This window comes from Mercenaria mercenaria, chromosome 15, assembly GCF_021730395.1.
Source record: "Mercenaria mercenaria strain notata chromosome 15, MADL_Memer_1, whole genome shotgun sequence".
Lineage (NCBI taxonomy): Eukaryota > Metazoa > Mollusca > Bivalvia > Venerida > Veneridae > Mercenaria > Mercenaria mercenaria.
In genome coordinates this window covers 11,621,534-11,682,481 of record NC_069375.1, presented here as the reverse complement: position 1 = coordinate 11,682,481, position 60,948 = coordinate 11,621,534, and the positions used below count along the sequence as shown (strand labels likewise).

General features: G+C 35.1%; 4 protein-coding genes and 1 long non-coding RNA gene across 6 annotated transcripts in view; 2 read left to right on the top strand and 3 right to left on the bottom strand.

Moving 5' to 3' along the window:
- Positions 1-24,477: 24,477 nt before the first annotated feature.
- Positions 24,478-27,257, top strand: LOC128548671 (uncharacterized). 2 transcript variants are annotated; one of them, XM_053524027.1, is made up of 2 exons: positions 24,478-24,657; positions 25,174-27,257. In XM_053524027.1, the coding sequence occupies exons 1-2, from the start codon at positions 24,647-24,649 to the stop codon at positions 26,585-26,587; spliced, it is 1,425 nt and encodes a 474-aa protein (XP_053380002.1). In that variant the 5' UTR covers positions 24,478-24,646; the 3' UTR covers positions 26,588-27,257. The 2 variants fall into 2 exon arrangements, with proteins under 2 accessions (XP_053380002.1, XP_053380003.1); XM_053524028.1 differs by having other exon boundaries at positions 24,480-24,657; positions 25,109-27,257.
- A 10,953-nt stretch (positions 27,258-38,210) lies between these two features.
- LOC128548913 (uncharacterized) lies at positions 38,211-41,457 on the top strand. Its single transcript, XM_053524550.1, has 2 exons — positions 38,211-38,325; positions 38,878-41,457. The coding sequence occupies exon 2, from the start codon at positions 38,896-38,898 to the stop codon at positions 40,321-40,323; it is 1,428 nt and encodes a 475-aa protein (XP_053380525.1). The 5' UTR covers positions 38,211-38,325; positions 38,878-38,895; the 3' UTR covers positions 40,324-41,457.
- Positions 41,458-41,587: 130 nt separating this feature from the next.
- On the bottom strand, positions 41,588-45,663 carry LOC123559941 (uncharacterized). Its single transcript, XM_053524552.1, has 3 exons — positions 45,633-45,663; positions 44,732-44,857; positions 41,588-43,799 (listed from the first exon to the last, which is right to left on the bottom strand). The coding sequence occupies exon 3, from the start codon at positions 43,774-43,776 to the stop codon at positions 42,661-42,663; it is 1,116 nt and encodes a 371-aa protein (XP_053380527.1). The 5' UTR covers positions 43,777-43,799; positions 44,732-44,857; positions 45,633-45,663; the 3' UTR covers positions 41,588-42,660.
- Positions 45,664-53,684: 8,021 nt separating this feature from the next.
- On the bottom strand, positions 53,685-56,568 carry LOC128548872 (uncharacterized). Its single transcript, XR_008367271.1, has 4 exons — positions 56,431-56,568; positions 55,428-55,570; positions 54,291-54,424; positions 53,685-53,762 (listed from the first exon to the last, which is right to left on the bottom strand). It is a non-coding gene; the product is annotated as an uncharacterized LOC128548872 (long non-coding RNA).
- Positions 56,567-60,948, bottom strand: part of LOC128548694 (cubilin-like) — an 11,761-nt gene continuing 7,379 nt past the window's right edge. Inside the window, exons 4-7 of the mRNA XM_053524057.1 lie at positions 60,598-60,685; positions 57,722-57,830; positions 57,045-57,174; positions 56,567-56,604 (exon numbers count right to left, since the gene is read on the bottom strand). Of these exons, the coding sequence (XP_053380032.1) occupies positions 56,567-56,604; positions 57,045-57,174; positions 57,722-57,830; positions 60,598-60,685 (365 nt within the window). The remainder of the gene's footprint in view (positions 56,605-57,044; positions 57,175-57,721; positions 57,831-60,597; positions 60,686-60,948) is intronic.

The window sequence follows — 60,948 nt, the reverse complement described above, 5'->3', positions numbered from 1 at the left end:
GAGGCTCTGCGCTTTGTGGTTTTGGACAAGTAGATTTTCAAAGTTTTTTCCTCCTGTATAAGTCAATGTAAACCATGTGACCCCCAGGGCGGGGGCCATATTTGACCCTAGGAGGATAATTAGAACAGTCTTGGAAGAGGACCACTAGATGATGCTACATGCCAAATATAAAAGCCCTATGATCTGTGGTTTTGGACAAGAAGACTTTTAAAGTTTTTCCTTTTGGTTGGCATGGCAACCAGAGTTCTGCATGGAATTCAATTCTTTGAACAAATTTTAAAGAGGACCATCCAAGGAACATCCCTGTGAAGTTTTGTCAAAATTGGCTTGGTGGTTTAGGAGAAGACGTTGTTTAAAGAAAAGTGTGGACGGACGCCAGACAGACACAGGGTGGTGAGTGATCACAATAGCTCCTAAAAATTCTGTTAGCCAATCAAATTGAAGGAAACGGTCCAAAAAAAGAAACAATTTGGAAATGTTTTTGAAATGTCTAGGTCTGTAGCTTTCAAATATGGAAATATCTGACATCCAAGGCAGATACTGACACTTTTAGACAACGTCAAAAGTGACTGACAAAGTTCCAAAAATCTCCATATACACTTGCTCTGTTACAGACCCCTGTGGGATTTGTGTTTTTTTTCTGAGTGCAAAATTAATACTTTTACATAGATAAATAGCTAATATGTCTTGCTAAAGCCAAGGTATTTTAAAATCATAAGAAAGTTCTGAAAACTGCTGCCCCATTAGCATAAAAAAGAAGATAAACAGAAGTCCATACACATACATTTAGACAGGGGTGACCCCTGTGCATGAACCCTGACTATAGACTAATACAAATGTGACTTTTGTTTTCAAGTTTAGCCTGCATACTTTCATTTCCAATTCACATGGGTGGTAAACGTGCAATCCAGTTCCCGCTGGGAATACACTTTAAATGGGTTGCGCTACGTCTGTTGCTGGTGAAAAAAGACGAAATTGAGGTATCGAGGGCTGAGCGCGAAACTATTGTATCTTGTTCTTTATTTATATACAGTTACAATAGTTTCGCGCTCAGCCCACGGTATGTGAAGTTATAATTTTGCTTAGTTTCATAGTATGAATCAAGAGTAATTTTTCTCGAAAAAAGCAAAATGCTGTTCGACACAAATATGATGATACATCATATATGTAAAATATCTGGTTTGTAATTTATGATTAAAACCTTTTCATTGTCAAGTTTCCATAGCTATTGTCAGTCAAAAGCTATATATAAATACTGTATTACTTGTATTACTTCTTTGATTTTATAGTCTTTTTTAAATATTTACATTCACAAAAGATTTCTATAAATATTATACAACACATGTCTTGAAAGCGTTCCAATTTATAATATTTGATCAAATGTAAAACGATCATAATTATATCCGCTGTCTTTCAAAAAGTCAACACTCTATTATGTATTCTGAAGCTTATCGTTGTAATATGATTAACAATTAAATATATTAGAAGATCATTTGTATGAATGAACAGATTGCATACTATAGCATACTCGGTTTGATTGAGTCCAATTGTTAGATGAAGTGTGCAACACTTCCAACGCCCCAAGCACAGGCTTTAATTCATATATGGAATGAATCCATGCACGGGATGCATTTTTTACGGCTTAAAAGCTTTCTTATGATATTCAATCTACAAAAGAATAATTTGGAAGTCTCAGTATAGATACACTTTCCGGTCCTTTGGGATCATGGAGAACGTTTTTACATTAATTGAATTCCGCTGAAGCCGGTGTTAGAGGGCGTGAGTGTGTTGCACATTTCGTTACCTCTCATGAACAGACTCAATCAAACCGAGTCTGCTATTATGTCAAGTGGCCGAGTTCTGTGCTTTCAAAATGATCTTTTCCAGATTTTATTAACTCTCATAAGAGCAGTCTTTAATGCCATGTTGACTCAGTGTTGTTATATTTTTTGATCCTTTGGGATCATGGAGAACATTCATTTTATTATAATAGAATTATGCCGGTGCTAGGGAGCGTAATGGGCATAATAGGTGTTGCACATTTAGTTACCTTTAACTAACTCAATCAAACAGAGTTTGCCATTATGTTGCTTGATTGCGTTTTATACTTACATAAGATTTTCTTAACCTTTATCCTGCTAAATTTCTAAAATGGACTGGTCCATAATTCAATTTGGGCAGTACCATTTATTATTCGAAGGGGTGGTAACTGGAAATTTACTGATTGAATAGCGAACAGTGCAGACCATGATCAGCCTGCACGGACGTGCCTGCACTGGTCGCAAAGGCAGAATTACTCGCTGCCAGCAGACTAAAGGTTAGTAGTGTAACTGTGATGTGTCCCGATAAGATATAATATAAATATCATATGGCAGCGTGTGTGACATTGATATTGTCAACCCGAGGGCAGAATGTCACCCGAGGCGAAAGCCGAGTGGTGACATTCTGTTTCGAGGGTTGACAATATTATTTATTTTATTATACCGAACAAAATTAAGCACATAAAAAATGTTTTTAATTCATTCAATTCTTTAGCGCGGTAATCACCTGTGTACACATTGAATAGTGACGTCATTACAATACGACATTGTGTACAAGGGAGGCAATCATCTGGCTAAAAAATTGAAGCAGTTATTTGCCCTTATATGACATACAAAATATCAGCGCGGTCACATGACCTGACAGTCACTTTCGCTTGGTCACCTGTCAAAAGGGTTTAAAATGTTTCTGATAGTCAAAATATCTCTTTTACGGGTAATGGGATTTTACCATTGTAGACAAAGGTGAGGTATAATAAATATATATAAAAGATAAAAATATCCCACGTGCCTATTTCAGACCATACCGTATTAAACGATTATACAATTACCGGATCCAAGGTCCATGTTGACTTTTTTTTTAATATAATCATACACGGATTGTTAACACTTGCCAAATATAAAGTCTGACAATCATTATTCCAATTTAAAAATTTATTCAATAACATTTGCAAAAATGTATTGTTGAATAATTCGATCTTATACACAGCAGGACGCGTCGTAAATCATAAGTAGATCTAATGCATTTTTTTACATTGTATATTTTGTCTATCTTGATATGCATTATTTTCGTTTACTTATTTCTCAAATATTTATTATTTTAAAATTTCATTCTTACAAATTCGTTTATAACAGCCATCTTACATCATAAAATAAATCACTAAATAAGTCTAAGGCCATTCTACGTTTGGGTGATTGTTTTCTTATTCGATTATTTTTCTTTTTTCTGTTCTTTTTGGTGTTGATTTGTAAGAGGTATTGGTTATATCATAAATATAATTTCATTATTTCCTTACAGTAAATGTGTTTAAATAAAAGCGAACAATTTTGAGTATGTCATAAATTACACTGGTATAGGGCGTAAAATATTTCATTGTTTAAGTATGAGGGAGATAATAGTCAAGAAGCACACCCGAAGGTTTTTTTAAACTAAATATTATGGAGGAATATCTTCTGACATCATGTTCTATGTTTATACGTGATACACATTTATCCACCATTCAGGTCAGGCGATAAATCCATTACTTAGTTAAAACGAGTCTATATGATTTGTCACTATCATTTCAATGTAAGTGTGTTGTTAACTAGGATATCATTCCCAGAAATGTTTAATTCAAGTCCCGTGTGTTTCGAAACCAAACTTACAAAAGTATTTTATTGAAACTGAGATATGATTCAAAATTATTTAAACTTTTCATTTTGGTTAGTCATAAATATAGTAATTTTCTTTTGAGAATTATTTACTAAAGACTTCAAAAACAGATCTTGATAATGTGTACTTGTGAATAAACGAATGTTTACCATTTATTATATTTTCGTATTTACAGATAAATAAATTACACAGAGGAGGCTAACAAATACAATGGCATGCTCAAAGCCACGTAGATCTACGATGGAAGATGAGAAAAACTGCAAACTTACATATTTCTTCCGTGATTTATTGAACAATCGTATAGATTTCCAAATACCCAGAAATGAAACCAAAGACGTTGTTTTGGCCGTTGATACACTTGTGAAGGAGATTGTTCGCAGAGTAACGGCTAGCGTTGAATGGTTAGGGCCATACCATCGTCTTAGAATTCTCAAAGTTGGAAGTATGGCCGAAAGAACGAGTATAAAATTTCCTGATGAGTTTGACTACCTTATTGTTACTCACCAGGACGGTGTTGAGATTGAACGCGTATGTAAATGGAGAGAGGGGTATGCACATGTAAAAGTAACAGATCGTCGCCTTCACTCTCAGTGGAAACCGTTCCTTCGCGGAGATTATTTGCAAGGTTCGTTCAGTCATGACTTTACTGGAAAACTGACTGGCGCAGCAGATTATTTCCTTTCTGTTGGTAGAAAATGGCTACGCAGAGATCCTTTGCAACCACCCCACTCTCAAAGCCTTTTGGACCCTTATTACGACAGTCTGGAGAATGCTTTTATGTCAGAAGTAGAGAAGGTCATAAAAAGCTCCACTGGTGATATTTTTTGTAATAGAGACACTGGAATGCTGCGCGTAGATAAGCAGGTTGTAAATCATGGACCGGCATTCATGCCAACATTTATCTGGGAACCAAAACATGGCAAAGACAATATCCCTATAACAGTTGATATGACGTTAGCGATTGAAGTCAATATGCCACAACACAGAAATATCATAGAAAAGAATGATACGTTCCATTCTAGAGTGTGGGAAAAGCTGTCTCGGCATGGCAAATATATGCTTATTCCTTGCAATGAGTCAACATCATGTGTAGCAGGTTTCTGTTTCCGCCTCACGTTCACCGAAACGGAAGTAGAGCTTGTCCGCGACTTGAGCAAGCATCACAAAGAATGCTACAAGCTTCTGAAGTACATTTTCAACAGTGGAGGAGGTTATTCATACCTGCCCTCGTATATATATAAAACGCTAGTGATAAAACATGACTGCTTCTGCCGGGAAACTGCCAATCTGGCTGTCTGTTTCAAGACGCTGGTAGCATCTCTGCTCTACCATATTTCAAATGTAAAAAGAGAAGAAAAGATAGAACCGAGCAGGCTTCTTAGAATGTTTATGCCGGGCCAGAAATTCACAATAAGAATTCCAAGTATTTTCATCAAGAGGCACAATATCCTCGATGGCAAAGATTTCAAATTCCCCTGCGAGCAGTTTCTGTCGTCAATAGAAAGGATGTTAGAATCAATAGCAACCATTAGCACTCAAAATCACCCAAAAGACAAAGATTTGAAGATCGTGAACAACCACGGAACCGCGGCTTTAGCATACGCCAATTTGATGGTACCTTTTATGAGAAAAAATTGTGAATATTGTCAGAACTGTCTGGACGATTACTTCAGACAATATGGCGGATGGACATCTGGATCACATCATTGAAAGTTGTCAGAACTGTCTGAACGATTACTACAGACAATATGAAGGGTGGACATCTAGATCACGTCTTTACTGATGAAAAGTTTCTTTGTTTTACTTAGTAGTCGATGTTTAAGCCCATAGAACATGTTTTGTGCTTCCTTCAAAAGTTTTAAAAATGCATTCAAATTCTGAATGAATTAATGACAGGATTCAATCAATAATGGGCTGAATAAAGGGTGTCGATGTTTCAAAATGCCCTACTCACTGCCACCCTGTTTCAATTCGTTATAAAAGAATTATGTGGGCTTTAAATTACATTCAATAAAAGACTTCTTGTGTTTTTGGTTAAATTACTAACTATTCATTTAAAACATTAAAACTATGGTTACGCTTATGCTTCAGTTGAATTTCAACTCAGTTCTGTATCGCGTATAATAGAAACGTTAAACGGTGCCCGCTTGCACATGCTTTAAACATGTTCTTGCCGAAAGCTCAATGTATTCAATTACTGCCCGTTAGATATTTAAATGTTTAATACTCGCGCAAATGACATCTCCTAAAATCATGATAATAACTTAATTGTAAATTTCTATTGGAATATTCAGTATTAAATCATGTTTCCTCCAACTTTGAAATGTCTACCGTTTAATCAATTCTTGAAAACTTTCATCAAAGTATTCTAGCACTGAGCAGCAAGTACGAAGCAGATGTTTGAGAAAAAACATTTTCATTTCTTCCACTGAGCGAACACCAAATGAAATATTGAATCTATATGAAAATGAAATATTTGATGTTGATATTACATATACACGTTCAAAGAAATTAATAAATTATCTTTTATAGTCGACGTCTTTAAATCATGTTATAAATATCATTACTATGTTCCGCTATGTTGCTCCTCTAAATGCGCGAATGGCTGGTTAGTATAAGATTTAGTACGTACAATGTATGTACACTGCACGTTTATATGTTGTTGTTGTTTTTTTTTCTTGTATTTCACCATGATTCTTGAATATATTTTGTTATGATTATCCAAAATAAAACTCAGTTTGGACACCACAGTGACACTTTGTCTTTATTTAACATCGCACAGACACATGATAGGTCATATGGCGAGTTTCCAGCTTTAATGGTGGAGGAAGACACGAGCGGGCACCTTGGTAGAACCAAAGACCTTCCGTAAGCCAGCTGGAAGGCTTCCTCACATGAAGAATTCAACGCCTCGAGTGAGTCTCGAACCCACATCGATGAGGGGCAAGTGATTTGAAGTCAGCGACCTTAACCACTCGGCCATGGAGGCCCCTCACAGTGACACTGTCTTTAAAATCATTGTTAATGAATGTGCAATATGTGGTAGTGCCCACTATACATTCAGTTTTACGAAGACCACTATAGATCTGCATGGTCAGTGTAAGATACGAAACGGGTACACTCCTAAATAGTTTCTCGATGAAAGCAAGTTTTATATCGTATACATAGCAGTGCAGATATGTTCGTTGACTCTGCAATGTTTCAAAATCAATTTTCAATTGACTTAAGTTATCTGGAACATTGTTTAAAGTAATGAGCTACAGTATATCCAAAATGTACTGTACTTTTACAAGTGTAGAGGAGGAAATAAATAGTTTTCTCGGACAACAGTCGCCTACGTAATTTTCAAAACATCACACCTAAGAAACATTTCAATAAGCAAGTCCTAGATTTTATGTTGTCCCGGTCGCGAAATCTGATGACGTTAACTTGCCAACTTTCTAATCGCTGCAGGAAGTTCCCTGTATACCGCAGCACCAACTGCTTCACGGTATTTTACACAACAACACACCCCAAAAACATCTGCAATCTGTACCGTATGCTCACTATTTCAACTTCCTCGGGCCTCTGACAAAATGTCGGCTCGACTTCAAATTAGGTCAACGAAGGCATGTATTCACATTCGCAAGTCACCACGTCATGGTGTCCCACAAGGCGGAGTATTATCCCCTACACATTTCTTGCTTTTCATCAATGATCTGGTGTCTGAACTACCGAAAGGAGTTAAGGCTGCTCTCTACGCTGACGATCTGGTGTTATGGTGTAAGGAAGAACATGCCACTACAGCCACATACAGGATGCAAGAAGCCATCAACAAGCTTTCAGCTTGGGCTGAAGATTGGTGTGTATCGATCAATACAGAGAAATCGTCCACCACACTATTCTCCCTGTCGTCAAAGCGGAGGACGGGTAAAATCAAGATGGGAAATACTTCGCTGATTGAAGCAGACGAGGCAAAATACCTTGGAGTGACCTTTGACAAACGGCTAACCTGGAAGCCCCACATTAGTCAAGCTTGCCATGATGCGCAAACTTGCTGGAACAACGTGGGGAGCAAACGAGCAAATACTCAAGACAGTATATCAGGGAACAGTGAGACCCCATTTAGAGTATAGCTCAACTGCCTGGTCCACTACTGCCAAAACTAACCAACAGGCTTTAGACAAGGTTCAGAACCAAGCATTGCGGATCATGACAGGTGCTACAAAGTCTACACCAATCTCCTTCATGGAGAAGCTAACAGGCACACAGCCGTTACAAGACAGAAGACATGCAAAGGTTCTGCTTCAAGCAGAGAAGTTCAGGTCTTTTCAAGACCATCCCATGAAAGTCAAGCTAGATGGCTATACAAAGAATCGGCTCAAACGTAGCAGCTTCGTACATGAGGCGAAGAAACTCAACCGAGAGTTCAAAACTGAGCTGAGCATTCCAACGACTCCCTTAGGTAGTGAAGACATCATAAACCCACTAGCGAATGATCTGTCCTCAGTGACTGTGAGACTTGCTGTTCCTCGTCTTGACCGCGGGAAGCAAGAGGATGAAGGCATTCGGAAGAGCCTCAGACTTGCTATGATCAATGAAGACTATCCTCCGGAATTATGGACTCATGTCTATACAGACGGATCAGCCACATGCACCGTCAAAGATGGTGGAGCAGGAGTTTTCATTCAATACCCATCTGGCAAGAGAGAAACACTGCATGCAGCCACAGGAAAACACTGCAGCAACTATAAGGCAGAGACTGAAGCACTCATGAAGGCCGTCCCAATGGTTGAAGACTCGGCAGAAGAAAGCTCCTCAGTCGTCTTTTTCACAGATGCACTGTCTGTCATCGAAGCTCTGATCAACAATAAAGCTCCGCAGCTAGCCAGGAGAATGCAGAGCCTGAGTATAACCTGCAAAGTAGCACTTCAGTGGATTCCATCCCATTGTGGACTTGCAGGCAATGAAGATGCAGACAAACTGGCTAAGCTAGGAGCTCAGTCAGAACAACCAACAGTACCTGTGAGTTACAAGGAGAAAGTCACCATCATCAAGGCACTAATGAGACCAAGGATGGAGGAAGATGCTTTTCACCTCCTTGATCGGTCTGAACAAGTGATGATGGTCAGGCTCCGCTCAGCGCACAACAAGCTCAATGCTCACATGTACAAGAAATACAGACTGACATCATCGCCAACTTGTCCATGTGGTGAAGAAGATCAGACTGCAGAGCATATACTTCAGAGATGTAAAAGGCACGACCAGGAGCGAGCTGCGACTTGGCCAATAGATACCTCAATCCACCAGAAACTGTATGGAGGCATTGAGGATCTTAGGCAAACCACAAGTTTCATCGAGGCTACTGGTCTGAAAGTGTAGATGCGAACGATAAGAAGAAGATAATGGCTAAAACTGTTTGCTGATTTCTGCAGCAATTGCTGTTTATTTATAATTTGGTCAAACCCCATTTTTACTCATATCCTTATGCCGATGAAAATAGTTTCCACTGGAATTCAGGTCATAATGCAGTTCATGTATTCGCACATTCTGTCAGATTCACATAAGCAAATTCACTGACAACATTATATACAAATATTATAATACTATATATAAATAACTTCATTTCAAGCATTCAGATAACTTAATTTCATGTTGTACCATGATGTCAGCGAATTCAATCTATTCAGGTTACCAAATATTTACAACATGCAAACATTATTGTAACCGAGCACGTATTAACTACTACCCTTACCGAAAAGAATATCTCGTTGATTTAAACGGACGGATGTATTCTTCACAAAAGTTCGTAAGTTTTTATTGACATTTTATTATTATTATTATTATTATTATTATTATTATTATTATTATTATTATTATTTTTATTATTATTATTATCACTGGAACAATAATATACAATTTGTATAGTTAAATAAACACTATCAAGGATACAACATCAATTGAAAGAAGTAATAACAATTAAACATATTGCTTATATGCTATAGATTCTAGTCAATCCATATTTAATTAAACAAGTAGCAAGAACTTGATTTTTTACTTTGTAGTATATTTGTACTGACGGCATTTGTTTGTTTGTTTTGAGTGAAACGCGTTTTTCAACAGTATTTCAGTTATGTAACGGCGGGCAGTCAACCTAATCGATCAGTGTTCCTGGATGGATTCTGTAACAATGCAAGCCTTTCATCCGCAAATAACTGCCAACTTCCCAATGCAAATCAGACGTTTCAGACACAGTGTCTTCTATCAAATAGTCACGGAGAACTTTCGCCTGGTCCGGGGATCGAACTCACGCTGAAAAGAAGAACTCTGATCTCTAATGTCTTTTCAGGTCATATTAATGGCTGAAAAAGCTGATCCAGAGACAGCTGGAAATGAAGAGAAGGATGTTTTGGAGGAAGAAAAAATTGCAAACAGACGTATTTCTTCCGCGATTTACTGAAAAAAAAACGCATAAACTTCCAAATATCTAGTGATGAAGCTACAGATATAATATCTGCTGTTGAATTTTTAGTAAGGATTATAGTGACGGCAGTCAGTTCGAATGTGATATGGCTACCATTCTCGCGAATTGTCAAAGTAGGAAGAAACAAGCGTATGGAGTCCCGATGAGTTCGATTATCTTGTTGTTCTTGAACAAAAAGGAGTAGAAGTCAGTAGGAGCTGTAAGAAGAACAGAGGATATGCACATATAAAAGTAACAGATCCTCTGTTGCAATTGATATGGAAAAAATGGCTATATGGTGGCTATTTACAGGGGGCTTTTACTCATGGATTTTCGGACATTTTCCAAGGATATTTTAATACGTTAGGAAATGCCTTTATGTACGAGGTTGGGGAAATTATCAGAAATTCAAAAGACGACCTGTTTTGTGTTACAGGTAAAGGTGTAATGCGTGTCGACAAAAACATACAGAAGCATGGACCGGCTTTTACTCCACAATTTTTATGGGAACCTCACAGCCGCAGAGGAAATAAAATAACAATTAAAGTTGATATTACTCCAGCATTCGAAGTGGATTTGTCCGACGACATATTTAACAAAGATGATACATTCCATGCAGACTTCTGGAAGAAAATTGAAGTACATGGCAAGTTCATGCTAATTCCGTGCCATGAACCCCTTTCATGTACTTCATGTGCCTTGTGTTTTCGTCTTACTTTTACTGAAACGGAAGTAGAACTCGTTCGGGGTTTAAGTAAGCACCATCAGGAGTGCTATAAGCTATTGAAATATATTTTCAATAGTGGAGGAGGTTACATCTACATGTCTTCATATGCATTGAAAACACTTGTATTGAAGCATGCGTGTTATTGTAATGAAAGTGCAAATCTGGCAGTGTGCTTCAAAACACTAGTGGCAACCAGTCTGCATTACCTTTTTAACAGAAAAACCAGTGAGAAAATTGAGTTTAGCCGTTTCCTTCGTCTCTTCATGAGAGGTGAGAAATTTGAATTACGTATTCCTAGTATTTTCATCAAAGACCATAACATAATGGACAGCAAAGATTTCAAGTTCCCGTGTGAACAATGTCTACTCGGAATAGAAAGAATGCTCCAGTCGCTTGAGACTATTAGCTGCACTGAAAATCCAAATTTATCGTTATCGTTAACAGTCACGTGACAGGGGCCGTGTCCTACTTTAAGGCATCTCCACTGGTCAACAGACATCTAGAACTGGAAAACTGTGTTAAATGTTTTGAAAGATATTTCCAGAAAGAAGTACTGGAATAAGTTAATAGACAGTCATTCTAATGATTTTGCTTTTGAAAATTGAAAATCACGCAAGCCGATCTACATTAAACTTTGATGACGAGACAAAACTACATAGTGAGTCTATGAGTATAACTGCAAAAATGATGTTTAATTTGATTTTCCTTTACCTGTATAGGAAAACTTCTTAAAGTCATGATTGTGTTATAACAAGAAACCAAAACTAAAGGTGATAATTTCAGTTATTGTTAGGAATTTATTTTGTTCTTTACTGTTTAAATTTGGAGAGAGAAAAAAATATGTGTGGTACAAACTCTCTTTCAATCAATTTTATATGCTGAGCTATGTCAGAGTTCTGCCTATTTTATGAGCATTTTACACGTCAGTATGTTAGAGCATGGAGGGTTATAGTCAAATCAATAAGACGTTTCGGGACAGCGTGTTAACTTTTGATTGTCGCTGGCTCAGTTAGAGGGATGACAACTCGTTAAGCCATATGAGTAAGGCTAGGAGGTTTATATTGTAAAAGTAAGGTAAAGATGGAAATATATGCAAAGACTTAGTATCATTCTGTGTACAACCCGACTGCCATGGAGTAATTTGGACATTTTACTAGGTGAAGTAATATAAAATGTTCGAACAGACTTATATAGTTATTGCCACGAAATTGGTTTCGTATGCCGTCGTCTTTATTAAGAAATTAATTGTGTGCTGCCAACGTCCATTATTATCAGAGACTTTAAGATGTAATGAAGAAATATATTAAGCATTATGTGTTTCTCTGTTTGAATTAAAGACTTTTTTATTTTAATTCTTGTCCACCCTTCAAAAATGAAATACATATATAACTAAGACAACACAAGAGCAGTAAGTAAGCACCCATTTAGGTGGACTTATGTCACCATAAATCGGTGATGCTTATAAAGAAAACAATCACTTTTCATCTACAACGCTGATTGTACTGCCATCAAATATGGCACAGCAAAATTGTATATTGGTTCAACATGTTCAGTATGTATCTGCAAATATTCGACAAAGAAAGCAGTTACCTGATAAATAAATCTCATCAGTAGGTGCCAAACAAAAAGACGTCTCATTATTTATATTATATTTGCTCAGGCAGGTATGTAGCTAAAGTGAGTCTCACTTTCCGTAATACCTACTAAGTCAGTACTTTAAATGAAATTAACAGTTATTTCAGTAATATTTATTACTATTAGAATAACGGCAGTGAACACAATCCTTGATTCTCAAACAGATGATTTAATCATATTTCATTGCTTTTTTACATTTAATATTTTAAGTACATCAATTACAAAAAAAAATGAAATCATTGCATGATTTGATACAGGCTATTCCCTATTAAAAAGTTTAGAAACAAATGTTCAGATTTTCTAGAGCATAATGAAGTCTGTATACGTTATTAATACCAACATCTTGATTAAACATGAAAAAAATAGAGAATTTGATAAGCTTTGAAAGTGAATTGTTTTTATTTCTTTCGGAAAAAATAATTTAAGAAAACCATAACAGAAAAACTATAATAGAAATCTCATTAAGGAAGAGACTGAACAATACAAATATTCAACAGACGCGAAAACAATGACTCTGAATAATAAAATAAAGCACAGAACACTGCAATATACTATCTTATTTCCTTACATTATTATTATTATTAGAGAAAATTTTCTTCAGATCAGTTCTCGAAGTATAGCCCAGGTTTTGAACAAATATTTTGATCAGTTTTCGCTTTTTTGAATGGTATATACTGTATTTGAAATATGAAAATATGTACTTCTTGTCAAAATGCAAAACAACCACAAATATGACCTTGTGTTCTGACTTAACAGCCACTTATAATTATATGCAGCCTGTCAACTAAATTCCCAAACTGTTCTGTTTTTGTTGTTGTTTTTGTTTATGTTATAATTAATTTCAACGTTTTGATTGGATGCATAATACAGATTTGACTGTGTTGTGTATTTTTACGGATAAGGAAAAGTTAAGGTCAACTTGTTATAATTTTAGAAGAATATAGTACACGAGGTAACGTTTCTGACAGGCACTGAGCGATACTAAATAATAGCCAGACCTATTGCTTATACCCTGGTCACACGAATGCTAAGAGCTCCGTACGAATAGGCTTTCAGTCGAATTTTGGCAAACTCGTACGGCATCCGTTATGACACCGTTGACTCGTACGAGTGTAGTACGGATTCTTTGAACTCGTAGAGGACTCGGGAACTCGGTGAAAATGTTTCGCCGAGCTCCCGAGTTCTCTTTGAGTTCGTAGATATTTTCGAAGTCTGGAGCAGCTCGCTGGAGCCCCGTACGGGAACCGCCCGGGCCCCGGAAGCGCTCGTACGGGCATCGCAAGATGTCCGTGTGGATTTGGAAAATTGCGAGGCTCGACTATCGCAGGGAACTCGCACTGTCAACGTACGTGCAATATTAAGGACAGCGTGCGGAGAACATTCGATGTCCGCACGGGACTGGCAGGTCGTTATGATCGCCGAACGGGCTCCGCACGACTTCCTTGGTGATTCAAGGTGATAAAAAAAACAGGAATGTGCAGACACAGTACGAGTGCCGTGTGAGCGCCATACGAACCTACGAGCATAGCGTTAGATGTATGGCCAGGCTCCTTGCGAGCTCCGCACGACTTGTCTGCGATGTCCGTACGGATATCCTATGATTGCATCCTCTAAAGATCGTGCTGGGTCCGTAGGTATTGCGACCAGAGCTTCGATTGACCAGAGACCGTCAGTATTCTAAAATTGGTAGACTCATACGATTTTTTTAAAACTGTACGGGCATCGTACAATTTTGTGAGCGAGGCATTACTGTCGTATTTTATGTGTCTTAGTGCAACAATGTTTCTAAGAATTCAGGGTATAGTATTTTATATGACTTAGTGCAGCAGTTTTTTTCTTCAATTTTCATACATATGTTAACAAAACGATGCAGTCAAATAACATATCAACGGTAATTTTACAGTGGTTATAAAATTATTAAAAATCATAGGCAGATGCATTTGTTATCTTTTTCTTTGCAAAAGACGAGAAATAATTCTATAACTTTGAATTTTATACAAAGGTAAAATTTAAAGATCTTTTCTTACTAGTATTTTAAATGAAATAATACATACAATATGTCGATATTTTTCACGTTTAGTTTTCTCGAATATCATTTTGCCATATAGTTCTGTTTATCAGAAGGTATGTGTGAAGGTATGCTGATGTTTGTGGTGGGGTACATTTAATGCCTTCTGCTACGAAACTATTGTGCAAGCATACGAACTGAGCTTAATTCTTTGATTCGTTACTATGGGAGCTACTTGTGCCCAGTGGGATTACGGATTTATTTCGTATATACAGGTAGGTCAAACTATAGAGAATAGTTTGGATCTCTATAGTTTGGATACAATACAATACAATACAATACAATACAATACAATACATGTCCGCTCTTCAAAGTATGTTATGGTCAATTCGATTTGAGTCTTAAAGTACCTTTTCATCCCGTGCAGTTGTGATAAAAGTAAACACAAAAGAAATTGTGTATTTGAAACAAAAACACATGTTTCCATCCAACACAAGCAATATACTGCCATTGAAATAACATTCATTAAAATCCGACAAGAACTTTGAGAGAAGCCTGACAACACTAACACCGAGACAAGTTACCCGAGAGAAAAGTTGCAAGAATATGCACAATAATTGTCACTAGGGAATTTCAGTAAAATTCGGAAAAGGTTTGGAAACGAATCGAAAATTGCAATGTATGGGTCATTACTACTGAAAAATCACCCGACAAGAAAATGCTGAATATATACACAGAAAGTGAAGTTTCATCAAAATCAAATAGGGGATTTGGCGATGAAGTCAAACCAAGGATTTCCATGTACAGAACATTTTATATGTATAAGTAACAGGACTATTATGGCCCTTGAATACTTACCTGCAAAAAATATGTTTTATATGAAATAATTCGAAATAGATGAACAAATATGAAAGTTATGAAGATGTAAGTACTTGACCTTTGATTCCTTTGTATTACTCTGACAATACCTAAGCAACTCAAGCCGAATAATTAAGATTTCTAAAGTAACATCACTTGTTCCAACTTTGGTTAAACTCCATTAATAGATAAGAATTGGAGTGATGTGGTATTCGTTTTTGGGAAGCGTAGCCTTCCCAAAGTCGCCAAACTACGTATACCGACATTGGTGAAATTGTAGTTACAAATGCCGTTACTACCTTTCTCCAGTAGATCAGTGCTTCTATGAAATTCAAGGGTCTGAGACTAAACAGATCAATATATTTAGCATATGCAATAAATTTAAACACTTATGATTACATTAGTAAATGAAAAATATGACAGGGATTATAAGTTCTAGTAAAGAACTTTGTGTACGCGTTGTACTACCTTACGATGTAAATATTTATCTATTTATCACCAAGACCAGGAACACATGGTTCCGGTTCAGCGGCATGTACCGTAAAAGTAGTTCAATACTCACAAGGAATTGAAAGACATGAGAGTAAACAGATCAATGCAATTTATTATAGATATGCAATAAAAGTGAACACAAATTAATTTTTAAATAAGAATGTGGTTTTGATTGGATACACCTATACGTTTTATGAATGTGTTGATTTTTGTCTACGCGTTAAACTACTTTAATTACTCGGTAAATATGTGTCGTGTAACCAAGGCGAATGACACGAAAAACATATATTAATCCGCTAAAAATATAAGTCGTCGGTAGCACCAATCTTTATAACGTGAAAATCGCGGATATAGATTTTTTATCAAGTACATTTGTATTTGCAAAAAAGTAGTAGTCACTCATAATTAAAATTACAATTGGGGCCCTTTTCTTATATATTACTAATATGATGCTACTCTTGCCAACCCTCTTGTGGTATTTTGTTCATATGCTGCTAGTCTGGCCCAATTATTTTCAAGTGCGCACACAATACTATTAAGTGAATCAGTTGGATTTCTTGACATGTAGAAAATATTGGTCCTTCAACATACTGAATTTTTAATCTTACTATAAAATTTGTTACCCAGTTTTGTAAGACCTTTAAAAATGTGTTAAACAGGTTTGTAAGATTTTTACAAAAATTGTTACACAGTTTAGAAAATAAATATTTTATCATTTTCTCTCTTTGTTCTCTTGGTTTTATGCATTGACATCTCACTTTGGAAGATCCTGCCATGATTGCCTGTCGAACCTGCTTTCAGTCTATCCCGTTTGATTATCTTAGAACCTTGCCAAAGACATAAACAATCTGTACTGATTTTGGTGTCGAGGTTAAGGTATTAAACCCCTCACAGTAATGTTTACAAAATGTCATTTGCTTGATATATTCTTAAAAATGACCGTGTTTCGCACTGTGTTGCAATTTTGATTCATTAGAATTCATTATACCATTATTTTTTATAAAAGAAACATCAAACTGTTGGTAAACAGTTATAAAACTTAAAATAAAACTGTCAATATCATTTTTTCTAGGGTGCCTCAAGTAAAGGGATTTAATGAGACAGAATTCTAATTCCAACATTGAAAAGTTAAGATCGAATCATGCGGGTCTGTTTTGAATTTTGCTCACTTCAACCTTTTTGGGCAGAAGTAAAACCTACCTATATTTCTTCCACAATATAAAATCTATAGGATGAAGGTAAAATAGAGAACTTTTACCGCATGTAACTCAGTATTTTTAAAGATGTCTAACTCTATCCCTTCTGTTTCGGAGGTAAATTCGCTTTGAATAGCAAGACATCGCTTATCAAATGAACATTTTCCACTTTTGTAACAATAAATCAATAATTAGTCTTGAAAGAAGTAAAACCTTATTAGAAAAAAACGAAAATAAGAAAAAAAAATTTGGTCCCAGAGGGGCTTGAAGCTACTCCACCCCCCCTCCCCCCCCCACCCACCCCCTTGAAAATTGCAGTCAAAGTAGGTATATGGTAGGAATTGATTGCAGTCAAAGTAGGTATATGGTAGGAATTGAATACTCTTAAAAAAGGATGTACTCTATTATGGGCCTAATACCTTTTTAAGCCTTCGTCTGTTTTTATTGATGATCAGATTCCATACATAGAGACATTAGTTCCCTATTAGATCTAGAGTCAAGTCAAAAATTATGATTGGAATAACTTTTACCGACTTTGGTCTGGATGTGGATTACTTTTTGGGTTCAACGAGTTCAAAAACCTGGAAGCATTTAGTGAAATATTGCAAAATGATGGAATTATTTCTTGTATGATTTCTCTGATAAAAGCTACGCTTCCCTACAGTCCTCTCAGGGCTTTGATTGTACTTGTACTCGTATTTGTACTTGTACTCGTAATGCAGTACTCACCTGCAGTACTCACCTGTACCTAGTACTCAGCGAAAATTGCAAGCGCTCATTCGACGCCGCCAGGAGGCGGCGTCGAGTATCTGGGATACACTTTTATTTTGGACCATGTAAAGGTAGTTATGAATAGTTTCAAAACGATAAATAGAACACAGTGAATAATGTGTTAAAGGACCCACGATATTGCACAATGGATTTTAGTGAATAAACAAAAAATGGCAAAATGTACATCAAAAATGTATGTTATGCAAATTATCATGTGATATAAAACAATGTTATTTGTCATTCCTCTCCTTATTTGAAGAGCAGATTTTTTTTTATTTAAAAATTCGTCAAAATGTTGATCCGATTTATTGATAAGGGAGGTTACTGTAAGTCAAGTTTTCTATTTCTGACCTTAGTATAACCTACTTACCTGATAACAATGGCATTTATACCACAGTTATTATGCTTGCTAAATTTCCTGTAACCAGACACTGACATATTTCTTGTAACCTTTTGGTTCAACCAAAGAGGACTTCAGGTTCACGGTTCGTCCGAAAAATAAAACTGAATTCTATGATATTCCAAAAGTATATAAGAAAGGTTCATGACATTTGCTTTGTGTGTAGGGGCAATATAAAGTTTATGCATGTTATATCATTCTTTTCTTGGACAAAAAGTTTGGTTACTTTGGCAACGGAAACAGCAAAATACTGTGTATAATCTGAAATGTAGGTGACTAAGGTCAGGTCTATGAAACTTTATCAGTGAATAGAAAATGATAGTAAAAAAAATTTTTGGTTTCTATGAACCACGACTTTGAAATAATTAATTTTCAGCATATCCTCATTTCCAAACATACTGCATTTATGTGAACTTCATACACATGCACCTGCATATAAGAACTTTCCACAGGTGCTGACCTTAGCTGAATAGATGAAATAATAACTTTAATTTTGTAAACGTAAGACCGCCAACTCGCAATGTCAAGGTCATTGAGGTAAAGTATTTGTATTGCATGGTAATACTTCTTTATCATGTTTATTCTTGACTGTTTTTAACAGTTTATAACATATATTGTATTACGTGCTAATGTTGACCATTTGTAACCAGTCAGTCTAACACAGTAATGATTAGGTAATTTTTCATATTGCAGTAAATGTACTTCAGACACAGCACTTGGCGGCGTCTTTGGTGCTTACATCAATGAATTTCCTTGTACTTACTTGAGGACGGAAGCAAAATTGTCCGATACGTATGAGTACATGTATTTGAAATACTGATAAATACTTTTTCATACTTAAAGATAGTTTGTTATATAGAAATATCTGCAATAGTAACACTTACAAAACAAGAAAGAAAAGGGTAAAAAGTTTAACAACAGACTACAGGCAGAGAGTAGCTTCTGGTAAAATGACAAGGTGCTATCTACTCTACAGTGTTGCTGTATACAGAGTCAGATATTCTTTTATAGTATAAGATCGAAAAAGGTCTTAAATACAAAGTTGTTTGGGTAAATCTTTTCTTAGCGACATGCCTAATTTGCACAAAACTGCATCAAATCGAACTATTATTTGCATGTTAAAACCATTGCTAAAGCATTTACAAAACAAATTTATCAATATGATATTTATAGCTAATATAAAAGACTGCCAAAGCTATCTCATCATCATTTACGAGTATCCGTTTATAAAGAAAGGGAAGAGGAAGTCCTTATATATTTTGAAATATAAGTTGCTCCAATATTTATGCGAATTCGAGTACAATTGTCATTGAATTCAACAAACTTTTCCCCTTCAAAATGTTCATGACCATTTAATCAGCTGGATCAAATTATAACGATGACACCTGTAATATAACGTTAGTAAATTCAAGGCTATAAGTTTATCATGACATTTCATTCCTTTAATTCTAGTACTAAACGTGTTGCACGAAGTTGTAATGATGGATTCCATACACTACCACCATAGTCCAATATTGAACGGATTAAAGATTTATACAGAGTTAAAAACATTTCTTTATTTAGAGACCTGAAAGTACTCTTAACCATGCCAATTAATCTAATCGCTTTGTTGACTATGTTACATATACATATTAGGACAAAACAAGTGACGACTACCGTTATGCAAATCAGGGAACACGTTTTCAAACACTTAGCATATTGTTATATTTCATGTTTAAAAGGTGTCTGTTGGTCTCTACATCGCATGAAGCATAATTTAAACTGCCGCATTTTACCGCGACAATACTTCACAACATCAACAAAATGTAAATTGACGAGCAAAAAAGTACAATGCCAAGTAGGTCAACGAACTCCTGATGAACGATGTACAGTTCATATAGCACTTAACCCAGAAAAGAAGTCATCTGTGACACAAACAACTTATAAACTCTTCCTTCATCGTTATCTTTTTAGTAGAATAATGTTGGAATAACTTACGAATATTAAAGTATCTAAAGGCATACATTTACATCTAAGTTTTTGCTTTATATGTGCGAATGTACAGTAAAGTTAACGTATATACTGACATCCCAGCCAGCATGACTATATCGGCCCGATATAGGTATAATGTCGGAATGTCGGCAAAATGTGCCGATATAGGACTGACGTCGGGCCGTTGTGAGGAGTGAGTGAGTGAGTGAGTTAGGTTTTACGGCGAATCGACACAAAATGATCATATATCGCCGAGATCGGACCGTTGAATTGCCGCAAAATATTGAAATCGGTAGATCGACATCCATCAGTGTAACTATTTCGTAAGTCGGATTGACATCGGACCGATATTGGATTCTCTAATATAGCTATATTTTTCAAAATATTATTGATAAACGTGAAAAAGTAATCTAATTGTTTATGTTAATTTGTGCTAATTTATTAAGCAAATATGATGTATGCCAGAATTAAACAAACTAGGTTCCAAACAAAATTTGTAGACGGTATTTATCAAAATTTTATATGTAATAAAGGGAGGTTATAATTATGATGCATTTTTATTTTAGGTAGAATGCCGCCGTAGAAATATTTATATTTAAAAAAAATGAAAATATAAATATGTTTAAAATTCTAATTGAACAATTTTAATAGTGTTAAGAATATACAGAAAACGTACGTAACTGTATAAAACATGTAGTATATAATATATAAAATAAATAAAAATATTATATCAATAAAATCAAATAACCATCATACACATGATGCGAGACACATCTGTTCTCAAGTAAATTATTCTGAGAATTTATAAAGTGTATATTTGAAGAAAACTTTGAAGCACTGCGTGTCACACTATTTCGACGTCGGGCCGACATCATTCCTATTTGCAGCCGATATTGAAGCCGATATCGGGCCGTTATAGACAACGACGTCGGATTGATATCGGGCCGATATAGAATGCTGGCTGGGATATGTCATAACAAGGTTTTGTTGCTATGGTGTTTTGTTAGATTTAACAGCTGCGAACATATTGCCGACAGGTAAACAGTTTATTCGACATAGATTGTAATATTGAGTTGCTTTATTTGATTAAAGCATATCCGTGTAAAAACGTAAGAAAAGCGCATGAGGGATGTTGCCTGTTTCATTACCTCTCAATTACAGACCCAAACCGAATCTGTATGAATAATAAAGACCAAAAGCTTCAGCGATAAAATACTGTATGGATATTTTTCAGACAATAGTTTTTGCACTTTAATGTCAATATCAGGTTAGAATAACGCAAATCACCTGTTATATTTTTGTAAAATGTCAAACACTTATAAATGTATGTTATTTGACTATTTATATCAATGAGTTGTAATAATACGACGTAATTCTCCTTTTTTATAGAAAAGAACTTCGAAGTTGATGAGAAGAAAAAAGGAAAGGATCAAGGAGAGTCAAAAGGTATCAAAATGTCCAAAAGAAAGTCTGAAGAAGAAAAGAACTACAGGCTAACCGAATATTTCCATAACCTTCTTAAAAGAAGAATTAATTTCCGCGTCACAAGGGACGAAATAAAGGACATTATATCATATCAAGTGTGGACTTTTTGGTAGAAACACTGGTGGCAAAGATTACTTCAAAGGTTGCATGGCTTTCATTTTCCCGTGTTGTAAGAGTAGGAAGCATGACGGAAGGTACTAGTGTATGTCAACCTAATGAGTTCGATTACCTGACTGTTCTTAAGATAGAACAAAGTGGGATAGAAGTTGAACGTACATGCGAGAATAGAAGAGGATATGCACATGCCAAAATCACTGACCCATACTTGCGAACCATATGGGGAAAATGGATGGACGGTGAATATCTAAAAAGTGATTTCACCAGGGGCGATTCAGATATGCTGAGCAATTATTTTGATACTTTGGGAAATGCATTTCAGCAAGAAGTATCCAATGTTTTACAGGATTACGATGAACGACTTGTATGTAAAACGAATATTGGTGAAATGAAATCGGAGACAATTTTCATCTGTGATGTAAAAAAGCATGGACCGGCCTTTACGCCAAAATTCGTTTGGAAATCCAAGCGTTCTGGTGAGAAAATTACCATGGGTGTTGACATTACCCCAGCCATTGAGATAGACATATCAACTGATATCATTTCTGCCAAAGATACGTTTGATCTACGCTTCTTTTCGAAGGTAGAGGAACATGGCAAATGTCTGCTTATTTCATGCCGTAATAACGCATCCTGTGAAGCCAGGCAGTGCTTCTGCTTGGCTTTTACTCTAAGCGAGGTTGAATTGGTTCGGAGTTTAAGTCAGCATCACAAAGATTGCTACAAACTCTTGAAATATATTTTCAACAGTCGTCATGGTTATACATTTTCCCATCTTATGCTTGGAAAACACTTGTCCTGAAACACAGCTCTCATTGTGATGAGACTGAGAATTTAGCAGTGTGTTTCAAACAGTTGGTGGCCTCATCTTTGCATTATATGTTTAACAGGAAAACGGAAGAGAAAATTGAACTTAGCCGAATAGCGCGTGTCTTTATGCCAGGAGAGAAATTTGTGTTGAACATTCCTAGCGTCTTTTTTAAAGAGCACAATATTCTTGACAGCAAAGATTATAAGTTTCCTTGTGGACAATTTTTGCAGGAAATAGAAATAATCGATTGAAGGTATAAGCTGCAGAGAAACTACAGAAGTAGATGACAGAAGCCTGAAAATTGTAAACAGCCGCGTCACTGGTGCTGAGCCATACGTGTCAACATTACCTCTGCCGAAATTCCTACCTTTTGTCAAAAGCAACACAGAATTGACAAAATGTTTGGAATGTTACAAACAATACTTCAGTGAGGCCATATTATAATGATATTACTGTCCTTGCTCAGATCCGGCAACCATTTCATGACTGCGAATACATGTGAAAAAAATCGTAAAATATATTGTATATATATTTATGTAAATAAAAGAAATTTAAAGTAAGATATAAATTTCTTTATACTCTTTATTTCAAGCCTGTATGCTTCTTTATATAAAGCTGCGTTTTGTAGAATGTAAAAGTGTTACGTCTACAAATTTGTTCTTCAGAATATCATTTTTACTTGAACGTTCATCTAAAAAAAAAAAAAAAAAAACATGTTGTTAGAAAGAAACGGTTTTGACGCTGTTGCGACCTACTTCTTTTAATAGGTCTCGTTCTTTCTATATCTCCATGTGTTTGTCTGTTTGTCTTGTTGGCACGGTTCTGCCTTTCAGAGAGAACTGTAGACTATAACAAAAGGGTTGCGTGTGTATTGATGTCCATAAAGACATCTAAAGAAAAAGTTATGAATACCATTAAGCTTGACTTTAAACGGACATAAAGAACATAGCTAGGAAAGTATTACATGTATCGCTTTGTGAAAGGCGATAACGAAATGACTTCAGTAAAAGAGGTGTATCCCAAGCTGAATCCTATCTCATATAGTCGTCTGCAGTATGCTAGTTATACCGTTATCCAAATGATTTCAGAAAATGACCTTTATAACTTAAATGATTTACTCAAAAATTGTATATACATGAGTAACATAGTGCTCAGCTCAAATAAAGTTCACTACCCGGTCGCATTCTGTGTTTTATTTTTCTTTTTTTTTTCTTTTTCTTTTTTTTTTTTCTTTTTTTTTTTAAATGTTGATGAGTTTAGTTTTAGTTGATGAGTTAAATAATTCCTAGAAGAATAGCGGCTTAACTGAAATAAGCTGATTGTTTGTGTTGCGTTTTATAGCTAAAAAGTCTTCACAAAAATATGTGAAAGCAAAAGAATAAATATTTGTGATCTTATTACGTCATCATGTTTTGTTTCCTTAAAATAGAAAATAAGTAAGAAAAAAGATTCTGTAGGAGCAGTCATCTTCCAAAACCTAGGCTTCCCCGAAACGATATGAAACAATAATGAATGTATAAATGTGTAAACAATTTGTAATTGCCCAATAATACATAGATAAAGTAAAGCAAGTAGATAAGGAGGAAACAGGCAAAAGAACACAGCGGGTACCACTTTTTGGGAGCTTTGAAAGTGCTTGTTACTATCGTTTTATACTGGGATAAAGAAATTCATAAGTCCATCGGAATTTAATTTACGGTACAAGAAGGAGGTAAATAGCCTGACCAAATATACTAGTACCCTCTATGCGCAGTAAACCTAAACTCAACTCCTAGTTAAACATGCAATATAGAACGCACAATCACAGTCGCAATTATTTAGCTCGTAGAGATTTTAATTTTAAATGATCTATACAGCTGTTTTGATAAAAGAATATAGTCCATGAGATAATAGATAAAAAAACATGTACTATGCGCAAACATTGATCGTCGTCACTTTATCTGATATCTGTGTTTTCTTCTAGGTCATCCAATTTGTAATATTACGCATCTTAAATAAAAACATCAAGGTGTGTTGTTTCGTTTTAAAAATATTTGTTCGTAGATGTCTTGCCGGTAAGTCAAATGTTTAGGTTTATTTGTGCTCTAAACAAGAACTAATTATAAGTAAAACGTTCATATTTTGTATTGACTTAATTAAAAATATTATTGTCTTTCAAAAAAAACGGACGTATCGACTTTAATCAGTAAGGATACCCAACCCAGTCACATTATACAGACACCGGATTGACAAGTCCTAAACTATCCTCTTAATGTTGAGCGCAAAGCGATTTTTCACGTCTTTTGAATTAGGCGGTCAGGGAGCGAACCTTACACGTTATATATATTTTAAATCATTTGCACAGCAGATCTCGAATTGTACCGCTTTTAGATTTAATTCTGTTTGTCTTTAACATGGCCTCTCTTGGGGTAAATCATTAAGTCTGAAGTTTTTGCGACCAATAAAATTCGCAGTTTGATTAAACATAATCGGTAATACATTGTAATTATTTTACTATAATTTCAGGAATCTATACCCTTACGGAGAATCTATATAGAATTTGAAGTTTAATTTCTACGGTCTATTTAAAGGTCGTTGATGGCTGAGAAAGCTAGGCAAGAGACAGCTAGATATGAAGAGGATAATGTTTTGGAAGAAGAAAAGAATTGTAAACTGACGTATTTCTTTCGCGATATACTGAAAAAACGCATAGACTTCCAAATATCTAGTGATGAAGTTACAGATATAATATTTGCTGTTGAATATTTAGTAGGGATCATAGTGGCGGCAGTCAGTTCAAACGTAATATGGCTTCCATTCTCGCGTCTGGTCAAAGTAGGAAGTATGGCAGAAGGAACAAAAGTTGGAAGTCCCGATGAGTTCGACTATCTTGTTGTTCTTGACCAAAAAGGAGTAGAAGTAAATAGGAGCTGTGAGCAGAATAGGGGATATGCGCATATAAAAGTAACAGATCCCCAGTTGCAAAGGATATGGAAAAAATGGCTTTATGGTGACTATTTACAGGGGGCTTTTACTCATGGATTTTCGGGCATTTTCCCAGGGTATTTTGATACGTTAGGAAATGCCTTTATGTACGAGGTTGGGGAAATAATCAAATACTTAAAGGACGATCTGTTTTGTTCTAGACAGACAGGTCGGATGCTTGTCAACAAAAACATACAAAAGCATGGACCCGCTTTTACTCCACAGTTTCTATGGGAACCCCACAGCCGCAGAGGAAAGAAAATAACAATTAATGTTGACATTACTCCAGCATTCGAAGTGGATCTTTCCGAAGACATAATTAAGAAAGATGATACTTTCCATGCCGACTTCTGGAAGAAAATTGAAGCACATGGCAAGTTCATGCTAATTCCATGTCACGAGCCCGTTTCATGTACGTCGTGTGTCTTGTGTTTCCGTCTTACTTTTACCGAAACCGAAGTGGAACTCGTTCGCGGTTTAAGTAAGCACCATCGGGAGTGCTACAAGCTATTGAAATACATTTTCAGTAGTGGAGGAGGGTACAGTTTCATGTCTTCATACGCATGGAAAACACTTGTTCTAAAACATGCGTGTTACTGTAAAGAAACTGCAAATTTAGCAATGTGTTTCAAAAAACTAGTGGCAACCTGTCTTCATTACCTTTTCACCAGAAAAACCGAAGAGAAAATTGAATTCAGCCGTTTGGTTCGCTTTCTTATGCGAGGTGACAAATTCGAGTTACATATCCCCAGTATTTTCATCAAAGACCATAACATAATGGACAGCAAAGATTTTAAGTTCCCTTGTGAACACTTTCTAATCGAAATCGAAGCAATGCTCCAGTCGGTTGAGGACATTAGCTGTACTGAAAATCCAAATACAGCCGATATCAAAATCGTAAATGGTTACATGACGGGGTTTGCGTCCTACATTAAGTCTTCTCCACTGGTCAACAAACATCTTGAACTAGAAAACTGTGTCAAATGCTTTGAGAGATATTTCCAGAAAAAAATACTGTGATAGATAAAAGAAGAGAATTCCACGTGGTTATTTGCAAAGGCAGACCTATATGTAAAAAATGATTTTAAACGCCTTAGACGATACAAAATACAAAATGAATCTATGTGTTCATTTGAAAAAATAACGCTTAAATTTTATTTTCTTATGCCCATGTAGGAAAACATTTTTTCATTTTACTACATTTTACGACGTTGTTTTACTAGGAAAGTTTAACCACACAGTCTCTCAAAATCAATTGGTAACATGTTACTATCATTAATTATGAGGTCATCTTGATTTCAAAATGGCGACGTTATTTTCCATTATCTTATAATTTAAATTTCTCTAAAATGTGATGTTTGAACTTTGTATAATACAAAAATGTTAATGTGTTAAACAAGTTCAAATGGACCATAAAACTCTATCTTGTGACTTTTAGATGGATTTATTTGTGCTGTGCTCAAGGGAGAAAAATCTCTTGTAATAAGTTGCTATAAGTTGCTACTTCTGCAAAACACTTACATTACATGGAAAAATGTCAAAATAAACCATGTTGTCTGTCTTATAATGTACTTTTTGCCATTTAAAAGCATATGTATAAAATGGCAAAAACAAAACAAGGGAGGTAAAAAAAAACAAAAATATGCTTTTGTTTCTTGGTTTCATATGTTATTAAAATAATTAAAAAGCACTGCACTGATTACATTTATTATATCAAATAAGTCAAGGTGAACTTTGTGTGTTTGGGTTTGATAAAGAATGGAGATAACTATAAAATGCGAGAGGGATATATCCTGATATTTTAGAATGAACATTCACATTGTACCTTTTTCTCCAATGTTGTGCTAAATAAAGTTTCACACAATTCTTTACACAATGCTTTATTCTAAAACCTTAACTTTAATGAAATACGTAGGCAATGCAGGGAAGTAATGTTAAAATACATAGCTGTCATCATTATCATATTATTGTGCATTTAGATGTTATCTTTTATTCAAAAGCGGCAGGGGCCTCCGTGGCCGAGTGGTTAAGGTCGCTGACTTCAAATCACTTGCCCCTCATCGATGTGGGTTCGAGCCTCACTCGGGGCGTTGAATTCTCCATGTGAGGAAGCCATCCAGCTGGCTTACGGAAGGTCGGTGGTTCTACCCAGGTGCCCGCTTGTTATAATTTTTAATCATGCACGGATTGTTAACACTTGCCAGTTATAAAGTTTCACAATCAATATTTCAATCTAAAAAATTTATTCAATAGCATTTAACATAGTGTATTATTGAATTATTCGATCTTATACACAGGAGGACAAGTCATAAATCATAAGTAGCATTTGTCTATCTTGACGTGGATTATTTTCGTTTATCTATTTCTCAAATATTTAATATTTTATAATTTCATTCTTACAAACTCGTTTATAACAGCAATCCAACATCACAAAATAGATCACTAAATAAGTCTAAGGTCATTCTACGTTTGTTTGTTTTCTTTTTCGTTTATTTTCCTATTTTTATCTGATCTGTTCCGTGTTTATTTGTAAGAGGTATTGGTTACATCATCAATGTTATTTATTTTATTTCCTTAGTTTAAAATTTCAATAAAAATGAGGAAATAATTGAAAATGCACCCTGTAATTCTAAACTTTTCGGATAATTGTCCTTTTAAAGAAACCTTCAAATGTTAGGTCTATGACTGAACAAAGGCTGATATTGACAGCTGGGTCGACTGAGGCAATCGTTATAAAGTGCCTTGCCGAAGGACACACCGCAATGGGAGTAGCAAGGATTCGAACCAGGGGCCTTCACCTCCTTAGGAATGCGTCTTAGCCCTCTCGACCACTGCTTCCACATACGTTCTGATTATACAATGACAACCAATACACTTATATAACAAGAAGAAAAACATAGAAGCCATTTTTCTAAATGCAGACCAATTACTAGTACATATGAAAAAAGACGCCAATTTGATATTTTGAAACTTTTAGATCTATAAAGGTCGACATTAATAACGTTGCAGTTAATTTCTATCAATGTGCTGTATCATTTAATTTAATTTAAGTACTACGTTTAAACAAGATACACGTTTAATCTAGTAATCAGGTCAAGCGATAAATCCATTACCTTTGTTAAAACGATTCTGTGTAATTTGTAATCACTATTTCAGTGCCAGCGTATTGTGATAGAAAACGTCCTAGGGGCATCACATCCAGTAATATTTTATTCAAGTCCCGTATGTTTCAAATCTAAACTTGATATTAAAATTGAGACATGATTCACATTTTTTTAAATTTCATCTTGGGTAGTGGCCAACTCTTTCTTCAATTCTCTCTTTTTTTTAAATATTTTCCAAAGATTTCAAAAACTGATGTTGATTAATGTGTATTTGTGAATAAACTAATGTTTACCATTTATTATATTTTCGTAGTTACAGATTGTTTTGGTCGTTGATACACTTGTGAAGGAGATTGTCCACAGAGTTACGGCCAGCGTTGACTGGTTAGGTCCATACCACCGTCTGAGAATTCTCAAAGTTGGCAGTATGGCCGAAAGAACGAGTATAAAATTTCCCGGTGAGTTTGACTACCTTATTGTTACTCACCGGGACGGTGTTGAGATCGAACGCGTATGTAAATGGAGAGAGGGGTATGCACATGTAAAAGTAACAGAACGTCGCCTATACTCTCAGTGGAAACCGTTCCTTCGCGGAGATTGTTTGCAAGGTTCGTTCAGTCATGACTTTACTGGAAAACTGACTGGCAGATTATTTTTTTTCCGTTGGTAGAAAATGGTTACGCAGAGATCCTTTGCAACCACACCACTCTCTCTGCGTGGATGCGCAGGCTGCTCTGGATCCATGCTGGTCGCAAATGCAATATGTTGGTTTTCTCATGGCGCGGCTCATATCATTACTATTAAATCTTGCTAATTTTATCTCCAAATAATTAATACTGTAATGTCACTCTGGAAGGCGAGAAGATGACGTTTGTCGGGCCGATGTTCGGCGTGGTGACGTATGTCGTGTCGACGTTTGTCGGGGCGATGTTCGACGGGGCGACATTAGGCGAGGCGACGTTTGTCGGGGAGCCATAACGACGTTTTGTGGAGTGACATTTAGCGGGGCGCCTAAAAGACTTCCGTCGTTGTGTCGCTGCGACAGAATGGAATAACGAAATGGCATAAAACAGCCACCATACATAAACGTTGAAAGGTTATAACGTTTAGAAAGTAGAGCTGTCGTTATTTCTTTTTATACATAAAATATGAATAGAAGAATATTAAGAATGCGCTCTTTCTTTTTATCTTTAAACATGCAGTATCTATACAAAAAAAAATATCTTGTTTAAATATTTGATCTTAGATCATAGCTATTCATTTCAAGTATTAGGTTTTCATCAATGTTTTATACTTATAATATTTTTTTCTGTGCAGGTGAAATACATCAACATAGAACGAATGTAATATTGATTTTTAAATAAGTGCTGGTATGTATATGATTTTAATATATTGAAAATACACAAAGTATAAGTAACAGATAGGGTATGGAAAACATTAGTGTCTTAAATAGTCTTTTAGGTTACATCACAGCGATCCAATGGTTACACACCGGACTATAAAAATAGACGTCGTTAGTTCAATTCAACATTAAACTTAATGAAACGAGGGTGTCTCTTAAAAGGATCCGTATATTATAACACTAATTATTTTATATTAGTACTAGCAGTGGCTAACCTACACCTGATAGATAATTGTAATAAATTGTAGTTAGATAACTAAATTAATGTAAAATCTGTCTATATCAAATACTGATCAATGGCATTTTATGTTAATGTTAATGTTAATATCTAGGCACATACGGTATTATGACATGTATAGCATCTCAACATAATATCGTCGTCAAGTTTTTTATCTAGATCAATCCATGGATATAAAACTTCAAAATCTGTGTGCAGATTTTATTGTTTGCAGATATTTGTTACCGGTCTAGGTCATTCGATAAGCCAGAAACGATATCCAATTCAGTAATATTAAAGGCTTTTATTTTCAATTAATTAAGATATCAATCAAATTATATTAAAGATAATATGGTAGTAACACATCAGTAATGCAATAAGGTTAAAAACAAAATGTTTAAAGATATCTGACAAGAAATCGTAAAAAGGTATTGATTTAACCTCACACTGCAAGTTAGACATTTCGTGTACTAGAGGAACGATAGTAACAACCAAACATATTGACATTCTGTTTAGTTTTGTTCAAACTGTTCAACTGTTGGTATATACTGATATCTAATGTTGACATTAAGAATAACACACCAATAGTGTTTTAGTCACCTGCTGATTAAAACCAGTTTCGGGGACTGTAGGATTGCGCTTTTCCGTCCGTCCCCAATTCCTGTTCGGTCCATAAAAGGGATTTTAATATTACATGGCATAAATGTTTCCAATGATGAGGTGACATTTTATGCGCCAAATCCAGATCCCTAACTCCCAACTCAAAGGTCAAGATCACACTTTGAGGTGAAAGGTGAACAAGTTTTTGTTGTTTTTTTCCTGTTCGGTCTGTAACTAAACAATCAATGAAGGGATTTTAATATTACTTAGCACAAATGTACCCCATACGTAGACAATGTGCCTCACACAACTTTCAGACCCCTAGCTTAAAGGTCAAGATCACTCTTGGTGGTTAAAGGTTAACATAGCATGAACTTAGTCTGTTTCTTGTCCTATCCAGAACTATATCATCCATAGAAGGATTATAATATTACTTAGCATAAATGTTTCCAATAATCAGACAACATAGCATGCGCAAAAACCAGACCATTCGCTCAAAGGTCAATGTCAATCTGGGTGTCAATAGAGTTTTTCCCTGTCCTTGAATGAGGCAATGTGTTTTGTGAAAAATCTGGACCTCTAGCTTAAAGGTCAATGTCACAGTTGGAGGTCAAAGATCAAGAGGGGTGTGTTCCTGCCTGATCTGTAACTTTAAAATCCGTAAAGGGATTTTGATATTACGTGGCTTAAATGTTTTCCATAAAAAGACGACATGTAATGCACAACATTATATCCCTAACTCACAAATCAAGGTCACACTTGGAGGTCAAAGGTAAAGGGGCCTTTTTCTGTTCGGTCTGTAACTCAACCATCCATAAAGGGATCTTAAAATCACTTTGCACAAATCCTCCCGATAATAAGAAGCCTGTCATGCGTAATACCCAGACTCCCATCTCAAAGGTCTAGATCACACTTATGGGTCAAAGGTCAATAGGTTTTTCCTGTTCGGTCCATAACTCCATACTGTATTCCAGTAAGTGATTGTAATATTTCTTGACACAAATGTACCCAATAATGAGACAACATGTCTAAGGCAAAACCCATATCCCTAACTCAAATGTCAAGAACACAGTCGGAGGTTGAAGGTAAATTATTTTTAGTCTTGTTCACAACTCTGTCATATCGTAAAGGATTTTGATATTACTTGATACAAGTGTTCCCCAACAATGGGACACTGTGTCATGCATAATACTCGAACCCCTAGCTCAAAGGCCAAGGTCACACTTGAAGGTCAAAAGTCAACATTGACCTTTTCCTGTCCAGTCTGCAAACCATTTTAATACAATGGCATGTGCCATACAGACCCAATTAAAATAATATTAACTAAATACTTAAAAATTTATCACCTTCCAGTAGGAGACTTTGTATTGCATAGCAATACTTCATTCACTTATTATTACACCCGGTGATAAAATACAGGTCACCTTGATGGTCACGTCCATAACATTAGACCTATTTGTGATTTTAAGATGTCACCTAATTATACCGGACTATAAAAGTCACTAAAGCATGTAAGATAACATAATTAGTGCACACTCGGACAATATATCACGTGGCGGGGCTGTTTCTTAACTCCAAAATACACGATACAGGACGTCTGTTATGTTATTATCATGTACGATACTTGCGACACGTTGTAACTTCTGTTAAATCAGGATATGAAACGTTCATAAAAATTCAGCTTTAATTTGATGGATAATATCATTTTCTATTTTTTAACTTAAATTTGACCAAATGAAAGTCAATATCGCTGAAGAATTGTCCAACTATTCTTCAGCAATATTGAGTTACTCACGTTATTACTCGTTCATTATGAGTCCATTTATCGATGATAATGCGCATTAGTCAAAGTTTCTCATTTTGAGCAAGGCAGTTGTGGATGTGCAAAAGATCGCATATATTTGTCTTTTTCCTGCAGACCAAATTGATTGAAATAAGTTTTCATTCTGTGACCTTGTCAATTTGCCCTCTGTAAAGTGCGCATGCGCGAAATTTTACTTCCTATACTAAGGAACATGCCAAGCGTAAATTCGTCTATATAATCATTTACAATGTGCACATTTTACAACGTTAGTTTTCTTTATTTTCAAATTATCGCTTACATTGCATTATTGTTTTATCTTTTAGGCGCTTGTGAAACAATTCTGTGTCAGTACTTCATTGTTAAGAGCTGAAAGAAAATCTCTGATCTCTAATGTCTTTTCAGGTCATATTAACGGCTGAAAAAGCTGGCCCAGAGACAGCTGGAAATGAAGAGGATAATGTTTTGGAGGAAGAAAGAAATTGCAAACAGACGTATTTCTTCCGCGATTTACTGAAAAAAACGCATAAACTTCCAAATATCTAGTGATGAAGCTACAGATATAATATCTGCTGTTGAATTTTTAGTAAGGATTATAGTGACGGTAGTCAGTTCAAACGTGATATGGCTACCAGTCTCGCGAATTGTCAAAGTAGGAAGCATGGCAGAAAAAACAAGCGTTGGAAGTTCCGATGAGTTCGATTATCTTATTGTTCTTGAACAAAAAGGAGTAGAAGACAGTAGGAGCTGTAAGAAGAACAGAGGATATGCACACATAAAAGTAACAGACCCTCTGTTGCAATTGATATGGAAAAATGGCTATATGGTGACTATTTACAGGGGGCTTTTACTCATGGATTTTCAGACATTTTCCCTGGATATTTTAATACGTTAGGAAATGCCTTTATGTACGAGGTTGGGGAAATTATCAGAAATTTAAAAGATGACCTGTTTTATGTTACAGATACAGGGGTAATGCGTGTCGACAAAAACATATTTTGAATACTAGACTATCCACTTGGGCGGAGCAATAAGATATTTTATAAGATGAACAAAATGTTTTTTTGTAAACGAAGAAGTACAATTGATTATATTTCTTCCTTAACAGATATTACTGACACAATGAAAAATTCTAAACAATCAACGTTTTGTGCCTTCGTAGATTTTAAAAAGGCTTATGATTTTATAGAAAGAGGTATTCTGTGGTCAAAATTATCCGACCCAGATATAGGTATAAGTAGAAAGATTCTATCTGCTCTGAAATCTTTATATAAGTAATGTTATTTCATGTGTGGGAATTAATGGGCTTTGTACCGACTGGTTTAATGTTCAATGTGGTCTTAGGCAAGGGTGCTCATTGTCACCTATGTTACTTAATTTATATGTTAATGACCTTGCTGTAAGACTTAAGCAAGCAGATAAAGGTATACGTATATATAATAGTAAAATCTGTATTCTTTTGTATGCGGATGATATAGTCCTGCTAGCAGAAAATGAAGAAGATTTGCAATGTTATGTTAAACATTTTAAATGAATGGTGTAAACAAATTAATATGGTTGTCAACCCATTAAAAAATAATATTGTATACTTTAGACCACAGTCTGTTCACAGAACTGCATATAATTTCACATGTGGAATCAATGATATAAAGGTGATTGAGAAATACACTTACCTGGGACTGATGTTGGATGAGTTCTTAGATTTTGGAAAAACTGCTAAGATTGCGAAATGTAAGTCGGTAGGTGGTTCGCCTTATAATGTTTTAAAAAGTTATATGATAGTGCAGTATGACCAGTAATAGCATACGGGGCTTCAATCTGGGCTACTAAATCATACTCTTATATTAATACAGTGCAGATTCGAGCGATGCAGTTTTCCTTGGGTATGGGCAAGTACACACCAAATAGTGCTCTCTGTGGTGAGCTTTCATTGAAACCCCCACATGTGAAACAAAGAAGATCTGTGGCACAGCAATTTTATAGAATAAAGACTATGGATAATAAAAGAATCAATTATAAAATGTTTCCTCTGTGCTGTAATAAGAGTAATAGAAATTGTAAAATTGGCAATTGGAATCATTCCTGAATACAGTAGCTAACAGTAGCATTTCTGTTTCACTAATAATTTGAGGAAGTATGTGTTTACAATTGGTGGTTTTTTTATGTAATGCGCAGTAGGCCATGTTTGACAAACTCCTACACAGGCAGTATAATCAATTAACTGTGGGCTAATACCTTTGAGTCGGTCTGGGAACTCTGGGAACCTTATGTGTTGGACTGTGTCCGACTGGTTTCATTTTTTGTTGTTTTTTTAGGAACTGATACTACATGTGTATGAAAATATTACTTGTTTTAGTAGTAAACCAAATTTTACTATATAACATAATGAATACATCAAATTAAATTCTTATATGATAACCCAAATGTAAGTCTTTTATGACAGTGCAGATTATCATTGCTAACCAGTCTCCTCATGATATGATCATGGAGGGTGATTGGTCTTCTAAGATATTTTTATTATGCACACTAGTGCCACGATTTACAGTTTTTCAGTATCTTATTAAGTCGTGTCTTTTTTTGCAGTTATTAAATAAAAAGGTTAGCAATGGTAAGCTGATTTTTAAAATGTTTTTGTGTAAATAGTTGTTTGTATCTTATGTCTATACAATGTCTTAACAAATTAAAAGCATCATGAGATTGCCAGCTTTGTGACACTTATGTGGATCAAGATAGAATGGAATGTTTGTTTTGGATTTATGTTTTTAAAATCTATATTTGTATATTGTAATGTATTTGATGAGACTGAAATAAACAAATAAACTCTTCCTTGATTCTCAAACAGATGATTTAATCATATTTAATTGCTTCTTTACCTTTAATATTTTAAGTTCATCAATTACAAAAAATGAAATCATTGCATGATTTGATACAGGCTATTCCCTATTAAGAAGTTTAGAAACAAATGTTCAGATTTTCTAGAGCATACAAAAGTTTGTATACGTTATTCATACGTTATTGATACCAGCATTTTGATTAAACATGAAAAAATAGAGAATTTAATCAGTTTATAAAGTGAATTGTTTTTATTTCTTGAGGAAATAATAATTTAAGAAAAAAATATAACAAACTACAACAGAAAATCTAAATTAAGGAAGAGATTGAACAACACAAATATTCAACAGACGCGAAAACAATGACTCTGAATAATAAGATAAAGCACAGAACACTGCAATATACTGTTTTATTTCCTTACATTCCTTACATTATTATTATTAGAGAAAATTTTCTTCAGATCTGTTCTCGAAATAAAGCCCAGGTTTTGAACAAATATTTTGACCAGTTTTCGCTTTTTTGAATGGTATATACTGTATTTGAAATATGGAAATATGTACTTCTTTTCAGAATGCAAAACAACCACGTATGTTCTCCGTGACGATTTGATAAACGACATTGTGTCTGAAATCATGTGTCCTCCACCTCTGATAATTCATGTGGGGAAGTTGGCAGTTACTTGCGGAGAACAGGTTTGTACTGGTACAGAATCCAGGAACACTGGTTAGGTTAACTGCCCGCCGTTACATGACTGAAATACTGTTGAAAAATGGCATTAAACCCAAAACAAACAAACAAACAAACAAACAAACCAAGTTGTTGTGTTTTGTTCTTGTTCTTCTTGTTATTGTTTTTATTATAATTATTTCGTTTTGATTGGATGCCTAATACAGATTTGACTGTATTGTACATTTTTACGGATAATAAGGAAAATTTAAGATCAACTTGTTATATCTTTAGAAGAATATAACACACGAGGTGACGTTCCTGACAGGCACTGAGCGATACTAAATAATAGCCAAACCTATTGCTTATACCCTGATCACAAGAGCGCTAAGAGCTCCGTACGAATAGGTTTTCAGTCGAATTCTGGCAAGCTCGTATGGCGTCCGTACGGATATCGTTGACTGCAGGACTTCCTTGGTGATTCAATGTAGTATGAAAACAGGAATGTGCGGACACTGTACGAGTTCCGTGCGAGCGCCGTACGAACCTACGAGCATACCGTTAGAGGTATGGCCGGGCTCCTTGCGAGCTCCGCACGACTTGTCTGCGATGTCCGTACGGATATCCTACGATTGCATTCTCTAAAGATCGTACTGGGTCCGTAGATACTGTGACCAGAGCTACGATTGACCAGAGACCGTATGTATTCAGTATTCTAAAATAATACATAATATCATCATTTACGAGTATCCGTTTATAAAGAAAGGGAAGTGGAAGTCATTATATATTTTGGAAATATGAGTTGATCCCATAAAACTTTTATGCGAACTTGAGTACAATTTAAAATCAAATTCAACAAATTTTCCAATTCAAAATGTTCATGACCATTTACAAGGTTAACTAACTGGATAAAATCATAACGATGACATCGGTAAAAGGCTTTAAGTCTATCCACTCAGTTCTAGTACTAAGCGTGTTGCTGCGCGACGTAGTAATGTTTTTTCTTTGATGATTGATTCCATACACTACCACCATAGTCCAATACTGAACGGATAAAAGATTTATACAGAGTTAAAACATTCTTTATTTAGAGACTCTTAAACATGCCAATTAATCTGTTAGCTCTGTTGACAATGTTACTTTTTCATATACATATTAGAATTAAAAATATGATTATATGTTATAATGATACAGTGTTTAGGGTATAACGGATTTTAGGGTATAGAGGATAGATTGATAAATTTTATATTTAGACTTGAATTATTGTATAAATTTTCATATCATTCTTTTACTAGCATGCAAACAGACATTTCTGTCATACATTTTAAATATTTGCTTGTTTTGTTATTTTTCGTATGTCATCAAAAAATAAAGCTATCCCCTATAGACTAAATCAGTGTTTATGTAAAAAACGTCAGTGAATGAAAAGTATTTGATAGAAATTTAAAAAGCTGAATGCTTTTGAAAAGAGAATACATTATTATTCTGATTTATATTAAAGAAATCTTGGAAAGTTTGTTAAGATGTAGATTTTAAATTAATAATGGAAAAAATGACCAAAGCTATCCTGTACATCCTAAATCAGCTCATATGTAAACAATGGCGTTGAGAGAAAAAACACATGAATTTCTGTGAAAAGCTGAATGTTTTAAGAAGAATAGATGTTTTCTGTCTGATGTACTGAAAAAAAAAAACAACTATTTTCATTTCTTTGAATTAGAATGCAGGGAAAATTAGTTAGCTATCTGCTATACCCTAAAGCACTGTAATAATAATAAACAAAACAGATTGCGACTACCACTCTGCAAATCAGGGAACACGCTTTCAAACATATAGAATAAGTTGTCATATTTCATGTTTAAATCTACATCTCTTTAAGTATAATTTAAGCTGCCGCATTTTACCGCGACAATACTTCACAACATCAACAAAATGTAAATTGACGAGCAATTAAGTACAAGCCAAGTAGGTCAACGAACTCCTGATGAACGATGTACAGTTCATATAGCACTTAACCCAGAAAAGAAGTCATCTGTGACACAAACAATTTAAAAACTTTTCCTTCATCGTTATCTTTTTGGTAAACAAAACTTTGGAGAATAATGTTGGAATAACTTAGGAATTGAGTATCTAAAGGTATACATTTAGATCTTAGTTTTTTTACATGTGCGAATGTATAGTAACGTTAACGTATATGCTGACATATGTTATAACAAGGTTTTGTTGCTATGATTGTTGTTGTGATTGTTGGTGTTTTGTTAGATTTAACAGCTGTGAACATATTGCCGACAAGAAAACAGTTCATTCGACATAAATTGTTATACTGAGTTGCTTTTTTTGATTAAAACATATTCATGTAAAAACGTAAGAAAAGGGCATGAGGGATGTTGCCTGTTTCATTACCTCTCAATAACAGACCCAAATCGAGTCGGCTATTATTTAACTTGGTTACATGATCTTTTTATAGATTGTAAATATCTGTATGAATATAAAGATCAAAAGCTTCAGCGATATAATACTGTATGGATATTTTTCAGACAATAGTTTTTGCACTTTAATGTCAATATCAGGTTAGAATAACGCAAATCACCTGCTATATTTTTGTAAAATGTCAAACACTTATAAATGTATGTTATTTGACTCTTTATATCAATGAGTTGTAATAATACGACGTAAATTTTCCTATAGAAAAGAACTTCGAAGTTGATGAGAAGAAAAAAGGAAAGGATCAGAGAGTCAAAAGGTATCAAAATGTCCAAAAGAAAGTCTGAAGAAGAAAAGAACTACAGACTAACCGAATATTTCCATAACCTTCTTAAAAGAAGAATTAATTTTCGCGTCACAAGGGACGAAATAAAGGACATTATATCAAGTGTGGACTTTTTGGTAGAAACACTGGTGGCGAAAATTACTTCAAAGGTTGCATGGCTTCCTTTTTCTCGTGTTGTAAGAGTAGGCAGCATGGCGGAAGGTACTAGTGTAGGTCAGCCTAATGAGTTCGATTACCTAGCTGTTCTTAAGATAGAACAAAGTGGGATTGAAGTTGAACGTACATGTGAAAATAGAAGAGGATATGCACATGTCAAAATCACTGACCCATACTTGCGAACCATATGGGGAAAATGGATGGACGGTGAATATCTAAAAAGTGATTTCACCAGAGGCGATTCAGATATGCTGAGCAATTATTTTGATACTTTAGGAAATGCATTTCAGCTAGAAGTATCCAATGTTTTACAGGATTACGATGAACGACTTGTATGTAAAACGAATATTGGTGAAATGAAATCAGAGACAATTTTCATCTGCGATGTAAAAAAGCATGGACCGGCCTTTACGCCTAAATTCGTTTGGAAATCCAAGCGTTCTGGTGAGAAAATTACCATGGGTGTTGACATTACCCCAGCCATTGAGATAGACATATCAACTGATATCATTTCTGCCAAAGATACGTTTGATCCACGTTTCTTTTCGAAGGTAGAGGAACATGGCAAATGTCTGCTTATTTCATGCCGTAATAACGCATCCTGTGAAGCCAGGCAGTGCTTCTGCTTGGCTTTTACTCTGAGCGAGGTTGAATTGGTTCGGGGTTTAAGTCAGCATCACAAAGATTGCTACAAACTCTTGAAATATATTTTCAACAGTCGCCACGGTTATACATTCTTTCCATCTTATGCTTGGAAAACCCTTGTCCTGAAACACAGCTGTCATTGTGATGAGACCGAGAATTTAGCAGTGTGTTTTAAACAGTTGGTGGCTGCATGTTTGCATTATATGTTTAACAGGAAAACGGAAGAGAAAATTGAATTTAGCCGAATAGCGCGTGTCTTTATGCCAGGAGAGAAATTTGTGTTGAACATTCCTAGCGTCTTTTTTAAACAGCACAATATTTTGGACAGCAAAGATTATAAGTTTCCTTGTGAACAATTTTTGCAGGAAATAGAAATAATGCTACGATCACTTGAAGGTATAAGTTGCAGAGAAACTACAGAAGTAGATGACAGAAGCTTGAAGATTGTGAACAGCCGCGTAACTGGTGCTGAGGCATACGTGTCGACATTGCCTCTGCCGAAATTTCTACCTTTTGTCAAAAGTAACACAGACTTGACACAATGTTTGGAGGACATATTATAATGATATAACAGTCCTTGCATTGATTCGGCAAGCAACTATACATTTCTGTTATATATAACTCTTTCAGCCAATTAAACGTGATTTCTTATTTCAGTAGTATACAAATGTAGGAAATTACACGCAAAGACTAAGTACCATGCTGTACATGTCACCACTTAAATTGACCGACGTCTTCTATGTGACAATATTAAACTTTCTTTAGGTACTGATGAAGTTATTCGCTGTTGTTCTTTTACTCCAATGATATTTTAAAAAGCATCCGATGTGAAGGATGTCGCTCTGCATAGTCATTCAAGAAGTGGCATTAACGTGCCCGTTTCCAATACCTTTATATTCAAGTAAAATCTTGATATATGACATTTACAGATAAATGATTTAGTTTGTCATGTGAAAAATAAATGTATGAACGTTTAGGACCCTCCTGTAAAACTTTTTTTTGCAACAGTTCAGAAAAAAAGTAAATCGTTATAAAATTTTGAAGAAGGGGTTATTTGAGTTTTAGGTTTTCCGACAGTGAAAATGTTTGGGGTTTTTCTTTCTGGGCATATAAAGGCTTTACATGACCAGACTTTCTGATTCATGAATAATTAAGGATGCATTTTGATATCTTGTAAACTTATGTCCTCTTTTTGGAATTTTATTTATTCATATCTGATATTAGCCGATTTTAGCCAAATTAACACGTACTCAATTTTTGAACACACTATACGCCTTATTGCATTTCCTCTGTTATTTAATGTAAATGGTCCGCTTCACTCTTCGAATGCATAAACAATGGAGCACTTCCTTTAATTCCACTTTTAAAATCTAAAACCATATCCGACTCTATAGGTGTATAAGTTTTACTGCACTCTTTAATTGCTTTAATTGGAATTTTAAAACTTAAAAAATCTTTGGTTATTTAGGGGAATCCTATCTTGACATAAAATAAATGACTTTGAAAAAGGACACAAGTCCGAAAATTCTAATAAAAGTGGTATTCTATATAGACATTCCGTTTAGAAATTACACTGTATTGTTGAAATGAATAAATTACATCATATTATCAGAATTGTTGTTGCCCTGTAGTAAACATCTAAAAAGGAGCTAGACAGATAGAAATAACAATTGCAAATATAATAAAGAGAACAAAAAGGAGATTGACAAAATTTGACAAAAGGAATTCTGCTATTTTGATATTTTATCTAAGCAGCCATAAAATATTCTGTTGATAAATAGATACTGTGAAAATATCAAACATTTAACACCACATGTCAATTTTAGCATTGAACATTTTTCTAAAAATAGCCTTTTTTCTCAATGATTCTCCAACGACCATACCTTTCCATTACCCGAGGCTTCATCTTCAGTTTGTCTTTATTTACCATACAGAATATAAAAAAAAACAATCACTGATTTCTAGTTCCAGTAGATGTACTGCGTGTTTATGCTCGTTCCTACTTTGTGTCTGTTTATATTCATTTACGTTTTCGATGTGTTACTCGTCTTATACGTATATCAGTTTGTTGTCAATTTCTTCCTCTTGTTATTTAGCAGGAACATGCAGCATTCAAATAATGGTCAAAATACATTTTCAAACTACGCTGTAATTTGTAAAACTGAAAATTAAGGCGTACGAAATCATGTCTAATTTTCAAACGCTGATGACTTCTGACCCTGAAATATCTCTATAATCTGCCTTTGTCTTCCTTTTCCCCTCTTGTCTTTATCTTCACAGATTTGTTTTTACTGTGTTTTGATGAAGTCTTTGATTCATTTTTTGCAATGGGAGTTTTAGCAAATCTTAGGTCAAGTCTCAATTCAGTTCTTAAGTTTTCGTCGTCAACAACGTGTGCTGAAATCCCAAATGCATACCCTGTGTCTAGTTCAATACCACTATCAAACTCATCGTCAGAATTTATTTCCGTAATGTCAATTGGTGGTGTGGTATTTTGATTTGTACCTGGTTGGTGTTCCTGTATCAAAGGTAAGGGTGTACATACAACTGGGAGTTTATCTGGTCTTTCTACATTTACAGTGTGTAGATGTGAAGATATATTTTGGCCATGTTCTTCTTGTTGTTGAGTTTGAGGAAGAGGTGAAAGTGCACTAATTTCAACTGGATTTGTATATACAGGCGATAAAAGATAAAGTTTTCGAAGTGTTACTCGCCGCTGTCCGCTAATTCTTTAATTGTTAATTTAACTTATTTTGGTGTAACTTTGTAAGAATATGTTACATATGTACATCCAAACGATCTTTTAAATGCATTTTCAAATATGTGTAAAACTGAAAAATAAAACTTTCAAAACCGTGTCTAAATTCCTTACGTTGATGAATTCTGGCTCTGAAATGTCTCTAAATTCTGCCTTCCCCCTCTTTTTGTCCTCTTGCCTTTATCCTTGCAGTTTTATTTTTGCTGTGTTTTGGTGAATTCTTTGATTCTTTCTTTGCAACTGGAGTTTTAGCAAATCTTAGGTCAAGTCTCAGTTCATTTCTTAAATCTTCATCCTCAACAACATGTGCTGAAATCCCAAATGCATACCCTGTGTCTAGTTCAACTCCACTATCAAACTCATCGCCAGAATTTGTTTCCGTAACGTCAATTGTTGGTGTGGTATCTTGATATGTGCCTGGTTGACGTTCCTTTATCGAAGGTAATGGTGTATATACAGTTTGAAATTTATCTGGTCTTTCTACTTTAACAGACTGAAGATTTAAAGATATTCTTTGGCCATGGTCTTCTTGCTGCTGTGGTTGAGGAAGAGGTGAATGTGCACTGAATTTCTTTGGAATTTTATATACAGGCGGTAAAAGATGACTATCATGCAACTTTTCTTGTATTGGCGGTAGGTGCATGTGGTTTCTGCGTACTGGTGCTTGAGGTATCTGAGTGCTGCATGCTTTCTCGTCCATTTCTGATTTAAACCCGGTCCTCATCGGCTGTCCTGGGAATTTGATATTGTCAGGTGGTGGACGCCGGAGACTTGAGTCATTTTCATAAATCACTGGATAATCTTCTGTGTCGTGTATTCTAGGTAAAACTTTTGTGTGATCAGACGGGGTTGCCATTCCTTGGATATCATTCGTGTTATATTCCCCTTCGTCTCTTAGTAAGGTATCTCGGTATCCCATTCGATCTTTAGACTTTTTTGCACCTTTCTTCTTTTTCTTTTCTTTCGATTTGAACACTATATCTTGTTCCTCGTGACTACATTGTACTTGCCCAGTGAGGTATTTTGCTTTATTATTTTCTTGCTTACATTTCCTGAAAAACTTCACTTGTCGATCCCTTAATTCAAACATAGCTTGTCGCTTCCTGTCCAGCTCTATTTCTCTTCGTGCATTGTTTGAGAATGGAAGCTCTTCCTCTGGTAAGTAATAGTAATCATGACCTCCGACGGTTTCCGCCTGTGAGTGGTCGGTTTGGTGTAAATTAGCTTGGTTATAACCCGGGGAGTCGCTAGTTGCCATTTGCAAATGATGGCGATCATGGTCTAAACAAGAGAAAATGAGATATTTACCGAATAAGCAGATAATATAACTGCCATCGAAATAGAGGTATATTTAGTTTTAAGATTTATCTAGAATTCCTATCATCGGGAATACTGAAAGGGAACAAGATTACTACTACTGTTATTATCATCATCACCATCACCATAAGTACTACTATAACCATAAATAGTACTGTACTGCATTTTTATATATTTATATCGTTGTTAACATTATAACAAGCTGCTGGTATTTTTACATTCTTTTACCCATTGGAATAGCCTTGAAGTCACTGTGACCTTGATATTTGATGCACTGACGCCAAAAGTAATAAGAGTCATCTACTGACCACATGCAATCATCCTATAAGGTTTTGCAGTTGTAGGTTCGTCCAAGAGTGCTGCAGATATGGTTCGGCAAACATTTTCAGCTTAAAGATTATGATAGACTTTTATTTTTGGCGCACTATTATTTTTAGGGCACTGACTCTAGTCTCAATAGCGATATTTTATTGACCACAGTCAATCATCACATAAAGTTTTGCGACTATTGAACCAAGCTTTCTAAAAATATTAATCGGAAAGCATTTTTAGTCAATGTGACTTTCACTTGACACAAAACAGAAAAAGGTCACGTGGTGAAGTTTGAAGGCAGTCTTAAGTTATTAACCGGAAACCGTTCACTCTGACCATGACATACTAATCCCCCCTCCCCATCCCCACCCCCGAAAAAAATATGGGTCAACTCCTGGTCACATGCAATTATTATTTGATGTTCGGTGACAGTAAGTTAAAGCGTTCGGAAACAAATGGTCCAGAACGACCGACAGACAGACTGACAGACATCAGCAAAACAACATAACCCCTCCTCTCCCAATTAATTATATATACCGTTGTGGTGTAAGGTAATTGCAATTAAACATTAACTTGTTCCTTACCTGTGAACTGCTTATAATCAAATACATCTATCTTGTGATGTCTTGGAGGTATGTCCCCTTTGGTCGGTCCTGGTTGTATTCTCGGAAGTCTGACTTTTCTCGTGAGCTTCTGCGAGTCATCCAGTTCTAGAGATAAAAAAATGGTGGTCATAACTTTGATATTGTAGATCAAAACTGTCTTTAATTGAAAAAGAAATTCTGTTTAAAAACTATAGACTTCTTGAAAGTGCTAGTAGTAGATACTCTGGAGACGATATAATGTTGTAGTCTTCCTAAATAGCTATATGCCAGTTTAATTTTACTAAATCATAAAAGAATTACTTTTTATCCACCAAATCCGTAACAAGGGCTATTTTAAATCACAGCTTTAAATCTACTCGCCGCAGTTTGGGTGAAATTTTTCTACATGTTCATTTATACCATTTTTTGCATGGAATGTATATATAACGCTGAAAATGATAAAGTGCGTGAAAATGTCCAAAGTCATGTGACATGTTGCCTATATTTTCCTTTTTGCTTGACGAATTTTCATAAGTAAAGAGCGTCGAAGACAGCTAAATGAGTGTTTTCCTTACCATAAAACGTCTGCAATCAGTTCTTACCTCTTTTCTTAAACACTTCGCCCAACTGCAAAAGTGTGTACCTTATCTGCACAGTTTGAGAAACGTACTGAGAACTGCGGAGGAAAGCATTCATTTCGCTTTTTTCGACGCTCTTAATTTTATGAAAATCTGTCAGGTAATAAGGAAAGGAAGATATAAAAGTAGTACTTGAATCGAAACGTTTTCTCTGTGTGTACGGTATCTTAAAGTCACGTGGGCTGGCCACCCTGATGAATGGTATTGTCATATATTAAAGGAGAAAGCTAAGGAAATATTTTTTTCTGAAAAGTAGTACCCACCTAGTCTATGGGAAAAGTCGCTGCCGTCTTTATGTCTGAAATAGGTAAGGAGATGACATGCTTAAAATATCTAAATTAAGGATTAAAGGTTTAAGTGATTTTTGTGACCAGCATGGATCCAGACCATACTGCGCATGTTTGTTTCCAGTATCCCGAAATACCCTAAATTTTTGGCCTGATCGTAAATGTTTTCATGGCCTTGGAGATTTTTTTCCAACTTTTTAACAAAAAGTTGCAACACTGCACTTTTTATGCTTTAAACATGGTCAGTGATGTTAGTAATCAACTTACTGATGCTGTAAAGGCATAACCCCCTTATTTGTATTTATGTTTTGGACACAAAACTTATTTCAGAAAAGTCCCACTTAATAATAAGAAAATACAAAAAAAAAAAAAATACCGACTTACCAATCCTATATTTTTGGAAACAAACAATTTTTCATGCCTTAATAATCTGAGTTTGTCTGACGTGCTCCTTACATTTATGTAGTAAAATAAAGTTTGCATGTAAGCAGGTTTCTCAAAAACAATTATACAACGTGCTTTCAAACTTCAAAAATGTCTTGCATCAAAGGGCCAGTTACATAACTCTATCTTTTCTTTTTTAATTCATGCCCTAGAAATTTTGTGAAAGTTTTGCAAGTATGTTTCTCATGAACTACTTGACTAAAAGATTTTAGATTCTCTGCACATCTCTGACATCAGGAGATGACCTCACATGGTAAGTTTCATAACTCTGGCAAAGTTATGTCCCCTTTTCAACTTACGTTTTTGTATGTAAGATGGTATACTATGTGGAAGGCCTTAAAGAAATCAATCACGCCGTTATTGCTCTTGTTTATATAAAACTATTTCTTGATACCAAGAAATACAAGTTTATTGTGTATGAAGTAGTGCTATAACACAGTCCCGGTGCAAACTATGACAGACCCTGTTTACAGCTAGATCGGGACTTGAACCCGGGACCTAGAATACCAATGGAGCTGCTGGGCCGCTTACACATATTCTTCCCAAACTGTGAATCAAGTCCAAAACCTTGACACGCTTCCCTACTTCTTTGATATTTGTCCTCGAGTTTCTGTAAGTACTAGTCTTGAATTAGAGTATAAAGCTAACCAGGTCCGACTTTGGTTGTCACATTTCATAGGGTGATATAATTGTGCTGTCAGACAATGACTGGAACCAGGAGCCTCGGAATACCGTTCTACTGGGCTGTCTCAGTTATAGTCAGTATTAAATATTTGAGCAGGATTATTTATTGAATTATTATACCAGCGTCGTGACTGCTCACTTCTTGATACCAAAATATTATGTCTACTTTTTCATATCAAAACTTTATTTTCTGTTATCAAAAATCGTTTTGTTAATACCAATAAATGATTTAATCGATTTTTAAACATGTATTTTAAAAAATTGGCAGGAACTTTTGCTCCCCAACAATCTATTTTTGACATCAAAACGTCATTTCTTAATATCAAGAAATCGAATTATTGATATCTTGAAATAAGTATATATTTCTTGTTATAAGAATTTAATTTGTGATATCAAGGTATTAAACTGTATTATGTGATTTCGATAAATCATTTTTTGTCAAATAATGCATCCTATTTGGACTTTTTTATATCAGAAGATAATAGGTAAGGGTAGATTTCTCGGAAGCATAGAGCACCAACAACACAGCCTGAGAGCCATGCATTTGCAAAGTAGGCCCACAACAAAAAGAAGCTGTAATGGCGGGTTGCTTCAAAAATCTAACAAGTAAATATAAATTTATGCCAAATATAGACAGTGTGTGTGAGTGCTAAAGGGTAAAATGGGGTTGGGGTGGGGGAGAAGTTGAAGGGGAGAAAGTAGAACAAGGATGAATATACAAAGGGAATGCTACGTTCCTTAATCACAGTTATACTACAACGTAAACCACAACAGCGCAGACATTCATGTACCAAAGATAAACACACAACCACACCCAACTAACTAACATAGAAAAACAAACAAGTAAGATACAAGAACAGAGTAGGGCACCGCTTTAGACTTACAAGCACACAAACGCACCCCTATAAGCAGGAAAAATCTAGCGTGTCCCGCCTTAGGATTCCGGCAGCCAAAATAAAGGCCTAAAATCTTGATATCAAAAAACCGAACTCTTGATATGAAAGTAATAAATTTTTTATATAAAAAATGTCTAGAAATAGTAAAGCGGCGCCTCATAATGATATCAATTGTTTATGCGAATGGGTCGGCCCCTCCCTTCTAAGATGTTCGGGGACTTTTTAGATAATACGAAACTTTATATAACGTATACATAAACAATACGTTTAAAGCTAGAAAGCCTAGTTTATGAAGTTTGTATTTGTAGGGAAAATAGGAGGGATATATATATAGAGAGAGAGAGAGAGAGAGAGAGAGAGAGTATGAGAAAAAATATATGTTCAAACAGTGTCAAAAGTTTAATTATAAACCCGAGCGCTTTCGGCTTTTTAAAAAAGCCTTTTTCAAGGGTAGCATAAATCAAAACAACACAGCAACGGCGTAAATACCGCCTGTATAGTTCGATATATAAATGCTCAATGAACATATCGATCAACAGAATGAGTGATAAATAAAAATAGCGGTTTTATAAAAATAGAGCGTTTTTGATTGGTTCCCTGTATTTTTCCTGAGGATTTCGTTCATTTGGTTTTGTGTTTAACGCCGTTTTCAACAGAGAAGGTAGCGGAAAAAGAAAATCTATCTTGTGGTCGATGTTAATTAAAAACTATGTCCGATTGCCTAAAGTAATTTAATATCTGCTAAAATGAACTACTAGTATCTGTGTTTTTAATCTTAGTGGGGAAAATAATGCTTCAGCAGGCTAATCTAGTCTCCCTTATTGATGCCTATAGGTTGTAAGGTGTTGAGACGGCGGATCCAGTAGGTTTCTCTTTCCTTTCTTTGCTTATCCGTCCATCTGTCATTGAATTCAATGCAACATAGTAGGATATCCGTAAAGGTGTGACCCTCCATGTTAAAATGTTCAGCTACCGGCGACCGATTGAATTTGCGTGTTTTCCAGTCAGATCTGTGGAGATTCATTCGCTTTGCTAGCGTCTGTTTTGTTTCCCCGACATATTTTTTATATAGCAAAGCGAATGAATCTCCACAGATCTAAGTGCAACAAAAAATATGTCGGGGAAACAAAACAGACGCTAGCAAAGCGAATGAATCTCCACAGATCTGACTGGAAAACACGCAAATTCAGTCGGTCGCCGGTAGCTGAATATTTTAACATGGAGGGTCACACCTTTACGGATATCCTACTATGTTGCATTGAATTCAATGACAGATGGACGGATAAGCAAAGAAAGGAAAGAGAAACCTACTGGATCCGCCGTCTCAACACCTTACAACCTATAGGCATCAATAAGGGAGACTAGATTAGCCTGCTGAAGCATTATTTTCCCCACTAAGATTAAAAACACAGATACAAGTAGTTCATTTTAGCAGATATTAAATTACTTTAGGCAATCGGACATAGTTTTTAATTAACATCGACCACAAGATAGATTTTCTTTTTTCCGCTACCTTCTCTGTTGAAAACGGCGTTAAACACAAAACCAAATGAACGAAATCCTCAGGAAAAATACAGGGAACCAATCAAAAACGCTCTATTTTTATAAAACCGCTATTTTTATTTATCACTCATTCTGTTGATCGATATGTTCATTGAGCATTTATATATCGAACTATACAGCCGGTATTTACGCCGTTGCTGTGTTGTTTTGATTTATGCTACCCTTGAAAAAGGCTTTTTTAAAAAGCCCAAATTGCTCGGGTTTATAATTAAACTTTTGACACTGTTTGAACATATATTTTTTCTCATACTCTATAATTTTATCTTTATGTTCTTGTATCCTTCCGGGATCCAGTGTGTTTGAAAGGCATTTCGTTGATGTTTTTTCTTTAATATCTCACTTATATATATATATATATATATATATATATATATATATATATATATATATATATATATATATATATATATATATATATATATATATATATATATATATATATATATATATATAATGTAGATGTATGATATAACAAATATTAATGAAAAAAAAATACTACAATGCGACACAAACCTTCTTAGACAGTTATAACACAACAGAACAGAACAAAAATACTTAATGGTACGAAAATCGAAACAAACTCGTCAGGAAGAATCAAATAAAGCGGGGAAGTTTCATTTCTTTATTCTATATTTAAAGAAATATTTCTTCCGATCATTTCTTGGAATATAGCCTATAGTCTATGCTGCGAACAACTATGCTCAGTACATCTAAAAACGCAACGTTTTTTCCCTCGATTTTTTCATACTTCCCGTGTACATATATATTTGAAGTTTGTGTAGTAGTATTGTAGAATCGTGTAGAAACCCAAGCAGTTTTCTGGTCAATTATCAAGTTAAACAAATATTACTGTAGACCAAGTGTTGTGTTTCAAGATTTTTTTTTAATCAATTATGTAAAGGTGGGCAGTTAACCTCACCAGTTTTCTAGATTATGTACCATTACTAGACTGTTCACCGCAAGTAACATCGAACTTGCCCACCTGAAGTTTAGGACACGCAAGGGGATCGAACTACGACCCCGCGATCCGTAAATCTGTATTCTCCCTATTGCAGGCGGACATGTTTGTAGATCCGTACATTTGAAAAATTTAAGTTCCCCTGTTACGTTTCAATTATTTAATAAATCGAGTTATTGCAGTGCGTTTGCACTGAAATTAGTAACATGTACTATAGAGGGTATTTGTTTGTTTCAGTGTACTTTCACGAGTGAACACCGGGTGCAATGTTTTCGCGAGTGGTAGTCACGGTATAGTGTTCATCAGTGAAAGATATTTTGAACTTACATGTAAAACTTTTTTTTTCATTTCATGTTTTGACGAAATTTAGCCATTTAATAGTTTCTTACCAGTGAAAAATATATTTGATAATTTTCACTCTGAAAATAACAGATATATTTCACACTAATATTTCGTTAATGCACTATAAACATGTAATAAAAGGGTTCTGATTAAATTTACATATTTGCAATCAAATTGATTGAATATGAGTTGCAGACCAATTAGGCCTAGATCTATATCAGCTGAAACTACAAAAAACAGGGGGTATGATCATTTACAATAAAATTTTATTAACTTTAAAAAATTACCATTATCATCAAATAGACAAACGCAATGTTCTGATACTTTAGATCTTGTTCGATTTAATTTGATCTTCAAAGTGAATACTGTAAATATAATTAAATAATAAGTTTTTCCATTATATGTTATTATAAAAAGGTGTATATCATTATGTTTTAGCTCGATATGAAAGTCCATCAGCTAACTTATGAATAGCCTATAACACTGCTGTCAAATACGGAAGTGATGTCGTTACCCAAGAAGGACTGGAACCCTAGGACTTCGAGTTGAACGGTAATTTTTTTATATCCAGAAGGACATATCTAATTCTATTTACATGTACAATAATATAAATTTAACGACAGGTGTTATCCAAAATACTCATCGTATTAATCTTCTTAAATAAAGCTTTTTACCTGAATGATACTGTATGTTATATTGTTATTATCATCGGTACAACTCCAAGAGTCTAAAACTGAAAGTGGAGTAAACGATTTGTCATATGGTACATATATACAACATTGATGTTTATTTGATAGTCTGAAGATCTCTCATGCCAGATTCTTACATTGTGATGTACAAGTCTTCACGAAACCAAACCGTCGTTCACAGAACGCTTTTACCAAAACTTTTTCATACATTTCTCATACTATTTTGAAGATTTCTGCAATTTATGCTTTACAACCAACAGTCATAACAGTCAAACATCAAGAAAACTATTTTTGTGCAGTCTTGATATCTACTATGCTCATAAATATACAACATATTTTCTAACACTCTTACATTCAATTGATGTCCGTGAAAAGTAGAACAGACCGGTGACCTGTTATTCACGTCACCGGTATATTGTCTAGAAAACTATATGTATTAACGTTCAAAGATTGTTTATAGATTGAAAAAAAAATCACTATAACGCCTACGCTTGACACTTATTGTTGATTTTTTTAAGTTAACGCGGCAGCTACCAGCAACAGTTTTCTTATATAGATTATAGACGTTTGTAAGAAAGGTTTTTATTTACTGTATATGGGAATGTATAATCTATAAGTGTTTGATACTGATACTCACAGTTACAGTTGTTCCAGCTGTAGCAGTATTATATCGAGCATGTCTGCCCATACCGTGCTGTGTGTGCACACTGGCGACTGTCAGGGTCTATGTATACTGTTAGTGTCTCAAACGTGTCAAGTTTGGTGTCGCCTTTATAACAAATATTTTTCGTTAACATATGAGCCGTGCCATGAGAAAATCAACATAGTGGGTTTGCGACCAGCATGGATCCAGACCAGCCTGCGCATCCGCGCAGTCTGGTCAGGCTCCATGCTGTTCGCTTTTAAAGCCTATTGGAATTGGAGAAACTGTTAGCGAACAGCATGGATCCTGACCAGACTGCGCTGTCTGGATCCATGCTGGTCGCAAAGCCACTATGTTGGTTTTCTCATGCACGGCTCATATTATCAATGAATGTTTTGCATGTAGTTATACTTATCATACAACTGATTTATTATCTTCAGTCTGCAAAAATGAAAACATAAAATGGAGACTAACCTGTCAGTATCTGTATTTGCACGAGTACAATAGAACATCTTTAGGTTTTGGTAAACAAGTTTATCGACTAATCGTCAAAGTTTTCTAATTCAAACTGATTGTTCCATTTGCCGACTACTAATCAGTTACTGCAGTATTTGTATTATTGATGCAGAACCTTAGCTATGAAACGCTATTGCTTAACTCAGTTTGTTTCAATAAAATTCTAAAGAATAGCAGCACGTGTTTCATATTGTTTGCTTAAGGAATAGCAGTAAAATATTACTAAGAACATCAATAAACTGAAACAATGTGTTATATCACCTGCTTCGCTGGAAGCTGCGATACTCAGATCATACTTGACAACTGTTGTAGGTATCTGGTTAGCATCTCTAATCAGTATTCACTTCACCAGATGTATTACCAATTCCAATATTGCATCTGTATTACCAGCTAAAGCAGAAAGTTAAATATATCAGCGGATCAATTATGTAAACGATTTTATATATAAATAAACTATGAAATTGATTGTAGCATGCCTGTTTTGTTAAAGTTAAAAGAACATGGCTTACATAATATGTTTATGAAGTGATGATTCACATCATGTAAATAGTAATTACCGAATACCTGATAATTATGAAATGATGTGTAATGTTAGAAATCTGATGTGTTGGAACAAACGAAATATCTGGTATTTAATTATGTACATATAAACCGATGTCTTATTATTGAAAGACTATCCGATACACAATTATTTACAGAATATCTTACATGGTCAGATGTGACAAACTTTTGTGATACACTTAAGCAGTTGATGCCTGCTACTCAGAATGAAAGAAGTATCATGTAAAAGCAAGAAATATCCCTATTTGACGTCACTTTTTGGAACTTTTTTTTATAAGATTGGATATTTCTAACACAGAATGCACCATTCCAAATAATTTAGTCTGTAATCATGGAAAAGAATTTTCATTTATGAAATGGATAGATTTCAAACACATCAAATATATGTACTACTTCAACGAGAGGACTCATTTACATCATGGAATTTCCTATACATTACAACTAGTAAGAATCCATGTGACATGATTTCATCTGACCATCTCTTAAGTATTGGAAAGGGACCAACCTGTTTACAGAATACGTTGATTAATGATATGGAATAGTAAACTGAACATATTTGTCATACATTGTAACAAGTATGTTAATTTAGTCTAATTTCTAACTGCTCGACAAATATCTTATGTGATACCGCTTGGATATCTTACACACCTTTTCTTGGATAAATATCAGACCTGTACAAATATCAGAGATGTTATAGATTCCTAAAAGGGTATATGTGATGAGTTTACTTACAAGATATGTTATACGTTATGATCCTAAACTCAGCCGTTTCATCGCTGTCTGTAGCATTCACAGTGTAGATGTACTCACCTAGATAGAAACAATAGGATTGACTCCAATTTTTCCGAGTTTTATGCATGTATCACATGCACACTGAATAAAGGGTGAAGCGCTTTTAAAAAGAAAGTTGTATGTCACTTTGTGCATTTTTATCATGCATCAAATCAGAATCCTAATAAGCCCAACCTTTCATATAATTGACTATTGTGGTAAAACTTTCCCATATAATTGACTATTGTGGTAAAACTTTCCCATATAATTGACTATTGTGGTAAAACTTTCCCATATAAAATTTAAAAAAAAACTCATACATGTACACTGTCAGTTAACAGCACTAAGCGCATTGTAGGTCTAAAAACCATCGAAACCAAGTTCTAATTTGAAATGTAAATGGGTAGCTAATTTACATAAATATGTCATTTGACAGGACGGTACCGGTACGCATTAAATACCTCAAACGAAACGTTTGAAATAGAAACCATTGCATAAACATATCATTCGGGAGGGGCAACTCTACTATTTCATACAAGCCTAATCTTAGGTATGTTTTGTTCTTACCGGACTTTTTGTTTCTTGACAGGGTCACGTTATACGGAAGATTTAAAATCGTAGGTGCTTCATCATTCACATCTGTTATGGTTATGTTGAACGTTACAGTATATGTAACTTCTGGGACATCACTGTCATCTATTCTGAAAAAAAGAAAAATGTACGACATTATGTAACTTACAATCACGTGAATCCTGGCATACTAAAACATTTCCATTTGAAATTACACTGACTGCGTTACACTCTACATTATTTCTGCCACATCTCTGTCAACCACAATGTATAAAAATGACTTAACCTTTAAACAGATAAAATGAAACTGTATGGCTAAAATAAGATATAGATCATTTTAATTTGAATACGGCTATAGCATAACCTGCTTTTATAAATCTGGTCAAATAATAATAATGATATGAAATAAGGCAATGCCTCAGTCCATCAGCTTGCCCAGAAATGTGCGTTGGTAGATTTTGAAAATAAAAAACAATACTGCACATATTTGTACTGATGTGCAAGACGTTGCGGTTCGGACAATTACGTGGACGCTTATTACGCATAAGGAAAAAAACGCATTCTTCTAAAATATCCGATTTCAGAAGCTCTTTGCTCGTGCCGGAAGACCACATTTTTTAATTTGATAGTATGACTGATTCGGTATATGTCGCATGTTACCGTAGAGGGATCGATCCTGATTTCTGTCTCATTGCGCTTTGCGACGAAAATCGGTAGGATCAATTCCCTAATAATAATCATATTAAACCAACTGCATTTACTTCAATTAATGCATGATTTACGGGAATGTGTCTCAGTTACTTTTTAAAATATGTTCTGTTCCGTATAGTATGACATTTTTGAATGGTGAAGTCATCACTGTACATAATAAAGTAGTACATTTGTATAAAATCATAAAAAAACAATTTGAAGACAACAAAGATTATTATGACTTAATTACAATTGAAAATGATGGCGTTTTTTTTTATTTATTTTTTTTCTTTTTGTAGCAATTCAAACATATTCATAGAAATCTGACTGAGTCATTTAAATAATCAAAATAAAACCTCTATATTTTAAGCACCATTGTCTTCCGGTGTAACAAAAATACAAAACTAACTTAAAATTATTAAAACATAATAATACTCCACATACGTCACGAGTAGGCTGAATTTGTTGATGACCTCATAATCCAAGCTTGATGATAAATACAGGTATAAATAAGGGAGATCTGAGTCGTCAAACGAGAAGACTTGCACTTGTGAAAGGTCGATTGTTTGATCCGTGGTTGCTTCGTACTAGAACAAAAATAATTTCACCAGTAACATAATTATATGTAAAATTTTGAAATAGTAATACTATTTTCGCATATTAAAAATTAAGTTTATGACTGTGATTAATTACAAAATCTTTCCAGCAAACGGAACTTGAATGTTAGATAGTTTTCAATGACTAGTATAGCTTTACTTATCTTACTCGACATATTAGATTGTCAAAGAACTATAAACTTCTTCTGAAGCTCAGAACCTTTTTGAATTTTAAATCTTGGATCTAGGAATGCATCTGCAAATTTAGACAAAATTTATCTTATATTGTTAATGCAGTCGTTTCAAATAGGTTAGTGTTGATTCTATTATTTGTTTGGTTTAATGTCACCACCGACACAATTATTGGTCATTTGGCGACTTTCCAACTTTGGTGGGGGAGAAAGACCCCAGGTGCCCATTCGTGCATTACTTCATAACGATCGGGCAACCTGGGTAGAACCACCGACTTCTTGGCTTCCTCACATGAAGAATTCAATGCCCCGAGTAAGGCTCGAGCCCAAATCGTGAGGGGCAAGTGATTTGAAGTCAGCGACCTTAACCACTCGGCTACGGAGGTCCCCCTAGTGCTGATACTTGCAGCATTTTGTCAACAGCTACTTATGGATGGATAAATGTTTGTACGGTTAAATAAGCATTTTATAGATTATTAGCCTGCTTCCGGCAAGTGCATGCCAAGACTGGTCGCTGTTCAGTCAGTAAATTTTAAGTTAAAGCCTCTTTAAAAAATAAATGGTACTGCCTAAACTGAATGATAGATCAGTCCATTTTAGAAATTTAGCATGTTACAGGTTAAGATCGGTCAATGATGTTACTGTAAATGACACACTCACCGATGGGTCAATATTCAGACTCAGTGACCCAGTGTACGTTAAGATAATCACAGCAATTGATTGATTAACGTATCCTGTTTGCTGGTCTTCAGGAATTGTAGTTCCACGGTCTCATTATACTGAGGGTACGTCATGTTTATTCCAAGAACACTGTATCGTTTGTAGAATTAGCACCTGTAATTCAAAATGACAATCCAATATCATTGATGAGCTTCGCCATGAGAAAACCAACACAGTGGATTTGCGATCAGCATGGATCCAGACCAGCCTGCGCATCCGCGCAGTCTGTCAGGATCCATGCTTTTCGCTTTCAAAAGCCTAGTGCAATTAGGGATAACCGTTAGTGAACAGCATGGATCCTGACCAGACTGCGCAGATACGCAGACTAGTCTGGATCCTGCTGGTCGCAAATGCACTATGTTAGTTTTCCATGGTGTGGCTCTTTTTTTTCTTGCACTATTTCTCGGTTTCGATAACAATTCAACTGCATGGTTGTAATGTGAAACAATATAATTATGTTATTAGAGTAATTACATTGCCAGCGTCCAGTATCAAATAAACATTTTGTCATCTTACATTGCAACTTATATGTAAATATTGAGACATGTTTTTACCTCCGCTTAATACGTATGCTATCATGAAACCATAACCAATAGCATTACTGCTAACTGTCCATTCCACATATGCCTGAGAACCTGTTGTTGTTATTTCGTCGAATGTGTAAGTATAGGCTGTTGCACATACCTGGACTAGAAGAGGATCAGTGTTCGAAGTTCCTAAATATGAAAATAGGAAAATGTTTTAAGATTAATCGGCAATATGACTTTGCTACATTCACGGACGGGAGACACTTTGTCAGGATTCTGCTCATTGTTACATTCTACATACTAATTCGGTTTAAAGATCAGCAAAGACATGGTCAAGCAAAGTTGGCTTATCAGTATATGTTAGCCTCTACATCAGATATCAGTAATTTTAAAATAAAAGTGCCATTTACCTCAGAGGCCGAGTGATTAATATAAATGATCCCTGATGTCATGTGGTTCACCGCCGAGTGTTCAATCCGCTGATATTCTAACACGTGACTAATTCTTCCATTAAGCGATCAGATTGGCTTGTGGAATGTCGAAAATTTAGCTTGACTCGGATCAAGCAAAGCAAATGCAGTAAAAACTTCATCTGCATTGCATCTAGGGATTTCAATAAAACCCAACAACATTCACGTGTGACATCAGAGTCTTTGTAACAGGTTCGACTATAACAATTGCTGTTAGATTGTAGCGGGACTTACCGTCATAGAATGACAATATTCGGGCTTGCAACTAGCCATATCTAGAAAAACTATTTGAAACGAAATAGTGTCGCTCGTAGAAGAGAAAAGCCAGTTGCAGTTGTCGTCCCTGAAATAATAAAATATATTCTTTTTTACCCATTTAATAGTATATCTAATTAAGGTGTTTGTCGTACTGTCGCTCTAGTTTGTCGTTGTGGCATGTTGGCGCTCTAAAAGCGCCCCGACAGACTAGAACAAAACATCAGAATTCGACCACAATAGATCCAAGAGATATTAAAAAAACTCTTTTTACTATAGCAAGAGCCATCCAAACGTGAGGTGTAATAATAATTATTATAATAATAATAATAATAATAATAATAATAATAAAGGTAATAGTTAGGAAAGAAAACCGTTTATATAATATATCCGTTAAGATACTGATAGGGGGAGATTCTTAAATGTGAGAAATTTCTATCATAAACAAGGAGATCGGCGGAACCAGTGGGTGCTTTCCAATGGTGTTTCACAACAAGCAGAAGTGAGATGTAGGTTAGGAATATGCTTACTAGGATTTAATTATGCAAAAACTTGTGACAGGGATATAGCTATTGTGCGCTGAACTTCATTTAACTATAGATATGGTTTATATTATAGTGACTGTAAGTTTTAATGGAATTATTTCTGTACTCTTAAAGTTAAGCTCGAGACAATGAAACAAAAGAATGTTGCTACAGAGTATTATATGTAGCAACATAACAGAAACATTATTGTTTGAATAATCATCAAACGAGAATAGACTGATAATATTATGTATATCCTTCGATGTTAGCAGAACTCCTAAAGAAGAATCGTATAAAATATTTTAGTTGGTGTTAGAGAAGTCCGGACAAGAATCTCTATGTACTCTTTATATCTAGCTGTAATGGACCACCACACAGTGCACCTATAATAAATTCGCAAGTTAATGCCTGATACAGATCTATCCTACGAAGTTTCATTCAAATCTCACTAAAAGAAAATGTGAAGTAGTCTCATCTCTCTACAAATCTAAGTTAGGGGAGACCGGGGATAGTTGTTACATGGGGTAGGTTGTTACATTGCAAATATTGAAGTGATGACGCATCATATAAAGTCACAGATTATGCGTGTTTGTTAGTTTTAAAAGTCGCCATCTTTTACGGATGCGTTATTTAACTTGGTGACAGTTATTTGAAAAATAGAACAAAAAGCTAGATTTTGGGCCACGTAAGTAAATTTTCGAGTTTTTCATACATTTTTGGTTCATGTGCACACTTGAAATATATATAAAACTTTAAAAATGTTGTTGGACTAAGCAAGGAATTGTGCTAAAAATCGCAAAACTCAGAGGTTACATGCTTTCTCTGAGTTGTCTACCTTAGATATTGTCACGTATCTAGGGGTCGGGCATGTTGTTACAATTAGTGTGGGGCACGTTGGTACATACTACCAGTTGACCCCAAAGAGAAGATTCACAAGAGAATCTTTATTTGAGACTGGAACAACCGTATTTGGCCTTCCTGTTTGAGACGAGGAAACCAGAACACTACTATTGTTATAGTAAATGCCCGATTGAACCAGGAAGCTGCATATGGGGATGGACATTGTTGGCTCTATGCTGTAGTTACATTGAATAGCAGAGATGACACTACCCCATGCGCATACTACTGAAAATGAAGTGAAATGACCATGCCAGTTACTATACAGATTTTTCAAATGGCCAAAATGTAACTGACGATATTAAGCGCTACCTTATATTGTCGACGTTGTTGTAGCTGCCTTGGCACCTCTGCCATCTTAAAAACCATCAGAGCTTCTCTGGCGATACAAACATTATTGCATTTGTCTATGAAAATGTCGTATTCAGCGGAGATATATATATCTTGTCCTGATTGGTGTGAATAGAAATGAACATTACAGTGGCGTCAATAAAATCTAATAGTGCAATAAGAGCAGCGAACAGCTACAACAGGCCTGCGTTTTCTCCAGGTAAGAAATGCCAATTTAGAAGACTGCTAGATGGCGAAAGAAGGTAAAGAGCTCTTCTGACAGATACGCCCGAAAAGAGTGCTAACATAGTAAAATAAGAATTCACCATGAAACTGTGGAAAATTTGTCAAAAATGAGCAAAACAAGTGCTCAAAACTAAAGAACAGAAAGCAACAAACAAAGAAAAATGCAAACAGATGTAAACATCGTCCTATTTGTCATCATTGTGGATATGATGGAGAAATAGAAGAGATGTTTTGATTTAACCATATTGTATTGCCTATATACATGCAATAGATACAAAAAAATACAAGAAGCAGTTTCAGTAAATAGTAGGGGCCTATAGCATTATTCAGGCTTGCATTAATGCTGAAAAAAATGGAGTATGGACCTGTACGGTTTGAAATTCGCAAGGTTTTGTTTAACTTCAAAGGCTCTATTACCAACTCGGTGAAATGATTCATTTGTGAAATGAAAATGCTGTGTTATACATGTTATAAACAGACTGGAAAGCATTGTATGTTTACTGTTGTGTTGTAAAAATGTAAATTCTTTGTAAAATTGTAAAATTGCTTATTGTAACAATTTGCCCCAGACCCTGTAACAATTTACCCCAACGGTGGGGTAAGTTGTTGCATTACACCAGCATAATACAACTATCTTTATCGGATAGAAATATTCTTCGTTTTAGAATTAATAGTACAAATTTGAAAATTGCAATGATTGAGCTTTACAAAGATAATAAGCTGGACAAAATCGGTTAAATAATTCATCCGATACAATATAAAATATGAAAAATGTAACAACTATCCCCGGTCTCCCCTACTAAGATGCTTTTATTCAACGTGACGTCACAGATATATGCAATAATGACGTGTACTTACGCGGCGAACTGGTTCGGTAAATTAGGTGACATAATTAACGCTGCTTCCGACGTTGTTGCAATTGTTTCCCCACATTGGTACTGATTTGCTGAAATGATTTAGAAACCAGTGTGTCTATTAAAATACATCATTTATGGCTGTTTAAGCCATAAAGTTTGTTTGAGAAAGACATTTGTTATGTACGTCTGAAATAATGCTTGATGTTTGGTTTTAATTAAGGTAGTGTCCCCGTAATGGCACTCGGCAATTTCCTTGACACAACGTACTCACATTATCCCAGTTATAATTGTTGTTCAACGCGCACATGACTTTCCATCAAAAAAGTAGAGTGCCAAAACAGAATACGGACTT

What these genes read in the sequence shown, in the direction of transcription:
- LOC128548913 (XM_053524550.1), top strand. Translation starts at nt 38,896, where the DNA reads ATGAGAAGAAAAAAGGAAAGGATCAGAGAGTCAAAAGGTATCAAAATG.
- LOC123559941 (XM_053524552.1), bottom strand. Translation starts at nt 43,776, where the DNA reads ATGGCAACTAGCGACTCCCCGGGTTATAACCAAGCTAATTTACACCAA.